General features: G+C 43.1%; 4 protein-coding genes across 5 annotated transcripts in view; 1 reads left to right on the forward strand and 3 right to left on the reverse strand.

Annotated features, from left to right (window-relative positions):
- Positions 1–8,977: 8,977 nt before the first annotated feature.
- Positions 8,978–17,695, reverse strand: get3 (guided entry of tail-anchored proteins factor 3, ATPase). The gene is made up of 7 exons (XM_080721326.1): positions 17,516–17,695; positions 16,512–16,659; positions 15,116–15,264; positions 14,014–14,164; positions 13,680–13,787; positions 11,689–11,886; positions 8,978–10,589 (listed from the first exon to the last, which is right to left on the reverse strand). The coding sequence occupies exons 1-7, from the start codon at positions 17,656–17,658 to the stop codon at positions 10,461–10,463; spliced, it is 1,026 nt and encodes a 341-aa protein (XP_080577452.1). The 5' UTR covers positions 17,659–17,695; the 3' UTR covers positions 8,978–10,460.
- A 2,120-nt stretch (positions 17,696–19,815) lies between these two features.
- LOC308282208 (noggin-2-like) lies at positions 19,816–21,085 on the reverse strand (the record flags this gene model as incomplete). Its single annotated transcript, XM_080722553.1, has 1 exon — positions 19,816–21,085. The coding sequence occupies exon 1, from the start codon at positions 20,725–20,727 to the stop codon at positions 19,816–19,818; it is 912 nt and encodes a 303-aa protein (XP_080578679.1). The 5' UTR covers positions 20,728–21,085.
- Positions 21,086–21,561: 476 nt separating this feature from the next.
- On the reverse strand, positions 21,562–39,984 carry LOC308281107 (target of Myb1 membrane trafficking protein). 2 transcript variants are annotated; one of them, XM_080721197.1, is made up of 15 exons: positions 39,822–39,984; positions 31,270–31,354; positions 30,696–30,774; positions 30,440–30,589; positions 29,565–29,699; positions 29,094–29,243; positions 27,217–27,333; positions 26,855–26,988; positions 26,649–26,691; positions 26,233–26,365; positions 25,449–25,521; positions 24,674–24,749; positions 23,620–23,673; positions 23,467–23,509; positions 21,562–22,874 (listed from the first exon to the last, which is right to left on the reverse strand). In XM_080721197.1, exons 1-15 carry the CDS (start codon positions 39,892–39,894, stop codon positions 22,729–22,731), a joined length of 1,491 nt encoding a protein of 496 aa, XP_080577323.1. In that variant the 5' UTR covers positions 39,895–39,984; the 3' UTR covers positions 21,562–22,728. The 2 variants fall into 2 exon arrangements, with proteins under 2 accessions (XP_080577323.1, XP_080577322.1); XM_080721196.1 differs by having other exon boundaries at positions 26,233–26,368.
- A 19,253-nt stretch (positions 39,985–59,237) lies between these two features.
- LOC308281685 (G protein-coupled receptor kinase 4-like) overlaps positions 59,238–72,089 on the forward strand; it is an 86,187-nt gene continuing 73,335 nt past the window's right edge. Inside the window, 1 exon segment of the mRNA XM_080721931.1 lies at positions 59,238–59,498. Coding sequence (XP_080578057.1) covers positions 59,447–59,498 — 52 coding nt within the window. The 5' untranslated portion in view covers positions 59,238–59,446.

A 72,089-nucleotide genomic window follows, 5' to 3' on the forward strand; every position in this document is an offset into this window, starting at 1 on the left:
TTGCTTCGCTACCGAAAAAGCTATTTTATTCAGAAAACAGCGACGCTACCACATGCTCCAGAGAAATGTACAACCACTGGTCTCTACTGTATTGCTTATGCTTTCTCTCATTCACATGCATTGTCATTTGTCACCTCTCTGCATATCATTCTCTCTTAGATAGCTCAGACTGAGTTGAATGAATGTGCACGGACATTAAGACATAAATTGGGGGTTTGGGAATACTGTATGATAATGTATGTATGTATGTGTGTGTGTGTGTGTGTGTGTGTGTGTGTGTGTGTGTGTGTGTGTGTGTGTGTGTGTGTGTGAACACATACATTAGGCCTACTTTAAAGATGTGACAAATTAAAGATTTTGAATCTAAAGAAAATCCTATATTGAATTTAAATAGACATATTAAACATAGATGAAATTAATGTGTAATCACAACGCACCACACTTTGCTCAAGGTGGCGTGACTTGGGACAGCCTGCTGATGGGTGAGGTCACAGTTGTGGCTACTATACTGCTCAAAGAAATGAAGGGAACAAAATGTTCCCTTCATTTATTTGAATTTATTTGAGAATAGTATACTGTCTGTAGTACTGCTCAAAGAAAGCTCAAAGAATTAAGGGAACATCTTCCCTTCATTTCTTTGAGCAGTTTTAGTTGCTTAGGACTAGGCCAGAGCAGTATAATCAGAGAGTGGTGTCACCGAGGGGTCCGAAAATGAACTCGTTACGTCACCCATTTCAGCTCTAAAGTGATGCAGCGTCGCGAATATCGGCATTTTTAGGTAAATATACAACATTAGAACGGTTTTAAAGTAATTTACAGTGACAACTAAAGTCTCTGTAATATTTACTTGGTACTATTGCCAAAAAACGATGTAAAATAACATGGTTAATAAAATTCGAATAAGATATCAGGAAATAACCTGTGATATTTTTTCTTTCATTTGTCTGAATCGATTATTTTTATAAAGGTCAAAGTCGTTAGGAAATAATGTTTTGAGCTGCTGCTCTCATTCATTTAGCAGACTTCCGGTTAGATATTTGTCACTATAGAAGCTCCTCCCGAGCCGCCATTGGACTCGCCCCATGAAGTGAACGTAGTTGGCCTAACTCTCCATTCTAGGGCTCTGGACTAGGCTATAACCAACCACAGATGGAGAATTCTGAACCAGAATTCGGATTAAATTCATTGATCATGATCAGTGGTGCGCTGGTAGGTGGCACTGGGTGGGTGGTGGCCGGTTTGCCAAGTGAAAGAAATCGATGTGGTCTGTCATTAGTCTACTCATTCAAACAGACTTTCAAGTCACTGTCTGCCAGTGCCTCTGCCGTGTTTCACTCTTGTGCCAAACTGTCGTCTGCAAGTAATTTCTTCATTGATGCTTTCTTTGTGAAGATGACAAGAGTCAAGACTAAAAACCAATTGCTTTCTAGTTTGTTGTCTGTCCTGGATAATGGGCTTGTTAATAAACTGTATTGTATTAGCTATAGCCTATTTAATCGACTGTCTATATGCAATCTGACATGTTTCTTTGTTGCTCTTTAAGTTTAGCCCATAACCAGCTGCATGTGTTAAACAGAACTTGTGTGAATCTGCAGACATTTAATGACTTACCGACAATCAATCAGCTGGCAGTGGATTGATGCAAGCGTCGATTCCTGAATGTGACATCCATCCTCCTCACACCGGTCGGTCAGCTTCAGTGATGCATTCCTGAGCGCTTCAGCTCATCTGTTCGTACATTATACGCCTTCTTCTGTCCATCATTGAACATCCAACTGTCCACCCATACCTCCAGCCACTAGGCTACCCATTCGGTCTGCGACCGAGACCGACTGTCTGCTACGAGTGCCATCTCAGGGAAAATGACATCATATCCCAACAACAACAAAGCCCTAAAAAGTAGCCTACAAAACACAGAATTTCTTCTTCCATGATGTAACTAGCCTACCTGTAGTAGTTGATTATACACAGTGCGCAGTAGCACGAAACAGTATCATTGTGCATTTGGATACTGTCCAATTTAAAGGCATTCTTCGGTTCTGGGAGGATCGTGATGATGTAGCACATGACAAGATCATAACATATTTTGGCCTACGTCATTCAATGCTTTATTATGATCCATTCCATACTAAATAAATAAAGTCACGACATTCAATTTGTGTCTTATCCGAATTCCTACACAATGATCTGTTCCGTTTCCTCTTCAGTTTATGTCAGTTCGGCTCACGTTTTCCCCCAACAGATTATGCCATTCATGAAGCCTTGACACATCTTTTTCCATTGTCTAGTGTTATTTAAATGCACGAGTTGACCATAGTTTCTTATCAACACGATGCTAAACTAATTTATAACGCCAGCCAGTAATGTAATCTTCTTCTCAGATACAGCTCAGCTCAGCTGAGCCAACAAGTTATTAGTAACTGAACGCATGCGCCCATAAACTTTCTGCAGACAAGACACATAGCCTATTTGCATATTGCTGCCTCCCACAGTTCATTTTTGGACTTACACATTCTGCAGTCCATAGAGTTATAACTAGAATTGAATATTTCAATAATAACGTTTTGTTGCTTGTTGTTTTCTTAACCTCACTCAATGCCAAATGCCCAAATGGCTCCAAGGTAGCTGTGCCCTGATTTTGTATGTTTTTCTTTGCCATGCAATGAAAAAAAATGATTTTTTTTTTTTATAATTTTTTCCCCCACATAAACAGACACAGTTGTTGTGATTCAGTGGCAAAAAGAATTTTGTCAATCAGACAAATGGTTCCAGAGATAGAGCTGTTTGAATGAAAAAAAGTGTCCATCCACTAGAATGGACACACATTTTCTCCATCAGCTAAGCGAGGGAGCCAACACACAAACAGAGAAAACCATCTCTCTGATCTCAGGTCATTTTGACATCTTTAAAAAAAAAAAAAAAAAAAAATTCTATACAAAAAACACAAAAGACGTCAAAGACGTCATTGGCACTGAGGCCCATTGAAAAAAAGACGTCAAAAGACGTCATTGGCATTGAGCCGCAGGGGGTCCGGGGGGGTAATCTGCCTAAAATGTATGGCACAAAATGACAATGATTGTGCCTAGTGTTCACCCACCAAATGTCAGCTAACCCCTGGAAATGCACAAATGATATGTATTTGGTCCACGGAGCGGCTCCATGGCCTGCCCATCCCAAAATATTTTGTTCCAGGGACCAGTGGCGTGGCACCAAATTCTGGGCCCTTAGGACAGAAATCTGTATGGGCCCCCGGGGGGGGGGGGGGGGGCGGACAAAGTGTTCTATCCATCTGTCATTCAATGTTATATGAGATACTTCAATGGTTTCCTGTGTAAATAACTGCAGCAATGTAGGACTTTCCTAGGATCTCCTTTTAGTTGAACTGTACCGTCATGAAACTGTACCTTTTTCTATACAAACTTCTAATAAAGTCTTCAATCAATCAATCAATTGACATAGGAATGTACTTTTTGCTGTCTACTGAAGCATATGACAAGGGAGAAACTGGTCACTCATACCTTAGGGAAGACTACCATCTAGTGGCCAAAAACAGTACTCAAAACAACAAGCAGGAGAAACCATTTTTGGGCTATAGGGGTGTGCACAATATAGAGACCCAATACAACAGTCGCTCATTGGTTTTATTTCGGCGGCGGAAATTTTAAGTTTAGACACAAATGATAATGATAATAGTTATCGTGACTACTAATTGAAGCCGAGGCCGAATTGGGCCAATCCCATGGATGAGCCCTGACAGCACATGGTTGGTGCTACAGACTCCAAATTTCGCACACAGACAGCTCAGACCTTTGCCTACGTTCTTAGCTAGGCCTCGACCCGACCCGATATGCGGTTTTCCGGAACCAACGCGAAAGGTTTGGAATCTCCATATGCGGAGTCCTGACTACTAATTGAAGCCAATGGACGCCGAATCCGAATTGGCCCGAATCGCATGGATGAGCCCTGACAGCACATGGTTGGTGCTACAGACTCCAAATTTCGCACACAGACAGCTCAGACCTTTGCCTACGTTCTTAGCTAGGCCTCGACCTGACCCGATACACAGTTTTTCGGATCCGGCACGAAAGGTTTGGAATCTCCGTATGCGGAGATGACTGACATCGGGCTGTTCCGGAGCAAGCGCTGACTCATTGTGACATCACTTCATAAAAGGCTCTGACATCACATACGCTAGATGAGTCAACAAAAAAATCTCTCTGAATGGGCATAAACTAAAGTCTTTCTTCCTCTCACTTCGAGGTGAGCAAAGTTCAGGGTGCTCTTCAGAGCGGTTGGGTTCAGGGGAATTAGCGGGCTGTGCCTTTAACTCATTGAGTGCCAGCGCCCTCTAGGGGCCAAAGAATGCCAGCGCATCTCTCATAGGCGAGCGCTTTAGCTTCCAGGACCTAACCTTCCAGGACCTCACGTGCTCACGTTCATGCACGGCATGGAAATGTCCCGGATGAAGATGCTAACAGAATGGCTATTCCCATTTTGTCATCTAAAAGATAATTTTTGGGCGATTTCGCCGTAAATAAACCTCGCGCTGCTTCCAGAGCACACAATCCAGAGATACAAGCCTCCAAAGATGCGGTCTTTCATTGGATTAGGCGGAGATTGGCGATTTCGTTCGCAAATAACGTCCGGCCGGGACGTTGTTAGCTTTCGGCTAGTAGCTACAAAAATCAAGCCAGGCTTCAGAAGGCCTCTTATCATTTTAATCCATTTCATTAAATATCCCGGACTAGTTCGGGATAGGCACCCTGGAATACGTCGCGCCGCCTACAATGAACATTGGGTGAACATTGGGGGGGTCTAAACTTTATTTTAAACCATTTTCAATGGAATATATCGTCGGACAGAGTAGAATGGCTTGCTGGCTAGCGGCTAGCGAGCCGGGACCACCCACGTTGCTCCAAGCAGCTCGGGGTAAGTAAAATAGCAAATAAAAAATTGTTTTTGATCCCGAATATCCCGAACTAGTTCGGGATAGGCACTGTATGAGTTAAGAGAACCAGGTGAATAATGTGGATAAGCCCGGGCAGTTCCCTCTCACGCTAAACTTAATCCTGACTAATTGAAGCCGAGGCCGAATTGGGCCAATCGCACGAAAGAGCCCTGACAGCACATGATTGGTTCTACAGACTCCAAATTTCGCACGCAGATAGCTCAGATCTTTGCCTACGTTCTTAGCTAGGCCTCGACCCGACCCGATATGCGGTTTTCCGGAACCATTTGGAATCTCCATATGCGGAGTCCTGACTACTAATTGAAGCCAATGGACGCTGAATCCGAATTGGCCAGAATCGCATGAAAGAGCCCTGAAAACACATGGTTGGTGCTACAGACTCCAAATCTCGCACGCAGATAGCTCAGACCTTTGCCTACGTTCTTAGCTAGGCCTCGACCCGACCCGATAAACGTTTTTTTTTATCCGGTGCGAAAGGTTCGGAATCTCTGTATGCAGAGATGATGTCATCGGGCTGTTCCGGAGCAAGCGCTGACTCATTGTGACATCACTTCATAAAAGGCTCTGACATCACGTACGCTATATGAGTCAACAAAAAATCCATATATGGAGATACCCGACACATCTCATTAAGTTTGACCTCACAAGCCCCATATTTGGACCTGGACGATAGACCTCATGCTGCTTAGAAACCTGCAAGCAGGTCCTGGCCGCACTCTCAAGAATGGCACCAGAAAGGTGGTAATGCAAATGATGAACAGAGTCATTGAGTGTGAGATTGTAGTAGGCACAAAGAGGAGTGAAACAATCTTCCTACCAAGAATACCTCACTATGACAGAGGTGAGCTTCCCTTCACCTTCATTAGACGACAGTTCCCTATCCGTTTAGCTTTCTCTGTTACCATCAATAAGGGTCAGGGCCAAGAGAATGAACGAGTTGGCATCTACTTGCCTCAACCTGTGTTTGCTCATGGCCAACTCTACACAGCCTTCTCCAAAGGTTGTAAATGTTTTCATTGTGGATAATGACATGGGCATTACTGACATTGTTTATAGCGAACTCCTTTAGGATAATAAGCATAAAGGGAGAGGCAGAGATGTCCATATATGGGCATAAATGCACACAGATGGTCAAAACGGGTCCTATGACAACAGGTTAGTATAATGGTCTTTGCATTAAAGGTGGGGCATTCATTCCCTATTTACATCATTCCCGAGCATGCCAGGCGCCGACCTAGACGCTCGGCCGCCCGAAGGGCGGCCGAGCTTCTAGTTATTATAATTGGGGGGGAAAAAATGTTTTACTCCAGACTTTTCGGGGGCCCTGGCACCTTGGGCCCCCCTACCTCAGTCTAACTTTCCTAGGCCCTTAAGCGCCACTGCCAGGGACCCCCAGAAGTAAATATTTGAGTTAACAAGACTGACCTATGACTGTCTTGATCCAAGGCTAAACAAGCGAAGCTTAAACCAGCGCCCTCCAAGTTACACCACTTTTTATGTCAAGGACCCCTAAATTGAGACGTATTAGCCAATGACCACCATGAATCACTGCTGAATCACCATGCCCATGTTAGTTGAAAAAAAAAATCTCTTTCACTTAACTACAGTATTCAACTGTAGCCTACTTTCCTCTCTCTCTCCCTCTCTGTAGATAGATAGATAGATATGGCGACAAGCCACAAAACTTATTATTGAAATATTTCAATTCTAGTTTAATGTGAGAGCGCACTGTCTCGCAAACAGGGAGCGCGTGTACTATTTGATTCACTGGAGTCGGGACTCTAGCTGTCTCCGTTCTACTCTCTCTTCTCTTCTCCTTTCTCCTGCGCTAGAGACAGATAATCACCCCCTCGTTTTAGGCGGAGGGGGAACGGTGAACGAGTGTTGTCTCTTCTATGATGTGATGGGTTGTGTGCGCCGGTTTTCCATTGTTTTATTTGTTTCCCCGGCCGGTCTCCTCTCTCCTCTCTTTCCTTTCTCCTGTGGCTACAGGCAGATATCACCCCTCGTTTTTAGGCGAAATAAGCGAATATTGCCAACAGATAGATTATATCACGGTTTCATTAAAAGGGGTGCAAATGATCTAATTCCATGATTGATTGATTGAAGAGTTTAGCACTGTTTGCAATAGAAGACGCAGTTACAATACACAACATTGGCACGTGTACACACAGTCCTAGCCTTACATTAATTCTGTCCTGTAGTAGCTTCTGCTTTGATGACGTCTATGGCTACAGGAGAGTCTTAACGCTTTGACAGACAGGTCGGGAGTATGGTCTGCAAAACTGCTACTGTGGCTCTACACATGCATACATGCGAGACATATCTTCCGTACAAGTTCTGCAAGGTGTATGCGACTTGTACGGTAGCCTTGTTTAATGTATTAGTCCGTATTTTTAAATAAAATTCGTTTTTACCAAGTGTACAGCTTTTCCTCGTTTGCTACAATGTTAGCTGCAACAGCGCCCGTTGGTGGCTGGAAGCATTATTCCGTATACACATACGTCATGTCCTTGTATGAACGAATGGGGGAATGGATGAACGTCACGTGATAAGTGCAGCCATCTTTAACCAGACCAGAGCTGCTCGATTTGGAAAAGACACACACTTGGTAAAAACTCATTTTATTTAACAATACGGACTTATACATTAAACAAGGCTACCGTACAAGTCGCATACACCTTGCAGAACTTGTACGGAAGACATGTCTCGCATGTATGCATGTGTAGAGCCGCAGTAGCAGTTTTGCAGACCATACTCCCGACCTGTCTGTCAAAGCGTTAAGACTCTCCTGTAGCCATAGACGTCATCAAAGCAGAAGCTACTACAGGAGAGGATTAATGTAAGGCTAACACAGTCCCATTCCGCGACCCACCCGTGGGTCGACACCCAGTACTTGGGAAACAATGCTTAAAACATCATACACACGCAGTTTTTATAGACGCTGTCTGTATCTATCTCCGAGGCATTAACGCACACTCACTCACTCACACACACACACACACACACACACACACGCGACGCGACGCGAGCGAAAAGCGGTTGTCCGTGGTGTAAGATAACTCTATGGGTGACGTTGAAAAATTAAAAATATCCGAGCACATCGGTGCTTAATAATAAGTGAACTTTCCGACGGCGAAGTCCTTCTGATGGATTTTTCTTGGCTGTCAATGTCTCTATAGTCCGCTCTGAACGTGAGTAAAACGATAGTGTACTGTGTACGCTGTATCGACTTGTCATCTAAAGCATTGCCAAATGGGAAATGTTAACTTGAGCATGTTTAAACCACTCGCCGTTTTTTCCTCCTCTGCTGCAATGAATCGCTCGCCTCTGCTCGCACGAGCCGAGCACAAACGAGGAAGGGCGAAACTTGGCGAGGCACAACTGAGGGAGGGCTGGTGGGCTGTGGCGCTCGATTCCACATCTAACGAGGAGAAAGCCTCGTTAAAATACGCTAAAATACGTGCAGACAGCCTGGCTCCGCCCGGCCAAATACCTTCCGACACGTATATCGCCCTTCCCAAACCAAAGAAGGGGGGCGAAAAAGCAACTAGCAAAGCCCACGGATAGAGGAGCAGTTGATTCCACATGATCTGCACGCTGAGCGGGGGCGGCGCCCACTGACTTCAATAGAATACGTGGAGCCAGCCGAGAGAACCGCCCGCGTTTATCATCAAGTGACATTTATCCACTTTCCATTCTGACGTCACTGCCAAAGTGATTTCCAGGGGCTAGGTAAAGACGTTTTGCTATCACAAAACGTAATAAGAAGGCTGCAGTCTCATGGAGGAGCTATTTCCTGCTTTCCATGCACATGATGCACTTATTACCTGTTCGCATTAAAAAGCTAATTTGTGGAGATGGCTTATTAAATTAGTTAATTGTCAACTCAAAACATGCAAAAATGCACACAAGTGAGGTATTTTTATTTTTTTTATTTTGTAACACTTCGAACATAACTTATTAAAATTATAGAAAATCTCATAATCCAAAAGCATTCAATGACAGGGAAATACGTATCACTTTCCATCACCTGAAGGTTTCACCCATCATTTTGAAAGGGAATAGTTAGTAATCCTTGGGAATAATGGCAACCACTGTGCTATGGGAAATATCTCTGTGCACAGAAAGCATCCGGCGAGCAAATCAGAATTCAAATCAGAATGAGTAGGCTAAACTTTAGTGACTGACTCGCCAGTCTTTTTAATATGTTGTACATTAGATCAAGCAACATTCAGTTATCATTGTTTATTATTCACTAAATAAGGCTAATGTCTTGCTATAGTGTTCCCAGAGTCCTCAGTTAAATACAGATGGGCACTAAAGGAAAGGGTGAGAGAAAGGAGTTGCACTTAATATTGTTTAGAAATACTCAAATCGACTAGGAGAGGATGGATTAATTACAATCTGTCAAACAGATAAAACTGCATTTTGAGAAGCACCAAAGGCTGCAATATCTAGACTTTCCTGCATAAACACAGGTGTATACATTGCATTTTATCAATAGACTTTTAGACATTTCTACTCCTAAACCTGGCTGATATTGTAATTTTTATTATATTTACACCATTATCACATGGATATAACATAATGGTACTGCCATGGACAGTGCTTAACATGTTATAAAGAGCAGATGATAGGGCTGATATTTAAAGGGCCTCGACCAAACGTGAGAATGCAATTAAGTGCACATAAAGAGACATTGCATTATGCTCCTGTAGCCTTTACTGCTATCGTATTCGTTAGATGCCGGTCAGGAAAATATGCCTACAGATCACATTATATTCCACAATAAGACTTTCTCTTTTCCTGTCATCACACCCTTCAACTTAACACTTTAAATGGGGATGCACTACTGCTCCGAATTCACAATCCCTTCCCCTGAAAATACACAGGTAAAGAGAACAGCTTTCATCATTGGCCATATCCGTTTCATGAACGTCTTTGCAACATAGGTGCAATCAGAACAGATAAGAGCCCCAAAACAAATTCCCACAGCAAAAAAACAAAAGAAAAACATGAACCCAAAGTGAAAGCAGTTTCTTTCTGGGAATACACTGCACCACTGCAGTGGGTACTTTAGCCACGACTTTGTACATTAGAGGCTGGAGAGATTGAGTAAGAGGGAGGAGTACGTAGTTTCTCAGAGAAAAAAAGTTAAATGCTATAAGAGGGTGGTTATTAGTACACTTTTCATGATACAGAGTACATTGTATGCAAAATACTGGGGGAAAAAGAAAAGTGAATAGGTTGTGTGTGTCTGTGTGTTCATAACTGCATGTGTGTGTATGATTAATTTTTATCCGTCCATCGAGAGAATGTGAGTCTTGCGGGAGCAGTTAAGAGATATCAACTTTGGGTGAAGGAGAAGACGTTGAAGGACGATGTTCGAGGCAGTTACTGCAATTGGTGAGGCTGGTTGAAGGGGCTTGAAGGAGGAGAGTTCAGACTGTGGTTGAGTGGAGTGGTGGGTTTCCGGCATGTCATGAAATCACTTGTTGGGGGGGTTGAATGGTTCCAGAAGTTGCTGCGAAAAGGTGTTGACCTTTTCTGCGCCTCGTACCTCGTGGGGCAGCAACGGTAACTTAATTATGTGGAAATCTTCATAAAGATCCTCCATCTGTAGCGAGAGCATTTCAATATAATTAATTGACGATGACTTTTATACAAAGTTCTTTGCCTTACAAATAGTAGATGCCTTTCTAGTACTGGCTGGTCCCAGTAGGAAGTGGTACTATCGTAGTTGCAACAATCAAAGAGCAGACAACAATAGCTAAAAGACAGATCTACATAACGTGTTGCATCAATATGTTGAGACTTGTAAGATTGTAGATATAGTTTAACTATTTCTGAAAAATATTTAATGTTTATATTTTTTATTTTAACTAATTTCCTGCTATCCCTGTCGAAACTGGAGATTTCCCGCTGTACCGCGCTGCCATGCCCGTAGATCTCGGAAATTTAATTATCTTTAATCATTATGAAACGATTAAAAGTATGATCACAGATTTGTTTTGACCGGATCTAGGTTTCCATATCCGGTCTGAGGCCGTGTCATAGCTCCGATCCCATAGGTTTCCATTGTAAACAAAGGAAGGAGCGTTTTATTTATTTATTTGTAAGCCGTTTGATTCTTTTACCCGCCTGGCATATGATCTGTGCACATATCGTCTGCTATGTACGCGACGTGCCCTCGCAGGATATAGCGCACAGCTCGGCGTTTTACATGAGTTTTTCTGTAAACAGCAGCAGATACAGCCTAACAACAGATATTTCCTTTTCCAATGGGATTGTTTTTTTCAAAAGCTGCAGTCCGGTCTGCAACACTGGTACATGTTACATGCACAGATCGTGCGCGATGCGTGCACGTGCCCACGTTAAAAGGTAAGGACAATTTGGCAGTTGCTGAGTTCAGGCTATGTTTAAAATAGCAGAGAAAAAGTTAAGACTTGCACCTGTAATGACATGCCCAAACTATGGTCGCCAGGTTTAATATGATTAAGGAACTGACAGATGTGGAGCATTCTAATGGGTTATTATTTTGACTGTTCCACTCCCAGAATACTGCTGGGATAGTATATTGTACTGCCCAAAAAACCTGCCAATTGTAACAGCAATGTATAATATCTCTTTGTAAATACAGCGTTTAGTCAATAATTAAGCAAGATAAATTGCATACAACACTCACTCACACTAACAAAAAACATTGCATACTGTACCTGATCTAAATATTTTGACTGAATTTTATGGCGCGCTTCACACATCCTGCACGGTTTATCTCCATCAGGGAAAACCAGCTGGTTGACAATGATGTTGTGTGTGTCAATACGGCACTTGGCCAGCTCCTGGATCAGCCGCTCCGTCTCGTACAGTGACAGGAATTCAGCAATGCATACACAGATGAAGGTTGTCTGCTCCTGATGGACAGTGGGAAGGTAAGGGGGGAGGGAGACACGTCAATATATGCATAAAGCCAAATTCTGATAATTCAACATTTGCAGGCAATGTGTCGGCATATTTGATTTTGGTGTAGCATGAACATGCTCCAACCTTTGAGTGGCGGCAATTTCGTTTTGGCATTTATGTCTGCTTGGGAGGGACCAAAGTCTTTGTGGGAAGTAAGTATGAACACCGTGCTGGCAGTATCATGTTATTGCTTGCATATTGTGAGTGTGACTTGTGTTGGAGAGTCAGCCTATTCTTATGTCTGTTTTTGGGTACACGGTTATCGTTTTGTTTTTAAATGTTGCCTGTATTTACTCTATGGACCCCCTATGTGTCTGGAATAAAGTTTGAATTGAAATTACACATGAATATCATTAAGGCAGTTTCCCAACCAAGATCTAAATATGAATCTGGCAGGGGAGAAGCTAATTCAAGTGAGGTGATAAAGACAGTCTAGATACGTTTTCATTCTTACTTTTACAATCCATTCTCTGCTACTACAACTAGTCCCACTCATTGTCGGAGACCCTTCAATACAAACATATGGTCGACATAAATGGCCATGCTATCTCTCTGTGTATGTTGGGTAGAGCAAGCATGCTTTAATAGTGCTGCAGGAGTCCACCTCTGTTAACCCCCACATCCCTGTGATAATGAATGATTATCATATCACATAATTATTCTACCTGTAAATGGTTGCTTTCCTCAGGATTTCTGTCCTTTTTTAATTCAATGGAGCAGTCTACAGATGGATGGATCATGGATATTATATTCCTCATCATTCTTAATCTTATCACCAAATGCCTATCCTGCGTGCTTACCATCATTTCTCACATGAGTAGCAACAAGTACTGTACTCAACTGATGACGGTACATACCGCAAACTGTACAGGAAAATAGGGCATGTGAGAAAGCCTCTCCTACTGCCTATTAACTTATGTTAATTAGTTTCCAGAAAATGTAATGGTATCCATATCTGAACATAGCTTAAGTGATAATACGGCAGTTAACAACCCATTGTGTGCTTCTTGTCAACCAGTCCACCAGCGTCTCACAGCAAGTTCCAGTTGCACATCAAGGTACATACGGTACCCTAAACCCACTTTTGTTTTTAGGCAGCATTGTTAGGAAAATGCTTTCTCAGATGGCTATCCAGGGGGTTGAGTTAAAGGACCACTTCACCTCTGGGACAACCAGATCTTATTTTATTGTTGTTTGGGACACGATCAACACAATCCTGAGTTATTTTTTGTGTTCAATCTGTGTTTTTAGATATTTTAGTATTTCAGCATGCAACAAGCATGCAAAATGCATCATATGACCAGTTGTTGCATGCCGAAACACTAAAATATCTCAAAACACAGATTGAACACAAAAAATAACTCAGGGTTGTGTTGATCGTGTCCCAAACAACAATAAAATAAGATCTGGTTGTCCCAGAGGTGAAGTGGTCCTTTAAGTGAACTGCTGCAGAGATTGTTTGTTTGTTTTGCTTTTTCAGAAAACATTACTCAATGGGGTTCGGGCAGTATTTCCCACCAGACACAAAGTGCAAACTTTGTAAATAAAGAAGAAACAAACCAGTGAAAATATTGTCTGTACACAAGGTACATTGATTTGCTCTTACAATATGGAATCATAAGAACAGGAGAGAAGGAAAGGAAAGATTCTATATATACACATTGTGGGTAATAATTAACACGCCTACACATTTAGTCATTATCGACAGCATGGTGCTGATAACCAGATAAATGGTTTGTCTTACAGGGTCTTTGAACTGCTCACTGACTGAGCGGATGACAGGTAGGGTCTCTTCTAGCTTAGAGGCGAGCTGGTCTGCGTTCATATCCCCCAGACCCAGCATATTACACATCTGGAAAGATAAATAGGAAGACAGACAGAATGATAAAAAATATATATAAGAGGTTCGGTGTAGGAATCCAATCATCACCAAACAATTGAGCAGCAAAATATAAACCAACAAGAAAACATCAAATAAATGTTATTAATTAATTTAATTTATATTATTTACATACTATTTTAACTTAAGGTGTAAAAGTAAACAAGATTAACATAACTGAAAGGACTGTGTGTCTCACCTGAGAGATGAAAGGGCTAATCTGGTTTTTAATCTGCATGAGTCGACCCAGACCTCGCTCTACGATGGTGGGGAAGTTGAGCAGCCGCAGCGTGTGGCCAGTAGGGGCAGTGTCAAACACCACCACTGAGAAGTTCATGCCTTTCACTAACCTGATGCAAAGAAAAAGTATAGGGTTAATCATGTGGGGCTAGGATAAACTGGTGAGTATGAAGAAATCCTCTGGTCATTCAAAGTGATACCATGTTGCTTCAACAAACTATCTGTATCAAATAAATAAATAATAATTTGGTCAGCACTTGTCACTGTATATTTGCATATACAGTGAAATGTGGTATCTGCATTTATTTAACGTATCCTAAAGCTGGACTCCAGGAAACAATCCTCCCAAGTATTGGGTGTGGGGAGGAGGGGAGAATCTCTGTGCCATTAATCTCAAGCCTCGTTTATACTTGTCGCACGATGGTGTCGAGCGAGCGGATAACATAGGTGATTTACAAGACAACAATCGCTGCGGTCGCGGATGAGATACGTTGTGAACTTCAGCTCTTTTAGCTGCAATACACGATGGTAAGATGAAGCACAGATCAGGCAACAGGCCCTTGTGTACGCTTCTGTGTGTATATTGCGAGGCAATAAAACAGCACTGACTTGATTTCCCCAAATTATTAATATTATTTATTTATCGGTCAATTACAATTTTATTCACGTAATCAATCATGTAATCAGTCAATTAAATGTATTCAGATCCTCGGGCAAGCCTGAGGATATTGTGTGGTATCCTATTATATATGTTTAAGATTATCTGATGAGACAATATTTTAAGATTCTCCTGTAATGGGTAATGCTACCAGATTTCAAAATCGTTTTAGATTTTTAAAATTATGTAGGTATCAGGAACAGTGGGAGATGCGGGGACAGTACCTCAGAGAGCAGTTAGGAGTCTTGCTCAGGGACACGTAGACCAGGACACGCACAGAGGACCTTCTGTTTTGACGGCTTCTATACCGACTCACTTAGTAAGGATGTTGATCACTGGCTAGTTCCTCTAAAGCAGCATATCTAAAGATTGATTGACACAAATGTGATGGGCATCGACTAACCTCATGACCTCGGCATAGCTCATGGCCTCATCAATGCCAGGGAAGGCACTCATGGCTTCCTGCATCATCTTCTTTCCCATGCTCAACATGTTGTCTTCCTCAAAGAACTCATCTGGGAGCTCTGCCACACCCAGGCTAGGGTCAATCTCCTGCAAACAAACACACACAAACACAGTATTACGAATAGAATGTGGACCAAGTCCTTGAAGTAATGACGACCAGCAGATCTGTACCGAGCAGAGCTGCCAACTCTCATGCAATGAGAGTGAGACACAAGCACTCTTGTTGTCACACATCGTATTTCTCACGCCGTCAAAGTGGAAAACTGCGTCAACTCAAGTGCCACTGAAACATCCACTTCTGCTGCAATTCTGAGCAACAAAGGGCTTAAAATATTGGATCTGATTCTGAAGTAATCCCACCCTTTAACTTTAGTGGAAAGCAGAAATGATTGGGTGCGTGTGTGTGTCTGGTGTGAGGGACGCTGCGTGCACGTTCCCTGCGCACGTAATTCTTTACAGTAGGATTGTCGCCGTGAGGAGGATCTACAGTACAACATGGATTAATTAATGTTCTATGATCAACACATCCAAAAAGTTAGCTGCCGGGTGTGCCTTGGACTTTTCGCTGTCTGATCAAGTTTTTATTAACTTAATTTGACCGATGTCTAATTATTTAAAGAACTCCTGTGTGTCTGCCCATTGCTTGCTTGCAGGCAGTTTAAAGGGGGAGGGTTGGATGCGTGTACAAAAAGAAACAGAGCTTCAAGCAAAAGAGGTGTTGCATCACAACGCGAAGCTTGTAGATCTTATCTGTTCTACAGGCTAATGAGACAGAGAGACAAAGAGAGAGACAGACAGAGGCAGAGACTCCGGAGAGAGTTCCATTACTGGGGTGAGTGATTAAAGGCATTGACGATTTAGAATAATGTGAGATGCAGTCTGTCTTAGCTATCAGACTTTTATGGAAATCAATGTGGATATTGATTTTTGAAGTGAAGTATCACTCTTAGGTTTTTTTTTCCTGAAAGTTGGCAGCCCTGGTACTGAGGACTGAGTTAATCATTTCAATAAAATGAACACAGGTAACTGACTGTTAATGAAATGTGACTGAAACCTAGCCTGGGTGCCAGCCTGCTCGCTCCATTCCAAAATTTGTTTTGTCTCTGAGACAAAACAAATCTTGGAACGGAGCGAGCAAGCTGGCACCCAGGCTAACCGAAACCCTTAATTGACAAATGTCTTTCTTCTACAACAGAAGGATGATGACACACACAAAAGGGGTGAAACAAGCATATAAAGAGTCGTATTTATTTCATGCAACATTGCAACATGCAAAAACAAACACGGATGCTGACACAGACTCTTCTTCTCTACAAGCTGGGTCACTTACTTACCATGGCAAAGAGGTTGTCATAGCCCTTGACCTTAGTGGGAACCTTAGAAAACTTCTGGTCAAAAGCATCAGAGATGTTATGTGCCGGGTCTGTGGAGATGATGAGCACACTCTCTCGCACTGCAGCCAGCTGGACAGCCAAACTACAGCTATAGAAGGGAAACGGGCACATGTTTTTCTTCTGGGTACTTCATACTGTAACTGTATAACAGTGGTTCTCAAAGTGGATTCCGGGGACTCTGTGGGTTCCTTTAGGGGGGTCTAAATGCACCCAGACAAGTATGTAACTCTGAAGGTGTACAAATGGAACCAAATTAACCCGGACGGTTTCATTTGGTTCCATTTGTGCACTGTCGACAGTGAAAGTTTGAGTAACACTGCTGTATAAGATCATTGTGACAACAACAGGTGGACTATTATTAACTAACTAATAACAATTCACCTACACAAATGAGTATTTAGTAGGTCATAGCTTTTATACACTGACTGATTCGAATAGGTTTCTGCTGCTGTGCTAACCAACTTTGTTTGCACCTGGAGCAGGTTAACTATAGTTGTACACTACGTGCCATCTTATTATGAGTGCAATACAATATAATTGTGTTTTAGTGTATAAAATAATATAAGCTGGTAACGGGCAAGAAGGATGGTGATGAAGATGTCAGTTTATTGTACCAAATGTATATGGATCCAGCTGACAATCTCATCTAGATTAAAAGTGCTAACGTTGTTAGCCCAATAGCACATGCTAGCTAGTCGAATTCAATTCTAAACACCACATTTAGCAGGACACTTTACCCATGATATTGATTGATTGCTAATCTATCATTGAGTATCAACGTTAAGCTATTTCAAGCCGTGATAAAACAGTCAACAATCCTCATGGCTAGGAATCAAGTCAACATGAACGTCAATTTCACAGCTGTGCTAAACTAGCTAGCGTTGAAACGTGAGAATGCCATGACGTGGAGCTAGAGAAGCAGGATTCCCCTCCACTCAACTCACCTACATGTGGTTTTACCAACACCGCCCTTTCCACCTACAAAGATCCATTTCAGAGATCTCTGCTCGATGATGTTCTTCAGGGTTGGTTCTAATGGTTCCACATCGGGTGCATCTTCGAACTCGTCTTCCAATGAAGCTGCCATCTTGTCTGTAGGGTCAGGTGGTGATGTGGACGCTACCAACAACACCAGCTGCTCCTCACCGTGGGGGAAGAGGAAGGATGTACCAATGATGCTGTGCCTGTGAACAGTGCAGTGCTTCTCAAACTATTTTCGTGTCAAGGACCCCCAAATTGAAATTTTCTTGCCCGCGGATCCCCATTTGAAAAGATATGCCAGGGACAAACATGAGAAGATTTTTACGGCTAGCATTGATTCTCAACCATTTTAATTTTAAGGACCCCCAGTTTGACATGCATTAGACTACAGACCCCCATTTAATGGCATTTCTCTCTGGGTCTGGGCTCCCCCCAATTTATATTGTAAAATCAATGATAATTTAAGTCCATTTGGCATTTTTTACACTCTCTGAGTTACATACCCATAAGGGTCCATTTGGTTCCTAACTATCATTTAGCAGGGGACCCCCTGGGACCCCCTGGAACTCCCTCAAGGTCCCCTGGGGGCCCACCCAGACCCCACTTCGAGAACCAATGCTGTAGAATTCTCCTTTCTTTCCAGGAATGTGATGCCAGAGGCAGAGCAGTGCTTGTCAAACATTTTCATAAAGTATCTCCAATTTGATATGCAATGTCGCACAGCACGGACCCGCATTTCAAAAGATATTGTGCCGGGGAGAAGATTTGTCAACATTTTTCAAAAATAGCAAAAAACAGCGCACAAAACAAAATAGGACATGTTGTTTAACCTGTTCCTCATTTTGCTGGGTTACCCCCAACCCCTGTGGGTCCCTGCCTGGACCCCACTTTGAGAACCAGTGTGCTAGGTCTTAAAGGAAATCTTTCAGGCCTAAATGTTTGATCTACAAGCCCACAGCTAGATTCATTGGCAATTTTCCGAGACTAGAAGTGTTTAAACTGTTCCTCATTTTGCTGCGGACCCCCTCAAGGACCGCTGGGATAATTTACTTAAAGGAGCTATAGTCAACTTTTTCTTGAAAAACGGATGCTAAAATAAAAATGTTTCGAAAATATTTTATAAAACAATAAGCTTCATATATGTGTTTCTATTCAAAAATGACCACAAAAAGCATAAAATAATGATACAATAATAATTTTGGCCATTGTCAGACCGACACTTAAAACAATAAGCTTCATATATGTCTTTCTATTCAAAAATGACCACAAAAAGCATAAAATAATGATACAATAATAATTTTGGCCATTGTCAGACCGACACTTTGTTTACATTCTAGTCTATAGACTAGGATGTAAACAAAGTGTCGGCCCTACAATGAAAAAGTTGACTATAGCTCCTTTAAGCTAAGAAGATACTGAGACTAAACAAGCACATGATCAACTCAACACTTGCCATGATACCACAGGTTTTATTGTTTACAAAGGTGCAATTATTTGTCATACAATCTCTATCATTGCAGTTTTAAGAAACGTGGGGGGAAAAAAAGAAAGAAATTCATAGAACAAAAGAGAAAACTGCATGGTCAGATAGCCAGGCCTATATCAATATGGCTATTGTGAAATGTGGTTAAAATAGCAATGGGATGAGATGAGAGTCAGACATTTAAAATTGCAGCAGGTGTAAGAAAATATGTAAGATGAAAAAAAGAAAATGGCAGTTAAAAAGTAGCAGATATAATGACAGCCTCACAACAGTTCATGCATTACACAGTACACCAGATGGCACTATGGGATGGTAGTGGCACTGACTACTATATGCACTGACTACATCACCATTGACTGATTTGCTCCAAATCTGTGAATGCTGAATGGAATGTTGGCTCAAAACCTCAGAACCATGCATATTGTTGACCAAAGGGGAGACGTTCTGAGCCACTAATTTAATTTGATATTTTTTGTGTTCGAAGCATGCTAAAATACAACATGGGTGGGGGTATTAAAAGATGAGCATTGAGATCCATGACATTTTTTATATTATCCAGTCCATGCTTAGCATTTATACAACAAAGAAATTCAATTCATGTCATATCAAATAATATGGGCTATTATAACTGAGCATTATACAGCCAATAAGCCAATAAAGACAAACTTTAAACATCAGCAGCAACATCAATTGAATGGAATCAACAAAACAGCCATGCATATATGGAAACTCTTTTTCATACCAGTTCCAAAGACCCTGAGCCACAAACAGTGCAAACATTTATTTACATGAACATTTACATGCTGTAACTACAGGATATTGCACTTGTCTCCACATACACTTTCTAATCACTTCACCTGCTCCCATCTCAGTGCTGCTATCGTGGCCAACAGCAGTCCTCCTCAAACCGCCACCTCCGTCTTGGCTTCCCCAGCAGTGCCATGCCAAAATCTTTAGCTGTGTTGTCTGAGCCCTCACACAAGCCATCCCTCTGGGAAAGGAACAGCTTTGTGACCCATCTGGTTTCTCACAATCAGTATGACGCAGCCATCGTGGCCAAAAGACTGGACCCAAATCGACCCACTGGTAGCGGAGTATGCATGTGCTCCTGAGCACCAAAAAGTCCCTGACCAAACGGGCAGTATCTGAGGTTAGAAAACTAAGGTCCAAATCTTCTGCTTCTTTTTCTAGTTTCCGTTGGTAGACTGTGGCACTCTCAGTCAGGTCCGGAGAAGCACTGATGTTCAACCCATCCTTGAAAGTGGTATAGTTTGGCAGGTGTGCAGCTTGTGTGTCACCGTGGACATCACCGTCGTGTCTTGCCTCTGAAGTCAAGACCCCAGAAACATCGGTTGGTTGGTCTATGGACATCCAAAATGGGTTAAAAGACGATCCCAAAACACGCAGGAGACGAGAACGGCGCAGGTGTTTGGGTTTGGGTGTGTAATGGTAGTCTTCAGGGTTTATCGACAGGGAATACGGTTGAATAGGCTGCAAAGAGGTGGTTAAACTGGCTCTCAATTGGAGGAACGCCAAATTCCAAGCGGTGTCTTGTTGGGTCCCAACAATAGTCTCATTCAGCATTAGCTCATCCTGAGGTAGGTTATTTGAAGCAAAGACTAGGATTCCATTTTGAAGGACAGACATACATATCCAGTACATAAAGCTCTTGAACCAAACCTGTCTAAACATTGTCTTTGGTGTTCTTCGGATGTTAGGATAAAATTATAAAAGACACTGTATTTTTCTGCTTTCAAGCTGAGTGATGGTCTGCGTCTTCAGGAGTAAACGTGCCAGACAGTCGGTGAAGATATCCTTGAGCACTGGCACAATAACATACCAAAGTTAGTGCCTTATCAGACAAACAATAGACATTATCTCCTATGGCTAAATCAAGAGGACACAACAGAGGACTCAAAGTCAAAACATTACCACACCAATACCCAAGGACGAAGTGTGGCAGGATGTGAGAACATTTGCCTGTCATTTGATTGAACACTGGTCAAAACCTGTTATATTCTTGTCTTGTTACTCTGTAATAAATGTCACTTCATTGCAAACATTGAGTTGATTACCAGTGATCTACCAATGACATTAGCGCCACCCTGAGGCCGATTTGAATTTGGGGCTGGCTGATACTGGGAGTGAGTTAGTGAAGTTTCACGCTGATCGGTTATCTCACTCTCTCACACACACACACACACACACACACACACACACACACACACACACACACACACACACACACACACACACACACACACACACACACACACACACACACACACACACACACACACACACACACACACACACACACACACACACACACACACACAGGCCTTCAGCCGTCTGTCCTGGCGGAGATAAGAGACATAATGTGATGTCTATTTGGCTGACCTGTGTCAGCGTGTCCATCAGTACTCAACATTCTCATTCTGTACACACAGACCCATGGTGAGTTAGAGAACAATCCAATAACACATTCACATCAGTCTGAATAATAGTCCAGACTAAACATTCGTATATCAGTGCAACTGTAGATTTATTCAAGGCTACAAGAAATTATCTCCTTCTACCCCTCCCTTCAAAGCCATACTTTGCACATGTCAAACAGATATTCAACGAGCACTTGTAAACATTTGTACAAATACCAGCTTTGTTTATCTCGTCATAATAGGTTTTATAAATATATTTCACATAAAGAAGTTAAAGCGGCACTATGTACCTTTGTTTTAATTAATACAATTTAATTTTGTCTGCATGGTAGACTAGAGTATGTTAATACAATATAATGTATACAATTGGGGTTGTATTTTGTCTCCCAGCTCTTCTATTGAGACCTTGAGATCATGTCAAAAGGTCTCGTCTCACCTAGATAAAGGATCTGACACAAATTTTGACCCGATGGTCAAGATTCAATTCATCCCCTGAGCAAGCAGGCAGGCTCTATTTATATTAGCTCAACGGTAAATTATATTTTCAGGACTTGTGCTGAAAACATAGTGCAGCTTTAAAGGAGTAGTTCACCCCCAAAATGGCTTTTTTTGCTATTGATTACTCACCCCATAGAGACTTGAGTTCAATAATATTTTTAGTTTTTTGTCTCATTCCTAAGACGATAATTTGATTACAATAAATTTACCCCCACTGATTCCGGATGGGGACCCGAATGCATTTGGGTCCCCATCCGGAATCAATGGGGATAAATTTACTAAAATCCAATTTGTGTCTTAGGAATGTGACAAATACAAAAAAAAATATCATTGAACTCAAGTCTGAATGGCACGAGTAATCAATAGGAAAAAAAGGCATTTTGGGGGTGAACTACTCCTTTAATATTACAAAACAGCAGAAATAGCTTGGAAATTATTTATTTGGTTGATTTGTGTCAGAATTATTATTATTGCAGAATCAGGTTTTACCAAATTCAACATTTACATGCTATAAAGAGTGATACATCTGTGCACCTGTGATTATATTAAATAAATATAAAAGTAGCAGGGTACAGTGCACAGAAAAAGAAAATACTACAAAACTTCAGAATGTTATCGAGCACATGAGCAGAAACAAGAATTCAAATGGGACATTTGTACAAATCTGACAAACACAATATGTGTGTGTGTATGTGACTCCTGCGGATGACATCTGTACTCTGACCTGAAAGTTCACTGCTTTTGTGTGGCTCCAGTTTCAGAGAGAAAACAATTGGTCATGTGATTTTTCTTGTTGCCGAGTTGATTGTGCAGGTTTTCTAGATGTGAGTGGGGGCACGGTGGGGGGCGTACGGCTACTATAGTCTGCAACGTTCGCCCTGTCATCTAGAAACTTGTCAAAGTCTAAATGAAAGAGATAGATAAGAGGGGAAAAAAGATTGAGAGAGAGTGAGCATCTGCTAAATGCCTTAACAGTACATTATTGTAAATTGAAAAAAGAGAGAGAGAATAGAAATAACTACAATGAATATATGCAGTGCCAGTCTGTACTGTAGCTTGCACTAAAACAGTGTTTCTCAAACCTTTTTCTGCATGGGCACACTTTTCATGCCCCAAGAATCCATGGGCACACCAACATAATACGTGGGTGTAATTATCATCACTGTCAGGAAGAAACCTTGTATCTCCAAGTGTCAAATGTGTACGTTTCTTCGCAAAGTAAAGCCCTGCTTCATCATACAAGGCTGTCGCACAACAGTAGTGAAAACAGCAGATCTACAAGCACACAACGCCTCGCGGTTGTGTGCTTGTAGATCGGCTGTTTTCACTAGTTTAAATCATTTTTAAAATGATAAATACAATACTGGCTTTCAAGCAGTTCCAAGGGGCACACTTGAACCTTCTCAGGGGCACACCAAAGGTCCCCAGGCACAGTGGTTGAGAAACACTGCACTAAAATGACAGTGATAGAAAGGCTTGGACAAGCACTGCTTACCTTCACTGGACACGCCTTCACTTACTGCAGGCTGGTTATCTTGCTATTTCAAACACGGAAAACCACGTAGATTACACACACCACATATCCAAAAGCGTATCTTTTAAATAGTCACCAATGCCATTATACATGGGTGGAAATGTAATGTCTCACCATATCTGAAGATAACCATCTGTCAATATCGTCCAACGTAGAGGCTGGTGGCATCTAAGAGAACAAGAGACAAGAGTAAAGGCCAGTCCACAATGCAACTCCTTGCAAGTTATCCCCAATGGCAGTTGCAAGTTGCATTAGTGCGGTCTTTAAGGAAGAAGAGCAAAGACTTGTCTGTTTGTGTCACTAAAACAAAAGTATTTCATTTTCACTTAGTGGGAACATTTAACTCTAGCCCAGTGGTTCTGAACCTGTGGGTCGGGACAGTATGATGACAGTAAAGTGTCAATTTAAAGACTTTTAACTCGCTCCCTGCCAATTAAATATGGGCTTTTTGGCTCATATTGCCATAAATCTCCATAGACTTCCATGTAATTTATAGTGCACAGATCATGCACGCCCATGCACAGATCATGCACCATGTTTGTGCAGGCTGTTCACAGCTTTCAAACAAAAAAATCAGATTGGAAATCCGTTCAGGCATTCTTGAGAAAATAGCCATTATGTTTTACATGTTATGTAAGCAAAGATGGCTGCCCTGTATGAAAGATGGGGTTGTATGGGGGGTGGAACATACAAAATCGCGATTGAAATCATGTTTACTAGATTTAATGGGGTCCAAAAAAATAAAAAATCAAAAAAAATCAAAAATCATTTTTGGTAAAAGTAAAAGTCGATTTAAGTCGTTTGGCAGGGAAGTCCATAGTGAGATAGTTGATCTGAAAGTCGTTTGGCACTGAACTAGTTAAGACCTTCATTTTTATACCAAATTGAGAAGAAATACCATTACTGCAGAAGTAATCAACAAACTACACTATAAAAACTGGTCAAACGTTAGCCTAATTGTCAAATAATATACGAAAGAGGCAACATTTTTGAAAATAGCTGATCTACAGGGCAAGGCGTTTTTCTCCCCACATTTATTGTTGAAACGAGTCAAACTATCCAAATGCTTGTCAGGGTGGGGGGTCCCCATGATTATTTCAGGGGGTCACAACTTGAAAAGGTTGAGAACCACTGTTCTAGCTTAGTTGTGTCTATGTGTAGGACCTACCGCTCCAGTGACCTGTAACCTGGTGTCCAGGGCCCCAGCTAGGCCCTCCACCGCTCCAGGGTCCTCGTACCGTACGCTGGAACAAGATACAACATACAGCGTGAGCAGTGGTGGAAAAAGTACTTAAGTAAAAGTATCAACACTGCAATGTAGAAACAATCAAACAATATTTTCCTCTGAGATGTAGTGGAGTAGAAGTAAAATGATTGAAAATTGGAAATGCTCAAGTTAACTCAACCTCTGCCAAAAAACTTCCCCTTTGTACCCCTTCTCTGCCATGCCCGAGGAACCCGAAGATTTAATAAGCTTTAATTAAAAGAAATGTTTTTATCGAAGCGGAACTAAAATAGGCCGGAACTAATGCTCCGTGATCGGTTTCTACACGGACACATTATTGAGCGGACCAGTTAACATTGAGACCGTTAACCGGAAGCAGATGGTCCGTGCTCTATTTTGGCCCGTTAGCTTTCTGTGTAAACACCGCGGCTTACAGACGGAGAACTTATTGATCAATTGAAAAAATTTAAAAGGATCTGAGAAGCTGATGGAATACGCGAACACACGATGCATAGCAGTGTCCGATCACGCACGATGGGAACTGGATGAGCGCCCGTGTTAACAGGTAGGAGAAGCCAGCAGTGAAAGACATAGAAATATCTTCGGGCTCCTCGGCCGTAAACTACGAATGAGTTAAGTAAAACTACCACCACTGAGCATGAGTGGCATGAACTATCATCATAGTCTGATGGCACACACAGGTTTCTGGCGACGGTACCTTTTCCTCTGGTCAGCCAGGGAGCTGCTCCTCGTCTGTGCGAACATGTCAAACTCCTCTTCCTCGGCCACACCTGGAAGAGGAGACAATCATATCTTAAAATGCGATGATGATACTGTACATAGCTTTTTTAATGCTTTGTTCTGTAGGGCTGCAACTATCGATTATTTTCTTAGCGAATATTCTATCTATGGCTTTTTTGATTAATCATATCAATCTTGAAGCGCATTTTTTAAATATATATATTTCTTTTTTCAACACAGGTATCCACCAGGTCAGCACAGGTCTCCATCAGGTAGCTAATTGTGGGCCAGCAATGTTTGGAATACACCAATCAGGATGGAATATGAAAAATCTGACAGATCCGTCCTGGTCACTTGACCAGAGATAATGTACTGATTTGAGTAATGTCAAAACTTTTAGCAAAAATCTGCTTCCTGGTGGCGCTATAACAGCATAGGGCAAAACACCAGGCCAGGATGGCTCCCAGCTGAAGCCTCTGCAGCTGGGACTTAGGCACCGTCGGAGGTGCGTCAGGCAGAAATGCCCTGCAGGTACCAACATCTGCCTGTCAACCAAAATTGGCCCATGTTAAAAATTTGGGGCAGAGGTTCTGCTCTGAGATCGCAGTTTTGTTGCGAGAGAAAGCCAAGGGTGCCGGAGATTAGTTGTTCACAGACGGGAAGAATAGACGGACGGACGGACGGACGGACGGACAGACAGGGTGCAAAACATAGTCTAGGCCATGCCTTCGGCCTGGCGGAGACGTAAAACAGTTACTCACTGTGTTTGGCTTCCTGACACTGATTGGCTGGTGTGCTAACTGAGGGCTGGCTGGTTGTACTGATGACTGCTGGTTGGCTGAGAGTCTGAAGGCTGGGAGTGAGGTCAATGAGCTTGGGGCTACTGACAGGGTCCTGCTGGAGATAGATGGATAGAAATACAATTACACACACACACACACACACACACACACACACACACACACACACACACACACACACACACACACACACACACACACACACACACACACACACACACACACACACACACACACACACACACACACACACACACACAGTAAAAGTGTGCTTGTGCGTCAGTACGTTATTCACTTGAATTTAGTTCCCCTTCGTGACCCATGAAAGCAACATGATATACATGTAAACAAGAGAAGTGAAAGATGACTTTTCTCACCAGTTCTGGGGCTGTGCTCTGTGCCTTAGAAAGCCTCTCAAATCTAAAACACAATGTTGTGCAGAAATGTCTTACTGTAAGTGTGTCAATTTAAAAGAGATTAAGATAACACATACCACATGCAACGGCATGGTGTATATTTAAATTCCCACCTGGGATATATACAAAGACATGTTGCAAGAAAAAAAGGAAAAAAAAGAGCAAACCTCTCATAGCGGATGAAGGTATTATTGAGGTCGTCATTGACCACCAGCAGCTCTCCGATCAGTCTCTCATCCAACAACCGAGGGATTAGCTCCACCACTCTGCTCTGCATGCGCTTACACACCGAATACAACTGCTGCTTTGACAGAAGGACCAAAGGTAGATGAGGAGGGAAGGAGGCCTCTAATGCCTAATTTAAACTTTGTCGTATGACTGTGTTGCTAGTTATTTTTTACTTGAAACTTTGCTATGTAATAAAATAATACATGCGAAATTAACATTACAATCGAGGTTGTGTTCCAACTAAGATCACATGATTTTAAAGACATAGCATGCACGCACGTACTGTGCACTGCACACGCACCTGTAGAAGCTCTTTATCCTCCTGTTGGCTGCCTCCAGGTGTAAGCTGGTTCAACATGTCAGTCATCACTGTGAGGTTACAATTCACCATTGCCAGATCAGCTCTCAGTTTCTGCTCCTGGCAACAGAAACATAAAAAAACAGCCAAAATAAAATACACATTCAAGAAGAATGACAAGAATCAGCAGCAATCGTACAGTGTTACCGTCATTAGTATCATGTGTGCATTGTTTGTGTATTTGGAAGCGGAGGGCTGTTTAAAATGCTTTTTAAGATTGATGGATTTAGCTTAGAAGTGCATCCAAGTCCTAAAAGTGTGACGCTTGCCAAATTGTTAGAGAAATTAGACAGGAGAATGTGTCTCCCTCTTATGCACAGCATCAAAAAGAAAACAAAACTGGACAATGTCAGCGTTCAATGTGAGAGCAGCCATGATGAATTCCTGGAATAAAATAAATATTTTTCTTTAGTTATTATTAAGACTGATGTGAATGTGTTTTTGGACTGGTTCTCTAACTGACTCATCTGAGATCTGTATAAATAAAATGTTGCATACACAATGTGTATCTCGTACTTCATGTGGCCAGCCTGTGACAGCAGTAATCTATGATGTCAGTTGTCAATGATATACAGTATCTATGATATATGAGATATGACTCTACATCTGGGCAAGGTTTCAGCCTTATCAGAGACTTCCATAATAGAATTCTAGTTAAATATTTCAAAAACTATGAAACATCTGTTAAAAAAAACAGACCACACACAAGCGCGCGCGCACACACAAGCGCGCGCACACACACACACACACACACACACACACACACACACACACACACACACACACACACACACACACACACACACACACACACACACACACACACACACACACACACACACACACACACACACACACACACACACACACACACACACACACACAGTCCCCTGTTATAGACAGCACACCACAAAAACAGGCAAGTGTTCTTACTGTGTGTGTTTGGGTATTGTCATGGTACAGTATGTCATGGCTTTTTTGTTGTTTTTTCTCAGATGTTTTTGGCCTTTTTCTGCTTTTATCGATAGTATACAGTAGACTGACATTAATGGGGAGAGAGATGGGGAGTGACGCGCAGCGAAGATCGTCGGGATCGGGACTTGAACCCACGACCCACTGTCAGGCATAGCCCGGACCGCTGGTAACTCCATCTTGGCCACGCATTCAAACCAATACAATTGGCCATGTTCGCTGGAGGTAAGCCAGGCGGGGAGGGCGATCTCTCTGTTGCTACTCTGCACTAGTGACTCCTACAGGTTGGTCAGGGTGCCTGTCCAGAAGGAACATACAGTACGCTCTATGCTACATAAAATCTGTAAATAAAACCATGAACGAAAGCTATCAACTGACTGTCATTTTAGTTCACGAAAATATATCATAAAATTTCCATTTCTGCTAAGCAGCAACCTAGATAAGCTTCATCTAATTTGATTTACTGTAGGATTTGGTTTTGGTTGGAAGAATGCGACTTACCTACAGAGTTGAGAGCTAGTTCAACAACCTCTTTTCAGCCTATTTGACCGTATACCCTAATGCTGAAGACTACCATTATGGAACCAAAAGCAAACATCTGCACCGTTTCCGTCTCCCGCATGTACTGGGATCCTCTTTTGGCACATTTTGGATGTCCACAGACCAACCATCTGATGTTTCTGCTGTCATGACTCCAGAGGAAAGTGATGGCTGTACACCTGCCAAACTATATGTCTGTCAAGGTTGTTCTAAACATCAGTGCTTCTCTGGTCCTGACTGAGGGTGCAAAAACAGTCTACCAAAGAAACCTTGTATAAAATAACCGAGTTTATCTCTGCAGTAAGTACCTGCTCAGTAGTGATGGAGACGGGCCGATCACTGGGCTCCACCGGGGACAAAGTCCTTGGAGTAGCAGCAGGGGGAGGGGCTTGTTGCTGGGGCTGGTGCAGAGGGACAGTTGTAGGGGCTGTTTCAGGAGAGCCATTTTCTGGAATGCTCTGCAAGATGAAGACACGTATAGGTTACTGTGAAATATTTACATGCATGGATGTAAGATAAGAACGTCTGATAAATGTTGTAGCTGTGTATGTATATCGCAGTCGGGCATAAACCTTGTATCGTCATATTTCATCATTTTATGTTTTTTATCTAAAATGAATGCCCTACTGTCGTATTCACAGTGTGGTGTAAAAGTAGCAAAATGGGTTGTGAGCTTGTAGAAGTATAACACAGGGTGAAGTGGTGGTTTAATTAGTCATTAAAGGCAGGAGAGCATCAGAGACATTATAGGCTGCATTCTAGGCAGCAGACAGACTCACTCTGTTTGGAGTGTGGATGGGGGAGAGAGCATCAAGGTCTGTCATGGGGAACTCCAGGCCTCGCCGCCTCAGGTCCTCGTATACAGACACAACCCCTGACAGAGAGGAGGAACTACGGAATGCATCAGCCCAGGACTGAGAGTGACAGAGACATACAGAGAGAAAGAGACAGAGAGAATATCATGCAGTGGTGGAAGAAGTACTGACATTTTTTATTTGCTCATATCATGACATGAGCTTGTATATTTGATACTTTCAAGGCCACTGAGTAATAATATCATGTCATAATATTAAAAACCTAGAAACTAGTGACTAAACTTTTCAAATAATAGTTGTGGAATAAAAGTACAATATTTGCCTCTGTGATGTTGTGGAGTAGAAGTAAAATAATTGAAAATAGTAAAGTAAAAAAATACCACAATTTAATTTTAATTCATAATTGATTAGTTTGATTAACTGTTATAACCCTAGATAATAACTAAAGTATAGGTAAAGTTGTGAACACACATGAGCAAAGCTCTAACAACAACCATGTCATATTTTCCCAAGAAAAAAAAAATCCCACCTGAACCAACTGTCAGAGCTTTTGAGCCATACTGTATGTACAGGTAGTAGTGGTTCTCAAGTGGGGTCAATGGACCCCCAGGGGTGCTTGAGAGGGTTCCAGCGGGTCCCCAGCAAAATGAGGAACAGTTTCGGGCTATTCGATTTCTTCCCGAAAAAAATATTGACAAATGTTGACAAAATCTCTTATGGGGGCACAAAATGGCAGGGTCCGCGGCCAAATGCATATGACTTTGTGGGTCCTTGACATGAAAATGTTTGAGAACCACTGCTGTGTAGCGCTGTAAAGAGCTATGGTAATGATCACCCACCTGTATTAGGCTGAGAACCCTCTCATGGAGAGCCCCAGGAGGGTTGTACTTGGGCAGGATTGATCGGACCAGAACCCCTTCAACAAACTCCTGGGATGCCACCAGAACATGGAACCGGTGGCCACAGTTCTTCACACAAGTCTCTAGAACCTATCAATCAATGAATAAGAAAGATGCAAATGGAATACAATTCAAATGGAGAACCTTTATTATATGTACAGCCTGAAACCCAATAAGCAGATAAACATTTACTCACTGTAAGAGAAAGCATGATCTCTCTGAAGTTCTTGTTATCCACAATTCTCTTCTTTATAGCTTTGATTGCATCTCTGGGTCTGATAAAATAAGGAAAAACAACCTACTTTTATACTCAATTCACCAATAATTTCTCAGGAAACACTGATTACTCTTGTGCAGACATAATCATGTAAAAATATGTCTGCACTTTGATCTGGGATCAAACCTGTATAATTTACAGCTCCTTTCTGAAATATAATTATCAATTATCATGCTTACATGAAAGATATCCAAATCCAATTCAATTATTGTACATATTGAACAGTGAACACACATTATTTGTTTTAATAAATTGTTCATAGTTAACAAACTGAAAAGACCAGATGGCTACAGTTTGCAGCTGATGCTCAAAACTGGCAAAAATTAAACATGTCATGTCAAGGCTTTTAAGATGTATTTATTTGTTACTTTGGAAAATTAAGATATCAAATATCACAGAGGCCACGCAGTACAATGTAGTCTGTAACGGTAGTGAAACTGACCAATCATAAATTCATAACATAAAAATCTGGTGCCAGCTGTGCCATGCCTACCCCTCATCTGTCTCATTGATGATGTCACAGATCTCCATGTTAAGACCCCAGTCTTCAGACTGCAGAAGAGCATTGGTCGCTCTCTCTGTAAACACAGATGTTATGAAATTCAACAAGTAGAGATAGAGGGGAACAACAGTGTCTATTCATCCTGCATTATGAAGAACATAGCCGATAAACAGGAAAAACAAATGAGACGCTGTTGAGACTTGGGGCTTATACACCACAAGATATAGGCTACTATGAAAGACCAAACAAGCATTTTCCTTCATACAACTCAGTGGCCAAAGCCAGCTTTCTGTTATCACGTGTGCTGCTCATAATTCTCCAAATCTCCTTCATTCCTTTCCTCTCTGTACTATTCCCTTCCCCCCTAGTACACACTCTCACCTCTGCCTCTCAATCCCTTTTACCCCCTCCCTCCTTTTTGCTTCACAACTGTTTCATGTGACTGTCAGCTGCTTCTGTTCACATTGGGCTGATGGGCTCAGAGGTAGCTGAAGCATTTGTGGCATTAATGTGTGATAGAAAGTGAGCAGGGGAAGCGATGGCCTATATTGGAGATGATGCGAGGATGGTGTCGTCTAACAGCATCATTTGACAGCTCAAGAGGCCATTTTAGCCCAAATACACATCGTCATCTGGTTACAATGGACCAGGCTTCTGTCGTCACCAACGCATTAAATGCCTTTTCGATACTGCTGTTAATAAAGCAACTTGTCATATGAATATAAGCCAACTACTGAAAATGCTGTGTGGTTGGGGCCGGGAAACAGCGTTTACTGTCAATATTCCAGGATGACCTCCCACTTGGGTAATGACGCCCCCTGGCGATCATTCAGAGAAACTACTTCAGCTCCCGTACTAACGTAGGTAGGAAGGGCCTGTCACTCAAACCGGAGTGACCCGCCTCCAGGCTATATAAGCCCCCGGAGGCGGAAGTAACATCCTCTTTTCACTCTCTGCGATATCACATTCAGATAAGTTGAAACTCAGCCTTTGTATTATTATTCTTCGCGCATTAGCCTAAAGCGGTGGCATTAGGAGTCGCCCACTGGCGAGTGTTGAATTAACCCGTACTTAAGAATACTTATTCTTGTTCCGTCCTAAATCGACGGTTATTTCCTTTTATAACAAAGGATTATTACTGCTTGTTCAGGCCTCCGCCGAAGCAAGCGTGGCATAGCATTAGCCGTTAGCTTGTTAGCTCGTCTGCTATTGTTAACGTTAGCTACACTGCTCACCGCTTGTTCAGGCCCTGCCCGAATCAAGCGTGGCCTAGCCTTAGCCGTTAGCTTGTTAGCTCGTCTGCTTCTGGTTAACTCTATCTACAGTGCTTCGCCATGGATCCTCTGGCCTTCCTGCCGAGGCAATGTCCAGGCTGTCCAGGACTCATCGACGGACAGGATCTTCACCATCTCTGTGTCGGCTGCATGGGCGTTGCACACGCCTTCTCTGCACTGAGTCCTCAGGGGAGAGCAGGACCTTTCTGTGACTGCTGCGTGGCCTACGACCACGATGTACTGATACACCGGTTCTTCCTAGCCAGGGCAGGCCTCGGGGCCTGCGCTCCACCAGGTGGGTCCACTGCTCTCAACCCCACAGCCCAGTCTTTCCTTCCCCAGGCGGCCCGCACCGTTGGTCAAGGTGCGGCGCTGCCTTCCGGAGATCCGCTTGACAACCAGCGCGCCATTCCAAGTCAAGATGGCGCCGTGCTACATGAGACACCGCCTGCCGCGCAACCGACCGCAGCTAGCTCCACTGTCACTGGAGCTGGCGGGTCTGGTGAAGTCGCCGCTAAGAAGGCGACCAAGAAGGCTAACACCCAGACGAAATCTCCGGTAGCCTTTTCCCCTTCGGGCGCGGTGCCCAAAAAGAAACGCTTGGATGTGACCGTCGGGGACGTCCCCCTCGACGTGAGCATCACCAAAACAGTCCAGACCTTCAGGCGAGAGTCGGACCTGAGCTCCGGTCAGAGCGAGGGTTCTGGTTCTGAATACTCTGGATACACGGCCGAGGAGGAGGAGGACTCCGTCGAGGACGAGGGTTCTCGACTCACGGTCACTGTGAAAGGTAATGCCCCTGCGGCTCCAGCACGTCAACTGGACGCCGCAGGGAGCTCCCAGGCCTCCTCAGGCACCACTGCCCCTCCACCCGCCAGTCAAGCGAGTGAAGCGGGAGCAGAGGACGTCGATTCTGCAGCAGAAATGCTGGATCATCTCACAGTCTACATGAGAGCTCTGGCCAGAGTTGGAGAGGAGTTGCCACCTCCTCTCCCCTCTGAAGAGGCAGAGGATGATGATGAAATGCCCGGGCAGGAGCCTTCGGTTCCCGCCCCGTATGTCCTCTCCAGGCTGCCGCTGGTGAAAGGTTTCACCAAGGCCCTCCATTCCTCATGGAAGACACATAAAGACCCCAGGAAGCTGCCTTTCTCTGTGCTGGATTTGGTGGGCGGTGCGGAGGCAGGCATGTCCACCTGCCCTAACCTGGACCACCTGTTGGCACAATCTTTTCTGAGTTCCGTCAGACCCCAGTACAAAGATGTAGGCACGGCTAAAAACGGGCCGTTTGTTGGCCCCGTCGGCACCAACCCGCCGGGGTTCACTGTCCTGGAGGACAAGCTGCAGTCGGACAGGGCTCGTAACGCCTACCGGTCCGCTGCTCTGGCCGCTAAGGACCTAAATCTGATCCAGCTCTTGCTCGCTTCCACCAAGGACCTGGTCAAAGGTCTGCCCACGGGGGAGCACACAGCTGAACTGAACACTCTATTTGACATCATGCTGAAGGTCAATTGGCATGCGGTTAAGTGGATGGGCAGGTCCATGGACTACAACCTCCAGTCTGAGAGAGCCCGCTGGCTCGACTATGTCGACCTCGAGCCTAAGAGGGACGTGGGCGAGAAGCCTCTAGGTCCTCGCGGGGAGATGTACAAGTCTCTCATAAATATGGAGAACAGTCCCACCACCCTCATGGGTGGGGGCTTGGAGCTGCTGCAGGGTAGAGTTACCTTCTTCAAGGCGGCTAAGGACATCGTCGAGTCCACCACAGTGCCACAGGATGAACCGCAGCAAGCTAGGAGGACGTCCCGCTCCTCCCGCGCCAAGGAAAGGGGCCGCTCTGCTTCTTTTAAGAAGCACTCGTCTTCCTCCAGGGGAGCCTCTGCAGCCAGGGCGCCTGACAGGCCCCGCACCAAGGCTGTGGTTCCCGAGCGCGCTCAGCCGCGCCGCCCGTCCAAGGATGGCAGGCAGCAGTCTTCATACCGCGGTGGCCGCGGTAGGGGACAGCGCAAATGACACTCTGAAGAGGGGAATTGTGCTGGGGCGGGGGTCCGAGGTGTCTCTCGGTCCCCCTCCCCCCAAACGAGGGCGTTTTTCGGTACCCCGTGTCGGGGAAATGAAAATGTTAATTTTGATGCCTCCTGTGTCGGCAATAAACATGTTGAAAGAACAAAGTCTGTCTCTGTCCAACTCTCTCGCACTAGCACAGACGACCCCATCGTGCATGCCTCCTGTAGTAATGATGAAGTCCTGTCAGGACTCGATAATCAATCACAGGTTTTATCAGAAACCAGTAATGTTAATGTCAAACAATTATGTGGTTCCTCAAGCGCGCGAGTGGGATATCCCTCGCGTCGACAATATGAATCCTTTATGCATGCCTCCTGTAAGAATGATGGAGTCCCGTCAGGACTCTTTAATCAGTCAGAGGTTTTATCAACAACCAGTAATGTTAACGTCAAACAATTATATGGTTCCTCATGCGCGCGAGTGGATTTTCCCTCGCGTGAGCGATGCTATGAATTTAACCTTGAGTCAGAAATTCTGTCGGCCTACTATGAGCCCGGGTCAAGGGACAAGCATAAAGGCCTTAGAGCAGGTATTAAACGTAAAAGTTCCTCTCCTGTCAGGGGAGAATGCTTTAGTTGTGGGCGAGTCTGTTTATCAGTCGAATCGCTTTGCTCTTCCTGTCGCTCTATCGAGCCAAAACCGAACGCTTCCGGTTTCACCGGATACGGATTCGCTAGCTCCCCGCTTCCGGTCCGGCCGCAAAAGAGCTCCGCTAGTCAAGCGGTACAATCGGAAGGTGTTCCCACCTTGCGGCCTATTGAACCCCTGCGCTCCGCATCCGGGTGTTCCGGATACGGATACGCAGGTTCCCCACTTCCGGTCCCGCCGCAAAATAGCTCCGCTAGTCAAGCGGTACAACCAGAAGGTGTTTCCGCCATGCGGCCTATTGAACCCTTGCGCTCCGCATCCGGTCGTTCCGGATACGGATACGCAGGTTCCCCACTTCCGGTCCGGCCGCCAAAAAGCTCCGCCGTCACGGAAGCACAGTGGTGGGGTTTCTCTCGCTCAAAACACGCTAGCACGCTGTGCGCGCCAGTGGAAGTTATGCAACCCGAGCCATTGGGTATTTCGAACGATAACCAGGGGTTACAGGTTACAGTTCGCAGACATACCCCCGCTTTCGAGCAGGGTTATTCATACCAGAGCACGTGGTTTAAAAGCAAGTCTTTTGAGAGAAGAGATCAGCTCATTGCTAAGCAAGGGTGCTATAGTGGAGCTGGACAGGACCCAATCCCGCATGGGATTTTGGAGCCGTTATTTCCTGGTGCCCAAAAAGGGGGGGGGGCTACGTCCCATCCTGGACCTAAAGGCACTAAACGTGTACCTGAAGAAGTACGTTTTCAGGATGCTAACAGTACCCACCATGTTACGGTCGGTCAGGCAAGGGGATTTCCACTGTTCAGTGGATCTGAAGGATGCTTATCAGCACGTCCAGATTTATCCCCCACACAGGAAATTCCTTCGGTTCGCCTTCGAGGGTCGCCTGTACGAGTATACAGTACTCCCTTTCGGTCTGTCACTGAGCCCGAGGGTTTTCGTGAAAGTGACCGAAGCAGCCATCGCCCCGCTGAGACGGCAGGGCGTCAGGTTGGCGACGTACATCGACGATTGGATGATTTCAGCGAGCTCCGCCCACGAAGTGGCGCGTCACACACAAGTGGTTTTGGCTCACCTGAAGGCCTTAGGTTTCATAGTCAACCACGGCAAGAGCATGCTGACTCCAGCAAGTCGTCTTACATTCATTGGGGTCCTTCTGGACTCATCCGACATGTCGGCCCGTCTCTCAGAGGAGAGGGTGGACAGGTTTCGGGAATGTCTCGACTCCTTTCAAGTGGGCCAGGAGGTCACTTACAGGAGTTGCATGGTACTGACGGGAATGATGGCTTCCGCAGTACATCTGTTGCGTTTGGGCAGGTTTCATATGAGACCTTTTCAAAGATGGATGTTATCCCTCGGGATCCCGCCCTCCTTGAAGTACAAGAAGGTTACGGTTTCCCCTTCCTGCGCGATCGCCCTGTCTCCGTGGCTGGTGGAGGGGTTCCTCACCAGCGGAGTCTCGATTGGCGAGGTGGTTTCCCACAAGTCGATCACGACAGACGCCAGTCTCAGTGGATGGGGAGCCACTTTCGAGGGGCGCACAGCGCAGGGGCTTTGGCCTCTGGAGATGAGGGGTCGTCACATCAACTATTTGGAGTTGATGGCTATACTCCTGGCGCTCAAGCATTTCGAGCCTTGGATTTTGCATTGTCACGTCCTGGTCAGGACAGACAATACGACGGCCATGTTTTATGTCAACAAACAGGGGGGCCTGTCGTCGTTGCCACTGGACCGTCTGGCTCGAGAATTGACGGTTTGGTGCTTGTCGCGCCTCAAGTCGATCAGGGCCTCACACGTCCCAGGTCTCCTCAACAGCGGAGCAGATCTCCTGTCCAGGGGAGGTCCTCGCTACGAGGATTGGTCTCTCCACCCCAGGGTGGTGAGCCAGATTTTTCGCAAGTTTGGTCAGCCAGTGGCGGACCTGTTTGCGTCAGCGAAGAATACGAAGTGTCCGTTGTTCTTCGCGGTGAAGGGCAGTCCTCCCTTGGGGTTGGACGCCTTAGCGCACACGTGGCCGAGAGGTCTACTGTACGCGTTTCCCCCCTTCGACTTAATCCGACCCACTCTGGAGAGAGTCAGGAGGTTCGGTCTGGAGATGCTCCTGGTGGCTCCCTACAAGGGCACGTGGAGATCGGCGATCGCCCCTCTCCTTTGCGAACCGGGTTGGCAGCTGCCTCAGTGCAGGGACCTGTTGAGTCAGGCCAGGGGGGAGATCTTCCACCAAGGCCTGCAGGTCCTAGACCTGTGGGTTTGGCACGTGAAAGGTTAAACCTGCTGGCAGCCGGTTTTTCTTCTGAAGTGGTTGATACCATTCAGAGTGCTAAGGCGCCCTCTACGAGGGCGTCTTATGATGGAAGGTGGAATGCCTTTGAGGACTGGTGCGAGTCGCGTGTTCCACCTGTGGTGGCTCATGTGGCGTCAGCCCAGGAAATTCTGGAATTTATGCAGAACTGCTTGAGAAGTGGTCTAGCATTTTCTACCCTTAGGGGGTATTTGGCGGCTATTAATGCCTGTCACCTGGGGGTGGCGGGCAAGGCACCTTCTAAAGTCCCGGAGGTCATCAAGTTCATGCAAGGAGTTGAACGTTTGAGGCCGGTGACTAGGTCTTTGTTCCCAGTTTGGGATCTGCAGGTGGTTCTAGGGGGCCTATGTCGGGCTCCCTTTGAGCCGCTTGTAGGGATGCCTTTGAAACTTTTGAGTTTCAAGACGGCTCTTTTGCTGGCTTTGGCCACGGCTAAAAGAGTTGGTGACCTGCAAGCTCTCTCGGTGTCCGCGGAGTGCATGCAGTTTATGAACAATGATCTCAAGGTGTTGCTCAAGCCTCATCTTAAGTTTGTTCCTAAGAACATGGTGGTCCCTAAGGAGCCTGTTGTTCTTCTGGCTTTTCATCCTCCTCCGTTTGTCTCGGCGGAGGATGAGCGGCTGAATTGCCTTTGTCCTGTCAGGGCATTGAAGGCCTACTGTGACAGGACTGCTGGTTCTAGAGCTTCTTCTCAGCTCTTTGTAGAAATGGGCAATGTTCTTGTCAGAAAGCCGGTGTCTAGACCCACTCTTTCGAGGTGGATTGTGGATGCTATTAGGCTGGCTTACTCTAGTGCGGGTGTGGAAGTGCCGGCGGCACTTAAAGCCCATAGCACTAGAGGTGTGGCTACTTCGTGGGCACTGGCAAAGGGAGTCTCCGTTCAGGAGATTTGTGTTTCGGCGAATTGGTCTTCGCCTTCTACCTTTGCAGCCTACTATCACCTGGATATCGAATCCTCTTCGCTAGCGCATTCGGTTCTGGGTGCAGTTGCCTCCTCTACGTCATAGAGGAGTCGGATCTTCCCCTCCCACAGGTGGGCATGTAGCCACCTGGGGTATTTTGGGGGGGACCCTGTGTTTTCCTTATATAGTGTGTCTTACTTATAAGGCGGACTTGTCCTTTTCATTTAGTTGAATGAGGCGGACTTCGGTCTGTCAGGGTCTCTCCTTATTTTCTCATGCCTTCACACCCAGGTCCGGTGGGCCTGGGACCTTCTGGGTGATGGGTCACGCCCGTTTGGGCTGTGCTCACCCGTATGAGGGGTGTGTGGGGGTATGAGAGTAGGTTGTGGCTTAGAGGGGAGTTTAAGAATCCCAAGTGGGAGGTCATCCTGGAATATTGACAGTAAACGGTAGGTTCCGTACGGAACCATTGTTTACTTAGATATGGAAGGATGACCTCCCACGTAATGCCCCTCTGTTTCACTGAATGTGGCAGAGAGTGGTATTAAGAGGATGTTACTTCCGCCTCCGGGGGCTTATATAGCCTGGAGGCGGGTCACTCCGGTTTGAGTGACAGGCCCTTCCTACCTACGTTAGTACGGGAGCTGAAGTAGTTTCTCTGAATGATCGCCAGGGGGCGTCATTACCCAAGTGGGAGGTCATCCTTCCATATCTAAGTAAACAATGGTTCCGTACGGAACCTACCGTTCATCTAGGAGTGTCATTTAGTTTATAGTAAAGATAGACTACCTCTGTATGGGAGTAAGCTAAAGGTTTACACAGTGAAGGCACATCTGTATGGATTGGATGTAGGCTACACTTTCAGTGAAGGCACATCTGTATGGCTGTAGGCTACACTTACACTTAACAGTAATACATCTGTGTGGGTTTAAATTAAAGTTACATCTGTAGAGATCTGTATCTTAAATCTGTATAAAAAGTATAGAATACGGCTTACATCTGTATGGGTGTAGTATACATTTACAATAAAGGCACAAAGCTGTTTGAGGAAGTTAAAGTATCCCGGGCCGTATAACATCAGATTGGTCAACAGAGGTGTCACTTAACGCCGAACACCGAATCAAATCAGAGATCACGGCGATTTAGACCCACCTCTCTCCTTTTATTGGTCACAAACACGTACTTTCAGATTATGTCAAAATTGTTGATCGTGCGTGTTTTTAAACGAAACCACGAAAAACCGTCGACTATTGTATAATTGAAACAGCTTACATTATAAAATGTACGGTCAGTAAAAAAAAAAAAAATTGTATATGCGTTACACGTTAAAAAACGTTAAATAATCAAGAAGAAAAAAAGAAGAGAGAGAGCAGCACAACTGCTGCTGGTTTATTTCAAACTCACCAATTCTCTGACCGACAGGCGTTGAAAAGGGGCTCCCTATAAAGAACTCGATTTTATCCCCGAGTGAAAACATCTTCGGAGAGATGACAGATAAGGAACACACACAGTCACTGTCTGTTGAAACTTCTTCTCAACAAGTGTCCACAACGCAATATTTCCTCCTCTACAGAATAGATACAGGCGCACTGCGTTTTCATGGTCACGTGAAAGATCCAAGCCCAGGAAATAGCGGATAATACACTAAAGGCCGCAGACCATCGCCGCAGACGCAGAGTGCAGTCAGACCACAGGCTCACAACTATAACACTTTGGTCATTAGTCCCTGTGACAGATATTGGTTCCCAAACTGTGGGTCGGGACTCGGGACCCGGCCCCCAGGGGGGGTAACAACATTATTTTGGGGGGTCCCCAGCTGATAGCTTAATGTGCAACATTAAGAAGCAGAGTTGAGTTGGCTTACAAACTAAACAAAAATGAAGGTTCAAACATCATCATGTCTTTTTAATAGGCCTATATTTAATTGCACTTAGACATGACTTTAAATTACTTATTTCTATTTGCCCAGACCCAGGGCCAGGATCTGTTTTGAAAGTGCATTAAAGGCTGATTCTTCTTTATAATGATGTTGGTTGGGCCATTTACAGACAGGTATTTCTGGGCACCATTTTTTAAAACATTTATTTATTTTCTATTTAGCATTTTTATTTCATTTTATATTTACATTTATTTTATAGGCCTACACGAGGGGGCAAATACATAGGCTAATATAGCCTACATTTATGGCCTTATAATTCTTCAATTGCTACAAATTGCTGCAAAACTTGTGATAGGCCTATCAAGTCATTTTGTGGATAAACAAGAAAGAATACTGGGTGTCAAAACTGGACATTGAAATCACACTACAGAAAAGTCAAGGAACTAACAACAAGCATTACATTTGTATTTGTTATTGTGCAGACAGTGCATGATAGAAAATGCCCTGCTTGTAGTTCCATAATATTAGCACTAGGTGGAAGCACAATACGCACTAATCAGTCCCCCAACAATGTCAAGGAACTTGGTCAATGTTTTTGACCAAAAAACAGAATACCCTCCCCACAGTGATATCATATTTATTAAAGTGCTGCTGAATAGTGCATAATCTGTATTGTCAACATCTTTTACTATGTAAATATTATCTCTACAAATGCTGTAGGCCTATATCTAGGAAGTTGTGCAGCCATACAGTGAGGAAAGTTTGATTGAATACTTTATTAGCAGTTTGAAAAAGAACACAAAAAACCCAGAGGGCTGTTTCCATTGTTTGACAACAGTGTGGCAAATTATACAACATAAGTAGTAACATTTTATCATTAAAAAGGTTGAAATACATAAGCAAAAGTTCAGTCACCCGAGAGAGACTTGGAGTAGAACCGCTGCTCCTACTCTTGGAAAGGAGTCAGCTTGGGTGGTTCGGGCATTTAGTACGGATGCCCCCCGAGCGCCTTCCTAGGAAGGTCCCCGATGCGCGTCCCACTGGGAAAAGACCCCGTGGCAGACCAAAGACCAGATGGAGGGATTATATCTCCAAACAGGCTTGGGAACGCCTCGGTATACTCCCTGCGGGAGTGGAGGAAGTTGGAAATCTGGAGGTCTCAGTTGGAACTGTTACCCCCGCGACCCGATTCCGGATAAGCGGTTGAAGATGGATGGATGGATGGATGGGTGTCCTGCTATGCTTTTTCAGTCTGGTTGGTTTGTTGCCATGCCTCAAAAAGATCTAAATGATGATCTAAAGGTTTTCACCACTGTTGCTTCACAGCAAAGAGGTCCTGGGTTTGACTCACACTATCTGTGTTGAGTTAGCATGTTGTTCATGCAGGGTTTCTGACCAAAATACATACAGGTACCGTACATGCTCCTATCACTTCCCTTGACCAAAATGCACTGCATTGGTGTGAGTGTGAGCTTGTACTGTACATCCAAAATGGGTGGTCATATGGCCATCATATTTGTGGGCTCGCTTCAGCGAGTCCACTAAAGTTATGCCTTTTCTGACCACTTTCTTCGGCATCTATAACTTCCACATACTTTGTGTTAGAAACTTTGTTCAAACTTCAAAATGTTCAGCTTTATGCAGTGATGTGTGCTTTTTACATTTTTTATACTTAAAAAAAAAAAATAACCTTTTCTACATCCCATAGAGAAGGAATGGGATTTAACCTTGACAAAAATGTTATATATAAATGAATGTTGCTCTATTGCAATGTCATATTCATGTCAAAAGAAAAAAGTGACTTTCAACGCTTTCTGATAATTCAGGACATTTTGTCACTTGCCAAAAATGGAATCCCATTATACCTGTTGTCATAGGACCCGTTTTGACCATCTGTTTGCCTGTGTCCATTTTGCCCAATGCCCATATATGGAGATATCTGTATCTGTCAGTCCCTGAGAGCTGGAGAGAAACAGGCCACCCTCTCGTTCTCCGCAAGCAGCCGTAAGGTGCACTTGTCTAGCTGAGCTACCAAGCTGTCATCTGAAGAACATTTGTGAAATTGTGAGGATTTTTGTGCAGGGACAATTTGACCCTAATAATCGGAGGCATACGGCAAGCAGATGTGCACTTCAAGACATTATAAGCTTGTGCTCAGCCGCTCACAACACATTGCTTCACGAAATGTCAATCAGCGTGTTCACTTTTCCGTGCTTAGCAGTGTCTGGGTTATTGCTTAGGTGAAATAGGCTCGCTCTCTCTCCGTCCCTTGCTCTCTCACTGACTCTCCCGTTCTGTGTCTGACTCTCTCGCGCTGATCAAGCTCAGGCCTACACAACAGGAACCATTGCTGGGTACCTAAACATGCTGAATAACAAGTCACATTGTCAACACAATAACCCTGGCAACAATGGGCAAGCTATAACGTACTGTTTCCGACTACAGACTTTGTGGAGCATTAAAGGATGCAAATACAAATAAAACAAGAACTAATACATAAGTGATAATGACTGGACTTCTGCATTTGTGTGTGAGACTACATGGGCTAAACAATTGTGGATCAACAACAAGAACAATGATTAAAAAGAAAAGAGAACAAACCCATTACAATTATAAAAGGACTGGACATGTGCATGTGTATATGGGGAAAACGCCATGAACACTGAAAACAAGAATATTCTATGACTCACTGAAACTGGTTCTCCAGCACCCTCACTGCAAAATACACACAGTTGTGTATGCGCCTGAGATAACCTCTTTCCAGAACACCTGAAAGAAAAAGAAGGGACAAAAAGAGCTGGGTAATCATTGACAGTACTGCAAGTCTTTCAGTATTTAAATGGAAGAAGAAAACGGCTCATTTTATAGGCCTACATTCATTCAAACAGATCCTCAAGGCAAAGAAGGCAGAACTAACCTGGGCTGACCTCACAGAGACTTTCCTCAGAGGTGGGTGGGGATCGGGATGTAAGTAACTGCAACCTCATCACCACAAAGAAAAGCTCCAAGAATATATTTGGCACCAGGTTTTCTTTAAGACAGAAACACAATATCAGGTATATCATCATCATCATCATCATCATCATCATCATCATCATCTATGGATGAGTTAGGCATTTAAAAAATGGGTTGTGAGTTACACCCCTTCTTAAAATCCATATATCAAGGTCAGACGTTTTGTTTTACTATTTTGTTGTACTTATTCCTCTGTGAGTTTTTAATTAATTAATTTAATTTAATTAATGCCTGACTTTTAAAGCATACGGTTTTTTCATCATCTTATACTGGATGATAATATTCTAACTTAATACAGTTTAGCCCCCCCCATGTGGTTATTTGCCAGATATGCAGATGCAGTACAGCTCTGCAAGGAGGTCCAGTTTAGAAGTAAGGGTGACTTTGGTGGGCTCTGGACTTGCATGTGTGTCCGGGGTAACCTTAGAACTCATTCTCAGCCCTGACTTGGTGTGCACACATCCAGAGAGGACGGCAGAGGTGACTGCTGAGCACGCTTAGACCTGGAGACAATAAAACAAGGCTACTGAAGGTGAAACCTTGCGCAACTGGACCCCCATGGCCGATCAGTGTTATTGATGCATGTATTTACAGTAGGCCTATACAGTACTGTAATTATGTATATCCAAGTTCGCACTCTTGTGAATTGCCTGCAATTTGCTGTCCAACCTAGCCATTCATTTGTTTATATATGTTTGACCAGCATCAAAGCTACAGTAGCGTTTTAATTTCTCATGAGGGATCAGTGAATCTAATTTAAAGAACAAATAAAAAATGCGGTTTATGTCCACTTACTTTTCCCTCTTGAGCAGTTCTCTTTCCTCCTGCAGACTGAAAGGGCTGCCTACTGACAGTGGCCCCTCTGGCCCCTGAGCCTCTCCACTTGACGGCGGGGTGGAGGGCTTGCTGAATGGAGTGGAGGTGAAGCAACTCTTTGGTTTGGAATGTGGCCTCTCAGCACTGACTGGTGTTGGGTTTATTCTTTGGGATGCTTTGTATACATTACTGTATCTAAAGTGAGATTTTTGAATAATGGAAAGCATATATTGAAGCAAATCCATTTTCAAGTAAATGTCAGCTCTTGCTCAGGAAACCTTTTTTTTTTTTTACAGGAAACCTGATTCAAATCTGGGGTAGAACAGGACATTAGTGCAGCTTTACACAATAAGTGAATGCAGCAGGTATGACACCAGAGATCTGACTTGTGAACACTGAACACATGTGCTCTGATTGACAGGTGATGATGACATATGGCTGCTGTCAGGTGGAAACCTCATATTTCCAAAACCGTTCCTTTTGTATTATCATTATAAATTATATATAATACTAAAATGTTGTGAAAATAGCCAATACATGCTCACTATAGCGACACTGGTGAATGATGAAGTAGGGCAAAGGTTCTCAAACAGTGGTCCGTGGACCACCAATGGTCCTTTAGGGGGTTCGAACTTCCCAGGTGGTCCCCAGCTAAATGATGGAGAGTTGGTAACCAAATGGACCCTTATAGATCTTTAACTCTTGAGAGTTTAAAATGAAACAGGGTCCATCTGGTTTCATTTTACGCTCTCAAGAGTTAAATTATTGTCATCTTTATTATTTACTTAATTTATATGAAGTTTTGCATCTGAGAGGTTACATCTCATTGGTGGTCAGTGGCTCAAATGCCGAATAAATAATAGACCTTGATATGAAAAAGGTTTACTGGGGGCAAAAAAACTGAAACATGGAGATATGAGGTTTCTCCGTGCTCGACAGTGGCGGTATGCAGGCAGGATTTTGAACTCACCGCTGTGACAGGTGGCTCCGGAGTATCCTGTCCCGGCCTGAGCATACACAGCAGAACGTTGTCCAGGACTGGGAACACTGGCCTCCGTGCTCACATAGGTTAGGAAGACATCTGCAACAGCAGCAAATCATTAAAACCAATAGTGGGAAAAGAAAATAATCAATTTATTTACTATATATTATTTCACTTTCACAGTGGTTCTCAACCAGTGGTCCGGGGACCACCATTGGTCCTTGAGGGGGTTCCAGGTGGTCCCTAGCTAAATGATGGACAGTTGGTAACCAAATGGACCCTGATCTTTAACTCTTGATAGTGTAAAATGAAACCAAATCGACCCTTACGGGTTCATTTGGTTTCATTTTACGCTCTCAAGACTTAAATTATTGTTAAACATCTGCATTACTTGAAGAGTTTTTTAAATTTGATCGACGTTTACCTGTCATCTATCCTATGGTACCACATCAACACTGCATGGAATTGTGAACAAAATCTTATCGAACGACAACAATATATTCTACACTTTGGGTCTAAGAGCATAGTTCTCTGCCAGGGAGTGTGCGTGCAGTGTGCACAGTTTTGCTTTCATAGGGTCAACGGTGCCGGAGATTAGACCAACGGATAGATGAAAAACATAGTTTCGGCCATTCCTTCGATGTGACTGATATGCCCCTATATGGAGATCTCTGTATCTGTCAGTCCTTGTCACTTTCATGCCCATATGGAGATATCTGTATCTATCAGTCCCTTTTATGTCCATATATATGGAAATCCGTATTTTTGGTCTGGAGATCCCTGATGTCTACATTATATTCCCATACATGGCATGCCACCTTTTGTGCCCATACTGAATATGGAGCCCGTCTGGGGGGCTATCCAGTCACGCAACGTCACAGTAAAATCTTACTAGTAAGACACCCAAGGGTGGAATGCGACCTCAGGGTGACATGCAACCTCGCCCTAAAGGGCGAGGTCGCGCCAATTCTTGACAATCTGGCCAACCACAGCGTTTCTCTGACGATTCTAGTTGTTGTCATTCTGGGGGGAGTTTGTTCATGTTTTTGTGAGGGTATCAACCCTAGGAGACACAGGGAGAACACGCAAACTCCACACAGAAAGGCCCTATCGCTCACACCCTAGGTTCGGTTGGCGATAGGGCCTTTCTGTGTGGAGTTTGCCTAAACATGGAGATGTGGTACAGAAGGACTCATATATGGGCATAAAAAGTATGTCATGTGACATCACTTCCTGTACAGACAGTCAGACAGACAGCCATTGACTCCGACCTAACAATGGCTACTGTCTATGACGGTAGTCCCATATGACATGATGTACTAGACTATCTCCATATATAGTGTTATCCACATCTCCATGTTTAGGCCAAACAGATTCGCTCCATTTCTCCATGTATAGGTCCAAATGCCCAACATTGAGCTTGACAACGAAACGTTCTTAACACAGCAGCCCCCATATTTACTTTAGAAAATATGTTAAATTCTAAGTATGTTTCGAGTACCGGTTTGATACAAGAGCGAATAAGCACTACACTTCTGGAATCATGTGCGTCGACTTAAAGTTGGATCCAGGCCTAATAACTTTATCTGGCCACCCCGTTGCCACCTCCTTGTTACATTTTCTTTTCTCCAGGTGGATGGACATTCTTTCATGGACATCCTTTCATAGGTGATCTAAGTCCAGCCGCCCGTATCAGATCAGAGGAGGATACCGCACATTGTACCTCATCCACCCTTTCTTCTCTCTCCTTTTGGTATCTTTATCCTCCTCCTTCTTTTTTTCTTTTTTATTCTTCTCTTTTATTGTCTTTCTTAATCTTGTGTATCCTTCTCTTTTTTTTTTGTCTTTCTTAGTCTTGTGTAGCCGCCCCGTACAGGAAGAGATGGGGACTTGAGGTCGCAAGTCAGGACTTGAACCTGTGACGCTGCAAAAGCTGGATTATCAGCCTAGATCTTTGGAACACTACCCTGTGTTCCAGAGCAGCAGTTGATTTTCAGTACTGTGTGGTTCATTTGTTTCTCATTTTGGTATGTTGTCACCTTGACTTTGATTATGAAGACATGACTTGTTGAGATTACTTTATTCAATATGTCTTCAAATGCAATTTTGTCATTCTCTTTGACATTTTTCAGTGATTCCTGAGTCATGTTGTGACCCAGCAGTACCTCAGCTGTTTTGTGGAAGCATGTCACCCATTGAACATCTCCAGATTCTTCAATTTTTACCTTCAGCCGAAGTCTGTATTTAACGTTTGGAGAGGTCTTTTCGCATTTGGGACAATAGTAGGATCCCTTTTCCAGGTCTCTTAAGTTTCCTGTTGCATCTGTCAGTGGTACACGCTTCATATATGTCCTGTTCAATGTCAACATACCTTCTCCAAAAACATCAATATTGAACTCCATATGTATATGGATACATATATGGCATTTTTATTTTATTTTATCCTTTATTAATAAAAATACATGTATGTATCCATATACATATGGAGTTCAATATTGATGTTTTTGGAGAAGGTATGTTGTAAATGTATGCTACTTAGTAAGGGGCCTCGGGTTAGATACTCTTTGTATGGCCTCTGGAGGTCCTTGGCGTCGGTTAGTAGTATGCCCAGCACATAAGATGTGGGACGTCACAAAGCCCTGCGGCCATGTAGCATTTTCCATCAGGCCTGTTGGTTTTCACGCTCCAGTGCGGCGTTCATGCGCTGCAAGTCCTTGTCCACAGCCCTACGGTCCTGGTGGCCCTTGGTATTGTTGATATTCTGGAAACGCTGCCATTGACTTGCACCAATTTTGTGAGGATATCAACCCTAGGAGACACGGGGAGAACACGCCAACCCAACCTAGGGTGTGAGCGATAGGGCCCTGACTATGTTATGTCAAAACATGCCCATATGTGGACATTACCAAATATGGGCATTTCCAGATATGTCCTTAATATTGATAACATTGGGACAGGGATCTCCATATATGGGCATAAAACGTATGTTAATTAGTAAAGCCAAGCTTGGGTTTGATGCCTTGGGATTTCTATATTTGGACATAAGTGTATACCCAATAGGTCATCATCTGGAAAGGTAGGGTGTAAATCAGAGTAAAGCAGGCTTTTGAGCTAGTTAGGGCCAGAGATTGATGACATCAGAAATCCCCATATATGGGCATAAAGGGATTTTGCTTTTGGGAATGCCCATCTATGGCATTTTAATTTTATTTTATCCTTTATTAATAAAAATACATGTATGTATCCATATACATATGGAGTTCAATATTGATGTTTTTGGAGAAGGTATGTTGTAAATGTATGCTACTTAGTAAGGGTTGGCGATAGGGCCTTTCTGTGTGGAGTTTGCCTAAACATGGAGATGTGGTACAGAAGGACTCATATATGGGCATAAAAAGTATGTCATGTGACATCACTTCCTGTACAGACAGTCAGACAGACAGCCATTGACTCCGACCTAACAATAGCTACTGTCTATGACGGTAGTTCCATATGACATATTGGACTAGACTATCTCCATATATAGTGTTATCCACATCTCCATGTTAGGACTCATATATGGGCATAAAAAGTATGTCATGTGACATCACTTCCTGTACAGACAGTCAGCCATTGACTCCGGATTAACAATGGCTACTGTCTATGACGGTAGTCCCATATGACATATTGGACTAGACTATCTCCATATATAGTGTTATCCACATCTCCATGTTTAGACAGCCAATGACTCCGGCCTAACAATGGCTACTTTCTATGACGTTAGTCCCATATGACATGATGGACTGGACTATCTCCATATATAGTGTTATCCACATTTCGTGTAGCCGCCCTGTACATGAGGTGATGTCACAACTCGCTGACATCACACTGACGGTCACGAGGATACGGAAGGAAGGAAGGACACTCAAGCGACACGGTTCTTCAGAGTATATGCGACCTTCGGTCGCAATAAGGAGGGAAAGCCTCAAGACAGGACGATCAGCCAAAGTTTCACAGCTGACCACGACAGCATAGGCACGTATGGCAACCCTCCAAAGGTCTGCGACAGCCAGCTTGTCACTCACAGAGAGCTCAAACGACAAAATGCAATTGATTTCCACTAACATGGGACCTACAGGAGAGGTGGTTTGCACAGTTCCAACAGGTGTTTGACGAGTTCATCGCCAAGACCAGGAAGGTGTACGATGTCGATGTGGTGGGTTCCCTTGACCTGGACAGCGTTACCTTCGACAACACCATAAAGGCCCTGGCCAATGTGGAGGCAGAGTACGCCGTCCAGGAGACAATGTTGAGCTTACCCATGTTTGTGGCTCCCAGTAAGGAGGTGAGGAACACCAGCAGAGATGCATACAAGAAGCTGTCAGTGTTTAACGAGGACATAAGCCTGAGAAAAGACATCTACCAGAGGATAGTAGCTCTGGCGATGAGGGTGGACGAAGACACATCTTTCTGCAGAGGATAAGCGATAATATCCAATATCCAAACATTACAAGACAGGAGCTCTGATTCCTGACGACCTGTTGGACAAACTCCTTGAGTCTCGCTTCAGAAGAGTCTATACTTCTGACCAGTTTAAAATAGACTATGCTAAAGCATTTGATAGGGTCGAGTGGGAATATTTGTTCATGGTACTTGGAGAATTTGGTTTCGGCAATACTCTTATCTCATGGGTTAAACTTCTATATACCTCCCCCAAGGCGAGTGTTTGCACTAACAGTTTTAGATCCGAATACTTTCCTCTGACTAGAGGGACAAGACAGGGCTGCCCCCTGTCCCCACTCTTATTTGCGATATCAATCGAACCGCTATCTATAGCATTGAGGACCTCACAGCTCTTTCGTGGCATAGTGCGCGGGGGTACTGAGTACAGGGTCTCTCTCTATGCCGATGACCTACTACTATATCTATCAAACCCTGTTTCAGCCATCCCTCATGTGCTTACCCTATTAAGGGACTTTGGTAGTTTCTCGGGGTACAAATTGAACTATCAAAAGAGTGAGTTTTTTCCCATTAATGATGGTGCTAAAGGTATTACACAGACAGATTTGCCATTTCATATCTCAACTTCTGGATTTAAATATCTAGGTGTACGTATTACAAGCAAGTTCACTTCACTTTTCTCTGCCAATTTCACCCCCTTATTAGACCAAGTAAAGTTAGATCTTCAAAGATGGGATAGCTTGCCTCTGTCTCTGACAGGAAGGATTCAATCTGTTAAAATGACCATTCTTCCGAAATTTTCCTTTCTCTTTCAATGTATTCCAATATATATCCCCAAATCATTCTTCGGAGCTCTTGATTGGGTCATATCGTCATTTATATGGGCGGGTAAACAGTCCAGAATTAAAATCTCTACTTTGCAGAGAAGTCGCGAGGATGGTGGTTTGGCCCTTCCAAATTTCACGTTCTACTATTGGGCCGCCAAATTGCGCCAATGTACAGAAATTAGCCTACTGGTTCCACTCCCCATTGACAGATTGGTGTTTACTGGAAGCCCAGTCCTGTCACTCAACCTCTCTCGCTGTGCTAGTACATGCCAAACTCCCCTTGTCACCGACTAAAGGATGGTTCAATAAATTGCCCCATAATCCGCAACCATTCGTTTCCTCCCTCTACGTTAGATTCCGCTTTTATTAGTTGGAAAAATAAAGGAATTGTCAAATTCTCTGACTTATATGAGAAAAACATATTTTGCAGTTTTGAGAAAATTCGTACCAAATTCGACCTGCCCAGAAATCATTTGTACCGATTTTTCCAAATCAGAGATTTTGTCAAAAATCATTTCTCCTCCTTTCCTGAGAGGCCGAGGGATCTACCTTGGGAAACTCTCCTAAAGTTACAGCCTGGAGGGAGAGGACATATTTCAATGACTTACTATTCTATCACCCGATTAAATATGCTCCCACTGGTTAAGAACAGAGACAATTGGGAGACTGAACTGGGTGAAACCTTTCCTGACGAATGGTGGGATGGGGCTATTGATAGGATTAACACGTCAACGTCATGTGCCAGACTGGGACTCATTCAATTTAAAATTTTTCATAGACTTCATTATTGCAAATCAAAGCTAGCAAAGATATATCCTGATGTTGATGACAAATGCGATCGTTGTGCTTTATCGCCAGCAAACCACACACACATGTTCTGGTCTTGCCCTAAATTAGTACAATATTGGACAAAGGTTTTTGAGATTCTCTCTGAAGTATTCTCAGTCCAATTGGAACCCTCACCCCAAATAGCTATTTTTGGAGTGCCATCAAACTTTCAACTTCTAACAACTAAAAAATCCAACATGGTGGCCTTCACAACATTGGTGGCAAGGCGTAGGATACTGTTAGGATGGAAATCTCCAGCCCCTCCTTCTGTGGCTTTATGGCTGAAGGATATTATGTAGTTTCTAAAATTGGAAAAAATTAAATTCACATTGAGAGGTTCGGTGAAGAGATTTTTCTCAACCTGGCAACCATTTATCACATACTTTGAGGGACTGAGGACACTTCCAGTGGACTGATTGATAGTGCAATTCAGTACGCCCAATGACTACCTGACATATGAATCTGTAAAGGTATACATAATCGAGGAGGATGACGTCTGATAACACTCTACCGACTTGAATTTTGTAAAAACTACAACTATGGTGCCTAGAAGACTTAATCCCAATGTTTTTTTTGGTTTTTTTCCCCCCTTTTTCTTTTATTGTTCTTTTATTTTCATGTTTTTTTTTCTTTACTTTTAATGTAGGCCTATTGTATTTAATTTGGTAATGATGTTTGTCTTAACTTATGTTGTATACACTGACCTATTTCAATTTTATATTTGTGTTTTAAGGAGTGATTAAAGATAGCAATATGGGGGGAGGGTTGGGGAAAGGGAGAAAAAGAAAAAAGAATGTCTTTACAATATTTAATTGATATTTAATGTAAATTGCTGATGTATGAGACATGAATAAAGATATTGAAAAAAAAATAGACTATGCTAAATATGACCATGGGCTCTTCATACCCAGACTGGTTTGGACCAGAAACATGCCAGGCTTAGCCGAAGGATTCTAGGAGAAACCTGAAAGAGAGAGGGCGAGATCATTTAGCGACCTACAACCTGAAATATTACTATGATGCAAACATATATCGCTACCTTTGGAGTGAGGTGTTCTCCCTGGACATGTTCTACAGCCGCTTCAAACAGGAAGGAATCATGAACCCTAAGGTGGGTTTGGACTACAGAAACTGCATCCTGAAGCCTGGTGCTTCTAAGGACGCCTATGAAATGCTGAAGAACTTCTTGGGTCGAAGAGAAGCATTCCTTCAACCCAAGCATTCCTCCTGAGCAGACGAATGGCTCCAGAGTTTGTCTTCTCCAAGCAAGGACCCAGTCGGCAGAAGAGGACCGCCAGAAAAGAATGTATATGTATATATACATATACAATGGTAAGTTTCTCAGGGACACAATGAGAACTGAGAACAGAGAGGATGAGGCTGAAGAGGGTGAGGAGGAAGAGGATGAAGATGAGGAGGAAGATGAAGAGGAGGAGGCTCCAAATGCTGCTGCTAAACTGAAATGCCAAGGTCATGAGCATGAGAACAGGCGTCTAACAGATAGAGGGTGTCCTTACACAGCAGCTGATCTGGAGCGAGGGAGGGCGAGTGCCAAAGTGCGGCCTGTCTGGAGCTCTGAGCAGCTTCGAGACAAACCCTATGTCATATGACGGTGTCACACTCCAAACACGAGCCGACCCACAAGACCACAACGTGTCGTGTACAGAACACCTTGTAGATCGGCTGTTTGCCATGGGACACAGTTGTTTATACAAGGAAGCATAATCTCGTGCGCCCCTCTCTCGTGCTGTAAACACAAAGACTGAACACGGCACAGCAGACACACCAGACTTGCTCTGTACGGTAGAAAGGCAGCGCTGCACTGAATGTACGCACATTTAATCACAACAACTTAGGCAAATCTGAAAAAGGGGGGAAAATATATATTAAAATTTTCAAATAATTAAATAATATAACTCTGGACCTACATGTTTTTTTTTTTTAATATTCAAACGTCTACTCTCAAACAATTCAAGAATTGTATTAATAAACTAGAAAAGGTTCCTCGGAGCACAGGTCTCCGCCAGGTATGGTAGGTCAGTGGTTCTCAACCTGTGGGTCGGGACCCCCAGGGGGGGGTCCCCAAATAATTTTGGGGGGTCCCCAGATGATTAACTTAATGTGCAACATTGTTTTCTCACTGAACATTAAACAAACTAACATAAAGTTTATAGAGAGTATATGCACATTTCCAAAGTGACAATTTAAAGGGGAAGACCACCCATTTTCAATATTGAACTATGTCATTAATATAACTTAGAGGAGTTGTGTGGAAATAGAAAAAAAAGTTCCCCCCCTTCTGTGTTGCCTAGAACTGGAAGATTGATTTTGGGGTTTGTATTGTAAAGTACAATGGTGTGATGTCATCAAGTTGTACTTTACAATACAAACCCCAAAATCAATCCCACAATTATGTTGGCCAATGTGTGGTCACACATTTTGGATGTACAGTACTCACACTTACCCAGGGACCAATGCAGTGCATTTTGGTCAAGTGAAGTGACAGGAGCATGTACCTGTCTTTTTCACACAGGAAACCCTGCGTGAACAACATGCAAACTCAACACAGAAAGTGTGATTCAAACCCAGGATCTCTTTGCTGTGAAGCAACAGTGGTGATTTATGATCACCAGTCAAAAGGAATGTGAAGAGTTGGCTGAAATTGAAAACCTTTAAATCATCATTTAGATCTGTGTTTGAGGCATGGCAACAAACCAACCAGACTGAAAAGGCATAGCAGGACAATAGCTTGCTTATGTATTTCAACCATTTTAATAATAAAATGTTACTACTTATGTTGTTTAATTTTCCACACTGTTGTCAAACAATGGAACAAGCCCTCTGGGTTTTTTGTGTACTTTTTACAAACTGTTAATAAAGTATTCAATCAAACTTTCCTCACTGTATGGCTGCAAAGCTTTCTAGACATATGCCTATATCATTTGTAGAGATAATATTTACATGGAAAAGATGTTGATAATACAGATTATGCACTATTCAGCAGCACTTTGATAAATATTATATCACTGTGAGGAGGGTATTATGTTTTTTGGTCAAAAACATTGACCAAGTTCCTTGACATTGTTGGGGGACTGATTAGTGAGTATTGTGCTTCCACCTAGTGCTAATATTATGGAACTACAAGCAGGGCATTTTCTATCATGCACAATAAAATGTAATGCTTGTTGTTAGTTCCTTGACTTTTCTGTAGTGTGATTTCAATGTCAAGTTTTGACACCCAGTATTCTCTCTTTTGTGCACAGAAGAACAGGTTAAGTATTACAAATAGAATTGGGTGATTTAGTCAAGATTAGTTTACAAAATACTAGTTTACTTTACTCCCTTGTTATGCTTAAATGCATTTTCTACTCTTACATCATAAAATATGCGGCAGCTTCGAGTGAGTCCTCGCAGTTTCTGCAGAAACTGCTTTTCTAGTTACAAAATAAATTAGTTTAATGGCTCTCGCCACTCTGTCTGTGACCATTATGTAAGTGAAATACTTGGTCAAAGAACTTATTTTGTCTAAAAGTAAACATTTGAGGACAAATACATAATAAACACACGTGCACACACAAAATATCAAATTAGGCCTACATAAAACACACGATTCAATGACAATATACTTTGATTAACTGTTGCAATGCACCCCGTATAAGTTAAGTTATTGTGAAAACAGCACAACAACCATGCAATATTTATCCAAGAAAAAAAAATCACACTTGTGTGAACTGAGCGGTGGAGGCTGCGTGTGTGTGTGTGTGTGTGTGTGTGTGTGTGTGCGTGCGTGCGTGCGTGCGTGTGTGTGTGTATTTGTGTGTGTGAATGTGAGTGTGAGTGTGCCTAGCTGGCCTGAACAACAGCGCCCCTCCCTAGGGGGTAGCCTACTAACTTTACATAATCATAATCAGGTAATTTAGAAAAACGAAAGAAAACTAAATCAGCCAAATAGTCCAACAGAAAAGACTTCAAGACAGACACTTGTAGGCTAATATACTCAAAACGTGTGCTCCTCTGAGTGCAGATCTCTGTCAGGCCTGGTTGCCTACCCAGGTGGACTGTGTGGACAGGAGGAAACTGTGGTGGAATTATGCAACTGATTGTGTTTGTGGTGGCCCTTATAGTAATATTTTATCCGTTTGCTTGCTGATAACAATGTTGCGTCTCCACCCCTGCGCCCACTCACTGGGCACTTTATAGAGAGAGACCCCTCAACATATGATTCCATTGTGGGTATACAGTTATAATTAGTGTGGTTGCCTATAGGGCAACCACACTATTGTTCTCTTCCAACTTTATAGAGTAACACTTTATAGTGTAAACCCCAAAACCATTTACAGAGTAAACACCCAAATTCCATTGAGTTCAATGGAGGAGTGGTGCAAGCTGGAGGAGTGGTGTAAGCTTGAGAATTTTGGCTATCCAGACTATAAATAGGAAACCACATCCACCACAACCATCTTTCTAGTTACTTGCGCCAGCAGAGCGTGCAACTACTGTGTTCGGTGATCGGTGCTGTCTGTAAGTCAGAGCCTTTAGCCAATGCGGGAGCAGCGTTCTCGGTGACGTCACGTCACCACCAACCTAAAAGTGTCGTCACATACCCACATACGCACATGTCAGACAGCCAGATACAGACAGCACCGATAACAGTACTTGCGCGCAAGTTGGCACCTCAACAGTCGAGTTTATGTCGATATGTAGCCTATGTTTTTTCTAAGAAATAGGCCCACCCACAAATTTGGGAAGGAAAATACTGCAAAACGGAGTAGTGTACCAGTAAGACTCCCTAATCGGGAGATAAGCGACCGCTGGTCGCTTATCTCCACAAATAGGCCAAAAGTTTGTTTTACCAATTATCAAGACATACGGGCAGTTGACAGTTTGCCATGGTTACTCATTGAAGTTGAATCTCCATATATGGAGATAACCTACGCATCACACTAAGTCTGACCTCACCAGCCCATATTTGGGCATGAGCAACTTATGTCTCCATATATGGAGATATGATGACATCACACAGTCCTCAGCCGATGATGTGGCGTGATGTCATACAATACACAAACGAGCCCTACAGTATAAAGGGGCAATTCTTGCCAGGAAAGAAGCATTTCTTCGACTCAGACCTTATCGCCAGGGTTGGCTTATAGCAGCTGTCGGTAGGACCATATATGGATTCTGTTAGTGTGGATCTCCTAACAGGGCATCATCTGGGATACAATCCCTTTTATGCCCATATATGGAGATCCCTAACAGAATCCCTTTCATGCCCATATATGGAGATCCCTAACAGAATCCCTTTTATGCCCATATATGGAGATCCCTAACAGCATCCCTTTTATGCCCATATATGGAGATCACTAACAGCTAACAGAATCCCTTTTATGCCCATATATGGAGATCCCTAACAGAATCCCTTTTATGCCCATATATGGAGATCCCTAACAGAATCCCTTTTATGCCCATATATGGAGATCCCTAACAGAATCCCTTTTATGCCCATATATGGAGATCCCTAACAGAATCCCTTTTATGCCCAGTTGGTTGCTAGGGTAAAAAAACATGGTTGCTATGGTAAACAGTTGGTTGCTAGGGTAAACAGTTGGTTGCTAGGGTAAAACCATGGTTGCTAAGGTGGTTGCTAACGTACACTAACAGACCAGCAACAACAGACTGTTGCCACAGCAACGTACACAAAGGTTTGTGTACACATGTGGTGTGATGTCATACTGAAGATATATGACATCACACCGTACACAAACAAAGGTGTGACGTGTGACGTGTGACGGACGGACGGACGGACGGACGGCCGGTGGAGGTTTTCATAGTAAACTGCTCCCTGACGGTCGCAATCAAAACCCTGATACAATTTGATCATATGATTCCAGAAACATGAGTTTTGGACAATTGTTGTAGAAAAGGTAGGAGTAGTAAATATAAGTAAATAAACCCAACATGGTGGAAAACCTAGGTGGAAATGGGCATGGCTTATATTGTTTCATGGTCCAAGGAATCCATGGATTTCTTTTAAATACAACCTACAGTTCAAGAGTAGGCAAGAGTTAAGGGGGAATTGTGGTGCAGTTGCTATAGCGCTGTCGCCTCACAGCTAAAAGGTCCTGGGTTCGATTCCCGCAGGGGAAGCTGTTGGCCAGCCAGGGCACCTGATGGAGGGGAAAGGAACTAGTTGGAATAACATTCCTTCCACATGCTACGTCCTATCGGGGAGACTCCCCCCGTCAGGTGAAAAGAAGCGACTTGGACTCCTGCGTGCATAGTAGGAACCATGAGGTCAGTTGTTGCTTTCCCCAGGTTGGCAGAGGGAGTGTGGTGCCCAGGATTAGACAATTGACTCTGGGTGAAAAAAACAACAATTTTAAGAAAAAAATCAAACCCAAGTTTGAAGTGAGCGGTGGTGTGTGTGTGTGTGTGTGTGTGTGTGTGTGTGTGTGTGTGTGTGTGTGTGTGTGTGCGTGCGTGCGTGCGTGCGTGTGTGTGTTGCTCACCCAGGTGTGTGTGTGTGTGTTGGGGGGGGGGGGGGGGGGGGGGCGTGCACCCGTGTGTGTGAGAGTGTGAGCCATACTTGCTCACTCAGGCCAACACTGCTATTGCAGTTGATGCTCAGGGCAGACTAGACTCAACAGCACCTCTCTGGTCACACAGGGTACTCAGGCTACATACACCAGAGGCTACATACAGACAGACAGACACACACGGATACACACACGGCCACGCTATGGAGACGGTGTGACCACCGCTCAAAAAAGAAGAGCATGCCAAAACATGAAGCACGATGTTATAGTGCCACCATGAGGCCAATTTGAAAAATTGGGTGAAGGAGGTTCTTCCTTGGCCTAGGTCAGTGAGTGCAAAGTTTCACTCTATAGGTCCATCTGTGTCTGAGGTTAGCTGTTCACACTTGACAGACAGACTCACTCACTCACTCACTCACTCTCTCTCTGCCACTCACAAGTATCTTGAAGAGAACAAATTGATTTATGAGTTCCAATCTGGCTTCAGAGAATTACATTCCACTGACACATGCCTTATCTATTTGAACGACTGCATCAAATGTGAGGTGGACTTGGGCAAATATTGCGGCATGGTCATGCTGGACCTCCAGAAGGCATTTGACATCTATTCTGATTGACAAATTAAAAGCTATCGGTCTTGATAGCGCAGCAGTGAGGTGGATGCAATCTCACTTGTGGAGTTCCACAAGGAAGCATACTAGGGCCTCTATTGTTCCTAATATATGTAAACGTCATGTCATCTACTTTTGACATTGCAGGTTGAAAAGGCCCTCAAGATCTGCACCTGGCTCGATGACAACAAACTATCAATACTATCAATACTATCAATCATAACCTCAGCAAAGTCGATAACTTCACAATCAAAGTGGGTGATACTGTAATAACAAAAAAAGACGAAATCATATATCTGGATTGCATCTTATAGAGAAAACTTTTCCAGTGAAAAGATTACTACTAAGGTACTAAAAAAAGAGGATTGTCTTTCTAGTAGGCTATGCATACAGGCTCGTTTCTTTGTTAAAACACCCTGTTGTGACACTAAAAACGTTTTGGGGCGTTTTGCGGATTCAATGTGGGTTAAAAAGGTTTCCTATGTAAACAAGCCATAAGGCTTTCTTGGATCTCCTTTTAGTTGACCGACCTTGTACCTGTGAACTGTTGTCATCGTGAACCTGTACCCTTTCCTATGCAAACTTCTAATAAAATCTTCAATCAATCAATCAATCAATCAATCAATCAATCATTGACTCAAAGACTCTCATGGGAGCACATCCCCGGCCTGGCGGAGATAATAAATAAATAATGACATAGCAGCGCATACCTAAACGCAGAATGCGTAAGAGCTGCGCTCGCGTGTGCGTGTGTTTGCGCGCGCAGTTACATTGGTTGTAGGCTGATCCTCCTCCTCTCTGTGCGGACGAGGGAGGCGCGAGCGGAGCCGAAGCAGGAAGGAAGGAAGGCTAAGGAAAGGGAGGCAGGCTGTGAATGCTAACAAGCTCTCGTAGTCATATAGCTCCATAGGTTGCCTTTTCTAAAACACCCAGCAATGGAGTTCAACGACGACCACTATTGAAATATACTATGCGCCAGTGCAGAATTCGCCTAGCGCGCGTTGGATATACCTACCATCGTTGGCAAGTTGTGTAAAATCCTCTTTTTCCGCCGCCGAGTGAAATGTATCGCGACTGTTCGGGTTCCACATTCTGACAATGGAGATAGAAAATATCGTGGCCAACACGGTTCTCCTCAAGGCAAGAGAAGGTAAGAGCAGCCCAGCTTCATCATGACACACACAGACACAGGAGAGAGAGGGCAGACCTTACATGAGACTAGCTTTTGGTTGCCATCCTTGGATAATGCTTGAGATCTCTCTCTTTCTCTCTGCCACTCTCAATTTCTCTCTCTCTCTCTCTCTCTCTCTCTCTCTCTCGCTCTCTCGCTCTCTCTCTGCCACTCTGCCTCTCTCTCTCTCATCCCTCACTTGCCTTCCCTACGCAGTGGTTTTCCTCTAGGTGAACACAGTTTAGCGTTGAAAACAGCTGTTTGTGTACTAATCGTGTAGAATAGGCTAACACGAAGGCCTAACTGATGTGAGAGTGTGCAACATCGCGTAATGATGACAGTTTTACATTAGCATATGTCAAGCAGCTATTCCCCCCCCCCCTCCATGAAAACAGTCGATCCATTCAGGATCTTTTGCAACGATAACACACGCCGCTCTGACATTTTTCGTTTACAGATTTGACCAATATCAAGTTGAACATCTAGCCTTGGCTACGCAGAGTCTGAAGTGCCATGATGTCCTCCTTATTACTGATACATAACATGACTGTCAATCATTATATTATATTATGAAAGAAGACCGTCTTGGATCCATTTGTCACGGTAGCGTCAGTGTGGTTCTGATTTATACATCCTAATAGGGAGTGTAGCCATGTTCAGTGGCGTCAGTTCAGCAAAAGCTAAGGTATGGCAACATGACTGGTGTCTTGCACGCGCGCGAGGACACCAGTCATGTTGCCATACCTTAGCAACAGGCACAATGAAAAGTACATTTTTTTATTTACCCCTGTAGCCAAGGTATGGCAGCTGCCATAGCTTGCCATACCCAATTGACGCCTCTGGCCATGTTGCAAAAAATAATGAAGGAACGTGTGTCACATTATTTGACGCAGATTTAGTAATTCCTCTGCACTGCCATCAACCTAGACTAGAGAAAGAGATTATGAGCTGCTTTGGGAATAGGTTTAATTTATGTGGGAGTTGTGGGGGGTGACTGAGAGAGGACTTTAGGGTCCCTGCAAACATGGTGCTGTATAGCTGCCTGCAGTGGTGTAAAGTAACTGAGTACATTTACTTAAAGTACTGTACTTGAGTGCAATTTTGAGGTATCTGTACTTTGCTTGAGTATTTCCAATTTCCAATACTTTTACTTCTACTGCACTACATCTCAGATCCAAATATTGTACTTTTACTCCACTACATTTATTTGAAACTAGTTACTAGTTACTTTGCAGATATACTGTACATAAATTATAATATTATTAATACACTAGCCACTTTATACCTAGGCTGTAGACGCGGTGTGAGCTTGTAGATCTGCTATGTATAGTCATTCTGTACTTTAACTTTTGGTTCTGAATCTTCTGATGCCAACACAAGTACATTTTGAATTCTGGACTTTTACTTTTAACAGAGTATTTGCAGTATTGATACTTTTACACTTAAAAAAAATGTCAGTAGGCCTACTTTGCCACGACTGTACTACCACACACATACTAGCCACCCCCAATCCCGCTGCCTCTACCTGGGAGTGGGGAGAGATAAGCCACTCCAGTCCCGGGGTCTCATCTCATCTGGAGGGAAATATCGTTTGACAATATGAGCACGAAGGCAGAGAGCAGAGGATACTTTGTAGCCAGTGAGTGGGTGGAGGCGCAACATTGTTATCAGCAAAGGATAAAAGGTTCTTGAAAGTGATTGCTGCTGGTCAACGTTTTTTTTACATTTCAAATTTCTTTCTTTTCCCCCTCTTTTTTTGCGTATAGAGTTGCGATCTAGACACGAATCAGGGGATATTGGGCAATTTAGTCTGACAGCATTAGGTGCATTTCCAGCCCAGAATCGCTGTTCTGAATGTTGGGTATATAGTATCTGTACGCATAGGCCTCCCCTGCCTTAATTCACATTATTTGACTACTTACAGAAACATCACTGTCTCGGTCTAAACATTGATATACTTGTGAATCGAATTAAAAAATGAAGATTCAGCTCTGTCAAGGTCTCTGTCTGACATTGACTAGAGTGACTGACAGAGGTTCACTTGTATTGTTGCATGGTACTGTCATTTTGTACTTACAGTACATGATTTTATTGTACATTCACACTTTGACAGGTTATATTTCCCCAATATAGTAGTTAGTCTTAAAACGTCTATTAATAAAAGTAAATTTAGCTGCCTGCTTAGATGTCAACATAGCAACACATGCTGTCCATGTAAAGTTTTCAGAAACAACTGCATGCATGCCACAAGGGGTTGAGTTTGGCACAAGGTAACTTACATATTAACATAAAACGTCCCTAGCCAATGTGTTATATGCTACAGAAATCAAATGAGTTTAATAGTTCTCTGATTTTGGCAAGGACACACGTATTGGACACGTTGGCATTTATTATAGGCCTTCCAGTGTTTTTGCTGTTCTTGAGGTTTTTCAGTAGTATGGCATAGATACCTTATTATCCCAAAGAAAATCACTCGCCCAGAGGCAGCACAGCAGTATAAGGATATTTACAAAGTTACAGAGAAGTATGAAAAAAGAATAAAAAATCACACCTGTGTGTGTGTGTGTGTGTGTGTGTGTGTGTGTGTGTGTGTGTGTGTGTGTGTGTGTGTGTGTGTGTGTGTGTGTGTGTGTGTGTGTGTGTGTGTGTGTGTGTGTGTGTGTGTGTGTGGATCATGTGTACCGATTTTTGTGACATTTGAAGAAAATATGTAGGAAAAGGAGCAAAAAGTGTGTTTTGGAGAAAATTCAAGATGGCGGAAAATCTATCATGGCGCAAATGGGCGTGGCCTATATGGGGAGATGCGTCATGACCCAAGGAATCCAGGGAAAAAATATTTTTAATTTTCCGACCTACGGTTCAAGAGTTACAGGCCAAAACGTAAAGTGGGGTGTTATGGCGCCACCATGCGGCCAAATGACACAATTATTTTTTATTTAATCCTTGAAATCATTATGAACCTCCTCTCCAAGTCTTGAAACTCTAGCCCCTATGGTTTGCGAGAGACAAATAATTGAATGTGAGTTTTTGCGATTCCCATTATAAGTCAATGGGGAAAATTAATTCACTAATAAATTAATATCAATTAAACTATTGAACCTTTCTCTTAGCAAGTTACTAGCCCACGATTCCCGAGTAAGCCGGTCGATTTGACATATGGCGCGAGTGTGTGGTGGCAAAACTGTGGGACTAGTAGCGTGCCGAAGTTTAGGAAGTTCAGGCTACATACACACAGACACACACACAGACAGACAGACAGACCCACACAGCCACGTATAGGGAGCCTGTGTTTCACACAGCTCCAAAAAGAACAGAGTACAGTAAAGAGCAAAGAAAGGGAACAATACATAAAGTGTCAAAAAAACTGTCAATGCTCAACGTGAAACAGCCAGCTTGAACAAAAAAAGCAATCCTAAAGCACAACTATCAATACAATGCTTGAAGTGAGTGTGATGGTAACATGTAGATGGGACAGAGGGAACCCCTGTCTCTCAACCATGCGAGACATCGACACCACCCTTACATCAGAAACACTTGTCCATGATCAGAGTCAGAGGCGAGGTTTTTGGCTTATTCAGCTAGTCACCTTAATTCCATATGGCATCAAAGAACCTGCTCAAACGCATGGTGGGCCAAGCATGCACACTGCTGCGCTCAGACTACCAGTTGATTTAAATGAGGTCACCCTGGTACAGTACCTCACTTACTTGGTACCTAGAAAATACTTTCCACACTGGTAACATGGCAGTGATTATCACATGAGTTGTTGAGGTTCAGGTTGAGGCAACACATGATGGCCAGGGATAAATATTGTGACAGGGTGTGCCCTGCTTTTAACGTTTGAAATGACACTTTGAGGGATGTGGTTTTATTGTTTGAGAGCCGTCTTGATGTATTTTCACATGTTAATTTAAGCCAGTCCTAAAGAGGAATTTCAGTGGATATTGAAATATATTTTTCCTCTGCCGCAGGCAAGCTCGGTTTGTTGAGGACATTCATTCACTTACTTATACAGTCTTTTTAACGTGAGAAACAAAAGGTTTGGTTGTTCCCAGGTTATTGTGAAGAGTAGTTCAAATCAGAGTTTTGGGCAGTTCAGTTAGACGAGGTGAGTTCAAACCTGTAACCACTTGCAACAGAATCCCTAAAGTCGTCGTTTTACAACATTCCATAACTGGACAGTCTACATCAAAGTGACTAGCAGAGACCGTTTACCTTTTCCATAGCAATTCAGTGTTTCCCCTAGGATGGAGTTGTAACAGTGGCGGGCTGGGCTCCTCGTGCATGCGTGCGTGCGAAAAAAAGGGTTTTATCCGGTTTTGTAGTGTTTTCTTTTTAAAACCAGGTTTCTATGGTTTATTTTTTAATTTAAATGTAATAACGACACTTTCCCTTTCCCTCCACATACTGTGGAGACAAATCAAACATAACATTGGCGCACACACAGTGGCTATGCCACAGAAACGTCAGAACCAGTGGTGTGCGGTCGCGTGCATGCATGGGGACGTGAGCGTTCGCCGATTGAAAAACTTTACTGTGGTTATTTAGAACCACAACAGCTAAAGTCCTTGTTTATGTCTGTCTATCAGTCATTGTTTCAGTGATGCAACACCATTGGTCGCTTTGGTTTTCTACTGGAGTCCAGTCCTTTACTCCAAATGAAGTCAAGTCAGTGACACTCGGTCGGTTTCTAAACTTTCTACAGCAGTGTTGTTAGTCTGGTTACCCCCCCACTCCATCGCTTTTATTGTAGGCAACAGATTATTCGGATTGAGAATCGGATATTACAGCGGGGAATTCACTGCACTTTTCAAACCAAAACACATTCTTGCGACTATCGAGCAGGCGCACTGCATTAGTGCCGTGGTCTACGTTACTGACAGCATTGTGACCCATAGAAAGCTGTTACTATAGGGTGAGCCGTTTTACAGGAGACCCATAGAGCATAGACCAAGGAGAGAATTAAAACACGGGTGGCCCAGTTATACATCGTCGCACGCCGGTGTGCGACGCATCTAGAAGCGCAAGAAGCTCCTCATAAAGTTTCCCCACAAAATCAAGCCGTGGTGGCCCAAAATGAAGGAGCAGCGGGGCGCCATGGTAAAATGCGTATAGGGGAAACACTGCAATTGTACTTGTCACATGATGTCAATCTACCTCCTTGATGCGCAAACTGCAGCACTTGACAGCACAACCTCTTCTCCCTTGTTTAATCTATTCGCTACATACATATTGTACTTATAGTCTGCTTCATTAAATATTGTAGAGTAGACAACCAACTAGCATTTCCAGCACAGTCCCTCCGGGCAATGGGCGTTATAAACAGCAGACAGGCCCGTCAGTCCTGGGTATGGGAACAAAAATGTGCATGAAAGATTTGACAGTGTTTCACATTAATATATAAATGTGGTTTGTTTTGTTGTATTGTTTTCCTAAACACTACACAGATTCAATGTCTGAAACTTGTTGCCTGCTATTTGGAAAGTCATATATGTTCACCCGGTGTGTCAACAGACATGTCAGTGACAAAATTATGTTTAGAATTTTGTCTGAAAATATTACACATTTGGTTTCATTGTGTCAGTAAATTAATTGACCATTTAGCCTTATTTATCATACAATAAGGTCAGACTGAAGAAGTCCTTTGTCCATCAATCGACTTTGAGGCTTAATCAGGAGTTTGGCCAGGGGTAGGCTGAGTGGTGGTGGACAATAGGCATTGCTCTTGTCTTGATGTTTTTATGTCTGCCATTTTTTGATTTGTTTTGTTTCTGTGTTATGTCGAATAGGTGTATGTGTTGCATACATGGCTGCTGGGTTGCAAGACAAATGTCAGTGTGAGCTGACAATTTATCGTATCATATCAGTGTAGCTTCAAAGGTACCTTGTAGGTCATGATCCTGACATCAAAAGCTAAATTCAATTGAATGTAAGATTGAATAATATAGATAACAGTTGGACATTATCATTTTAACCATCCTAATCTGACATCAGTATACACATTTTAACCATTACTTATGTCTATACTATAAATCTTTCAGGAAGATCCGTTTACCCCTAGCGTACGGTAGGTGTAAATTTTGTGAAATCAACACATGCTAAGTTGAATTACAACCATGGTGTTATGTAAATGGTAAATGGTGCATTTATATAGCGCCTTTATCCAAGGCACTTTACAGAGATTGTGCATTATATTCTCCCATTCACACACACATTCATACACCGATGGCGGAGGGAAACCATGCAAGGCACCAACCTGCTCACTGGGAGAACTAGGGGTTCAGAGTCTTGCTCAAGGACTCTTGGACACTAACTCTGGGGGAGCCCGGGATCGAACTGGGAACCCTCCGTGTTCTAAGACGGCAACTCTACCCCTGAGCCACTGTGCGTGCCACTCCACATCCCTCTTCTTTACACTGTTTAATTATTTGATTTATCTATAAAATTGGTATCCTATTCAAATACTGATGAAGTAAATTCTACGTTATCATTGGAACATTGTCTTTGGTTACAAGCTCATACTTCTTGTAAGTTCATACTTCATAGTTGATTAAACTGTCATGGGAATGTGGATTCTTTAAAAGTCCTTAAATTGTCACTTTAGAAATGTGCAGATACCCTCTATACACCTAAAGTTGATGTTGTTGTGTTTACTATTGAGTAAGAAAACACATCAAGTTAATCATCTGGGGACCCCCCCAAGATCATTTGGGGACCCCCCTGGGCCCGACCCACAGGTTGAGAACCACTGGTGTAAAGGACATTGTCGTTAACAAAGGGTTAAAGGTTAGTGAATATACTTGTCAAACACCAATTAATAAAATAATTGGTGGATCCTATTGAGAAGTGGAAATGATTCACAATTGTTTGTTTTTTAGCAGAGTGAGCAATGGACAGTCCACAACTCCACATTCCTTTCTTTTTATTTAGACAGTTTGAAAAATGGAAATACAGGAGACAACACTCTGGTAAGAATCTAGGCCAGCTGGGGTACATACGGAACCACTATTACCCCATATCAGTATACTGTTGTTTGCCTCATTGAGTCGTTATGTGTCTCTATTTGCATAAAAATGCCAAAACTATTTGCATGTAGTATGTGGGCAGACTGGGGACTTGAGAAAAAACATTTTCAAGTTTCTGATGCATGCAAATGTTCGCTGCAGGTGAATACCACAGAGGTTAATACCTCTAAAATGACAAATGAAACATTGACCAACCTGTCAAATAAATATTAGTGGCAAATAGTGAAAATAGCCGATCTACATGCTCACAATAGACCGTTTGTCAGCCTTCTGATTGGTCCCTGAGACTCCCTGACTGGCCAACCAGAAAAAAACATTCACTTTTTGCTATCGGGGGTGGAGTTTGTGCAGTGGAGAATGTTAAATGTGGCTTTCAAAACTGTCCGCAGTGCGCGACACGGCGATCGCCCGGTACGGCCGCGATCTCGGCCGTGATCTCGCTCATCATAATGAATAAGCTTCAACAAACTAGTTCACATGGACCATATCAATGGTCTAAGAGTCACGATTGGGTACATATATTTTAAATGGGCAGAATTACGAAAAGCCAGCCTATTATGTGAGGTTAGGATTATAGTTCTGTCCTCTTCCTACCCAGGATGCAATGCGCGGTCTATTCTCTTTCTGATCCAGAGGATTAAACTAATTAAAACATTTATTTTCGGGGGGAAAACTACTGTTTTGCTATGTAATTACTGTACCTTTTTCTTCCCTTTTTATTAATATCACGTAGATGTGTTTTTTGTGGTACTTTATATAGCTGTAATGAGGCTATGAAGGGAAAAAAAAAATCCCATCCACTACCACTATAAAAGAATCTGCAAAGAGGATTCTGTCCCACTGGGATTAAACAAATTAAAACATATATTTTCGGGTAAACCCCCTGTTTTGCAATGTAACTACTGTACCTTTGTCTTCCCTTTTTATTAATATCACCTAGATGTTTTTCCTTTGGTACTTTATATAGCTGTAATGAGGCTATGAAGGGAAAAAAAAATCCCATTCACTGCCACTATAAAAACAATCTGCCCAGGGTCAAATGTCCTATCATAGTAACAGGGCAGAATGGGGCGGGATTTGCAAAAGGGCTTATTGCGAGGCGTTGTGAGCATTTTCACAATAGAACGTATTATACAAAATGTAATGCCTCAACTCTTAGTGCTCGTCAGTGTGCGGGGGTCCCCAGTTAAAATATGATTATTTGGGGGGTCTGAAAAGGTTGAGAACCACTGCTTTACACTGACACTGTAAGCTAGGAGTTCCCTTTTTTTTGGAGCGGTGAAAGCGCTCCCAATAGACAGGTATGTCTGTGGGTGGCTGGCTATGTGGCTGGCTGGCTGGCTGGGTATGTCCGTAGCCTGGCAATACCTTGAGTTGCCACACACAACACACAAGTTAAAGGAGGGGCGCTGTTGTGCAGGCGCACACACACACACACACACGCACGCACGCACGCACGCACGCACGCACGCACGCACGCACGCACGCACACATGCACATGCACACAGATCTAGAACACACAGAATGTAAAAACATAGATCTAGAACACAGAATCAAAAACATAGATATAGAACACCTAGAATCAAAAACATAGATCTAGAACACATAGAATAAAAACATAGATCTAGAACACATAGAATCAAAAACATAGATCTGTAACATATAGAATCAAAAACATAGATCTAGAACACATAGAATCAAAAACATAGATCTAGAACACATAGAATCAAAAACATAGATCTAGAACACATAGAATCAAAAACATAGATCTAGAACCCAGAATCAAAAACATAGCTCTAGAACACATAGAATCAAAAACATAGATCTAGAACACAAAGAATCAAAAACATAGATCTAGAACACGTAGAATCAAAAACTAGTAGAATCAAAAACAGATCTAGAACACATAGCGCTTCTAGGGCACTATTGTGCAGACTAGACACACACACACACACACACACACACACACACACACACACACACACACACACACAGACAGACACAGAGTATAGCTGCTCAGATTCACCGCTCCACTTCGAACCGAGGTTTGATTTTTCACTTGTGAGAGAGTTTGCCTGTGACGTTGGCCAGTGCAGCTTTATTAGTTTTGTGGTCCTAGCTCGGCTAACGCTTGTTGTCATCACTCTGGGGTGTTTCCTCCAGCTGAGGCCCATAAAACACATTGCTTTGTGACTGCCCCTTGATGTGGTTCCCATTTTACTGTTATTACACCCACAAATGGGCTACGACAAGAGAATGAGACGCAATGTGTTACGTACACATCTCTGCCATTAGTAGCCTTACTAGCTTAGTGGCTATTTTGGCTAACGACGTATATGTGTTAGGCCCATGTAGGCAAGAGGACTTGGCATAAATAGGGATTTTTAACATTGTGTTAACATGATAGTGGTGCTGTTCCAGCTGCCTGTTGTTAAAAATGCAATTTCTTCACGAAGGCAGCTGTGTGCCTCTTTTAACTTTACTTAAGTGTATTTTATTTTGTCTTGCGCTTCAAATAAAGATTTTTATTTTATTCCAAAAGGAACAAAACACCTTTGTTAGTATTGGAGAATATTTGTATATTTATATAGGTATATCTGTGTGCGTGTGTGTATATATATATATATTGTATAATTTGTACTATAATCAGTTTTCGGGTTAAAAGATTATATACACTTACTTGCTAGGCTGCCTTTTAAATGTCTCACTATTTTTATGACATTATTATGCATTGAAATAATAGTCTGCACACTGCTGTTTGCTCCTACTGTTTTGCAGAGATCGTTTTCGATCACCAAAACTTCACATAAGCTCCATCAGTAGTGAATGCCATATTTCAAGGTGTCATCTAATCGCAGATACCCCTCAAGGTGTACCACGATGTGCTTTTGTGTTTCGCACTCATGGCCTCCATGCTGGAATGTGGTGTTCCTGAGTTTCTGTCCCATTCAGCGTGGCCATGAATAACCATCAGGCCCAGTGTCTGAGAGAAAGCTGTAAATAATCAAGATAAACAAGCTTTTAGTATTTGTCATCTTAAACATGTTCAGTCAATGTCTTGCTAATGTCTCAATATTTCTGGCTGGATATTCTCCCTTTATGTCCCACCTTTCTTGGTCTCTCTCTCTCTCTCTCTCTCTCTCTCTCTCTCTCTCTCTCTCTGTCCTTCTGTTCCCTCCCCCTCTCTCCCTGAAGACATTGTGAAAACAAGGGTCGGTTTTCAAGCCTGTCTTTGTTGGATTTTATGGAATCATCTGGAACATAGAGATGGGGGGCAAGAAGGAAAGGTCTTGCAAAACACCATGGCAGACTGCAGGAATGCACGACGTGTGAGGGTGCTTGTGCATGCGTGTGCATATGGTGTCGGTGTGTAGGGCTGATCGTGAAATGTTTGTTGAAGATTAATTGTCATTCAGATGATTGTGATTAACAATGTAATTCCACATGTCCAATGTGTGGTTTAAAATTCTCAAAACAATCTCTTTGATAAATAAATGTACATGACAAGTATTTTTCTTCCTCCAAAAACATCCTGTATATTACCAGTTTATTTGCTCTATCTTTGCCCTCATTTGGTATTCCATGTCCTGTGGATTACATCACGTTTGATACTCCGTACCGGTAATCCAAAAGTATACACACCAAATGCACAGACAAAAACAACAAGACAGTCACTTCCATCACTTACAGTGGTGTTTGGTTACGGAGGAGCGCTTGCTTTGTTTCACTCGGCGTGTCCCTAGGCCTGCATACTTCCTCATTGCATTATTATGCTGTATTTAGTGAGGCGCTCTTTGGTGTTCTGGTTTTGTGACGTCGCTGCCAAGTTGTGCCATCTGAATTGACCCTTTTGTCAAGTCCCGCTTGTGGTCCCACCACTCCCGGCGCCCATTGGTTCCCTTTGCTTGGTTGGACAAAAATCCTTTCTCCATCCACTTACACTCATTCCAATCATTGAAAAAATAAAGACATTTGGTTGCCTCTGATATTTAATTCAATTCTTATTTTAAACTTGGCAGCAGTAAAAACAACTTGTGTGTTTGACTGGGCATAACGTCTCATATCACTGGATATTATGTTTTTTTTTTAGCAAACAGCATAAGCAACCAGAAGGAGGGGGGCGGGGACAGTAAGATACTGTAATATCAGCTTACTTTTCCCACCGATAATGATTACAAACATGGTCCACGCACAACGTTTTTACCTCGCTAAAGAAAAACTCCATGGTTGATCTTGACTGCGTTTCAATTGTCTGTTAATGTTAAACATGACTTGTTCAGTATGCGAAAACAGACAATATGGATTTTAGAATGTAATTACAACACACGTCTCACTTTAAAGGTCAAAGAGTTTAATATGAAAAAGAATAATATCTCAGATGCACTTAACCGAGAGACCTGTGGAAATTCTAATTGCTACTCTCTATCACAGACTACAGTATATGGCCATGAAATCTTGTTCAGAACCGGAACCTTTAGTAAGTCCTTTACCTTATCGACAGAATACTAGCCTACTGTAACCCAAAACAGAACTAATTCTGAAACAAATATGTGTTGTCTACCTTGTCAGCTGGCGGTTACCCTAAATGAGCAACGTTCTTTCTTTCATTAACCTAAATTAGTCTGAGTGATGTTTCATTTAGATGAGCTCTGAATACAAGATTAGATTGTTGTTTCTACACATGATGGCTAGATTGTTCATGACATGGCACAGTTTGATCAAAATATGATAACCTACTGATGCACAATGTTATTAAGTTTGGACAAAGATTAGTCCAGGAAGAACATCCAAACTCACTGAAAGTCAGAACGTGGATCTTGCTGTTCGAAAAAACTGCTGAAATGTTATCATCCTAGTACCAACAACTTTTCTTTACAAATTCTGTCTATGACACATTGTGTTGAGACAGAGACAATCTAGATCAGAAATCATTCATGTGAATGCTGATAATGACAACTTTTCACATTGGGTGCTTTCTGTGAGTGACAAATGCGCTCTGAAAAAGCTGCGGGTTCAAACAGTCGCACAAATGCATGCATTTCCTCATGTGAGGCCACACATCCTTGATATGGGTTTGGGTGTTTCGATATCACTGTTCATGTTGTAACATCCACCTTTTGTTCATAATACACTCAGCATGCTGTAGACGGAGAACAAACGGTGAGATCATTGTGTTGTGTGGATGGTGGTAGTAGTGAGTGAAGCCTAATTTATACTTTGTCACTCACTGAAAAGCAGTTATTTACAGTGGGCAACACCATTGTACATCAGAGTATAAGTTAGGAATAGGAAATGAAAGGGTTGAGGAAGAGGGTAAAGGCTGGTACTTCTTGCGGAAACTATGTTTGGCAAGGTTTTAAGAACAAAATTACGTAATTGCAGAGAAAATGAACAAACGATTTACCTTGCTGAACTCCGGCACTTCTCTATATTGCCGCAGATGACAATGAGGACCTTAGGAATTACAAAGCCACATGATAATTAAAATCCTATCTCTTCAGTATTTATTGCCACCTGGTTGTGGCAATTCATAGAGAGAGGTAGA

Source organism: Nannobrachium achirus (genome assembly GCF_963921795.1).
Source record: "Nannobrachium achirus genome assembly, chromosome: 3".
Classification (NCBI taxonomy): domain Eukaryota; kingdom Metazoa; phylum Chordata; class Actinopteri; order Myctophiformes; family Myctophidae; genus Nannobrachium; species Nannobrachium achirus.

Coding starts and splice junctions, on each gene's coding strand:
- get3 (XM_080721326.1), bottom strand. CDS start 17,658: ATGGCAGCTTCATTGGAAGACGAGTTCGAAGATGCACCCGATGTGGAA. Junction 16,660..17,515: donor GTTGGTAAAACCACATGTAG/GTGAGTTGAGTG, acceptor TCCCTTCTATAG/CTGTAGTTTGGCTGTCCAGC. Junction 14,165..15,115: donor AGCTATGCCGAGGTCATGAG/GTTAGTCGATGC, acceptor TCTTTGCATCAG/GTTAGTGAAAGGCATGAACT.
- LOC308281107 (XM_080721196.1), bottom strand. CDS start 39,894: ATGTTTTCACTCGGGGATAAAATCGAGTTCTTTATAGGGAGCCCCTTT. Junction 26,989..27,216: donor AGGATAAAGAGCTTCTACAG/GTGCGTGTGCAG, acceptor CTGTCAAAGCAG/CAGTTGTATTCGGTGTGTAA. Junction 23,674..24,673: donor GGTTACAGGTCACTGGAGCG/GTAGGTCCTACA, acceptor TTGTTCTCTTAG/ATGCCACCAGCCTCTACGTT.